This window comes from Myodes glareolus, chromosome 24 (genome assembly GCF_982192425.1).
Source record: "Myodes glareolus chromosome 24, mMyoGla1.1, whole genome shotgun sequence".
Taxonomy (NCBI): Eukaryota; Metazoa; Chordata; class Mammalia; order Rodentia; family Cricetidae; genus Myodes; species Myodes glareolus.
In genome coordinates, this window is record NC_142049.1 from 10,171,341 (window position 1) to 10,243,429 (window position 72,089).

Sequence of the window (72,089 nt, forward strand, 5' to 3'; positions counted from 1 at the left end):
TACATGCATACCCTTAGAGGCCACAAAAGATTGGTGTACCTCCTAGATCTGGTTTCATGGGTGGTATAGGTGCTATCATCTGAATTTAGTTCCTCTGCAGGACCAGCCTGTACCCTCAGCTAATGATACAGTTCTCTAGTCTGTCCAGTAGTTTTTGCCAAGATTTTTTCCTGGCTGGATTCTTAAGACATTAGACTTTAGTGTTTTTGTTATTTAGTCTTTAGTGTTTTTGCATCTTATTTTACTCTAAGTATACATTTAATATATGAAAATCATATGCAGTACATTTTAAAAGAAATGAATAATGCTTAATTTTTCAAATATACTGAACATCTCTTAAAATATTTAATTGATAGACTGTTCATTCTTATTAAACTAGTTTATCATCAATAGCTATTCCTCCCAGTATATGACCAATCCTGTCTAAATTTGATTTTTTTAAGTAAATGAACTTGGGGTTATTTGGTTTGTCTCTTGACTTGTTAAGGCTTATATTGTCTCCATATGTGGTGTGCTAGGCTTGTTCACTCAACATAATATTCTCCAGGACAGTCCTTTCTGCTGTAAATGGATGAAAGACATAATACAGATGTCTCCACAACTGCGGAAGAACTGATGAATTGTATTGTTGGAGATATTTAGTGCACAATTATCCTAATACTCTTGAGGTAAATGCCCCATATATTTATGTTAAGTTCTCTTGTTTGGTGGTGATCATACCTATAATTTAAAAATTGACTTTCAGTATGACTTATTATTGAAGGTTGAGTTTTCAAACCATTGCTGTCTCTATTGTGGTATTGATTTCAAATCTGTAGCTTGCTTTTATATTGAATTGCTCTCTGACCAAAAGCATGTAGCTATAATTGTAATTAGTTGCTTTGGTACTCTTTTATTTGGTAACGATCTTTGACTGTAGTGACGAATTTTTAACTTAAATTTTGTAATGTCTGAAAAACTATTGTACTAGTGTACCTAGGTTTCTTTCTGCGTGAAATATACTTTTGCATCTCAACCACATGTGTGGTTCAGTCTGGTTAGACTCTTAGAAATAGAACATGAAGGGTTCTTTTTCTGACACTCTATATCTCTTGGTTTAAACAATTAAAATATTTCACTTAATTTAATTATATCTAGTAAAAAAATTAAAAAAGAAAAATAAAGTAAAATGAAAAGAATCAAAGCTTGATAAATGGAAAAATGTCAAATTATTGCTTTTGTTTTGTTAGTTTTGATTTAGTTTTTCAAGACAGGTTTTCGCTGTGCATCACTGATTGTCCTGGAATTTTCTCTGTAATCCATGCTGGCCTTGAATTTAGAGATCTGACTGCCTCTGCCCCCTGAGGGCTGGGATTAAAGACATGAGTCATCACTATCTGACTCTCTTTATATTATGTTTATTTATTTTTGTTTTTATATGTGAGTATTTTGCCTTCTTGTGCTTACAATGCAGGATGTATATGTTTGCTGCCTATAGATATTAGAAGGCATAATATCTCCTGAAAGTGAAGTTACAGGGGGTTATAAACCTCCATGTAGGTGGTAGAAATCAAACCCAAGTCTTATGCTCGAGGAACAAATTATTGACCACTTAGCCATTACTGGAACTCAAATGGCAACAAAGTAAAAAAAAAACCTCAAGATGATATCTTTTGACTCAAAGGATGTGAAATTATTCTTAAAGACACTATGTTCACTTAAAATTATGCAGCAAATGACGTTAAAATTATGTAATTCTATTTGTTATTTTTAGTAAATAAATTCCAAACAAATAAAATTGAAATTTATGAAGATAAAACTAACTCATTACTACAGCTTTGTTGAGTATCATTATAACCCTTCACATATGTAAATCAATCTATAATCCACATCTTGTAGAGTTTTTTTCTTGGCTACTTGGGGTTTCAAATGTAAACTTCTTCATATAAAATTGATTTTTGATACTTTAGTTTTTGGATAAAAATAGTTCAATGTAATGTTTACATATAAAAAAAGCTGATCCCCAGTTTATCAGGCTAACAATGAAACAAATATCTAATGTCTCCCTTTTTCAAAATCACTTTTTTTAAATTTCACTTTGCAGTCCTTCTCCCCAGCATGCACTGTTTTTTCCAAATTGCACTTTTCATGTTTCTAATCTCAGTTTCTGTTTCAAGTACAGTATACATGATTAAAGTCTGTCTTTTAATCACTGTTTACCTCCTGAATATAGACTAAATAATTGCAGTATAATCACTTAGTCTTCAGAGAAGGAAATACTTCCCCAGTAATGCACACAACATTCACTAAAAGTGAGTCAGAAGTAACTGCTGAGTGAAATGACCAGTACAGAGAGAGGCTGACGCAATCATCCACGCTCTTTCAGTTTCTTGAACTACACACCAGTGCCAGTAATTATTACAGCTGCTTAAAGCAGTTGTAAGAGATCTCCCATGTTGGACAATCTCACAATCCTACTCAAACTTTGCAGTTAGGATTCCCAATCACATTGTCAAAACCTCATGCAACACTATTTTGAGTGTTCTTTTCTGTTTATTATGTTGTCATTGTCATATAACTTCCAACATTTGTTTCACATTCGAAATATATGCATGACAAGAGTTTTTAAAGTCTCACAGATGTCATTAAAAGCTTTTCTAAAAGAAAAAACAAAAAACAAAACAAAACCAAAAAATGGTTTATATCTGAAAGGATGCTTTTGGTAAGTGGCCAAATTTCCTTTTCTATTGAATGGTTCAGCCAAAAGTGGAAAAAGTCATTGATTTCATGTTTTTATCCCTAGTTTCTCACTCTAAATTGCCATCGTACACTGCTGCTGAGGGTGACTCTGAGCACAGCACAGGCACCAGATTTGCTGACAACTTGCTAGGCGGGTCATCCACTGATGACACCCACATGAAGAATCTCTTACACTTGAACCAGAGTTATGCTAAGTTTTATGTTCTTTAGTGCTAAGTTTTGAGCTGTACATTTTAATTTCACCACTCACATTACTTTGGTTCTAATACTATTTGTAGGCATTTTAGACTGTGTTCTGGAATCTGTCAAATATAGTACAAAGAAGCTGATCTATTCAGATAGTAACATCATTAAGTATACAATTCTTTTCTCTTTTTTCATCTTGACCAAACATTTTACTATTAGTATTTGAAATGAAATAAATTATTCAAACAGAAATATTAGCTCATGTTAATTTTCCTTGTCAAATAGTTATCTAATGTCACTAAAGTTTTCTTAACTTTCTAAACTTTTATTCATTTTATGCTGTTCGAATTTTGAAGGTGCCAAAATAAGGCATCTAATACTTCTGAATCTTTACAGAAGAAAGTAACTCTGGCTATCGCATTACGTACCTTTATTCTGTTGCCTACTTTCTATCTGTTTCATACATGTTTTCCCAATTCTTCTTGAGTTGTCTCTTCTTCTTTTTAATAAGCTAAAGTTCTATAGCTAAGAAGTTTCTTTTTGGATGTTATGACGAATTGATAAAACTTGTGACAATATTTAGAAAGCTAACTGCAGCTTAACTTCACTTTTATGTACTTTGATATCTGCATTTTAACACCCCTATATTTGATGATAAATTTTAGAAGTTACTTATTTCTGTTATGAATTATTCAGAAAACATAGTGTATGCCAATAAGTAAAGGGAGAATATGATGTTACATTCTATAATATGCATTAGTGTCAGAGAAGCTTCAAGTCTACCTTGTAAGAAGATAAAAGATGTAAAATAGAAAATTGTGTTTAGTTTTATACATAAAATTTTCTTGGCTCAAGCCTATATTCATTTGACAAACAACATTCCTAGCTTTTGCTATTGAAATGTATGTAGCTGCTGTTCACAAATACCAACTACTGGCTTTAAGAAATTGAAAGTATTATCTATAATGAGTAATATTTAAGATAATCTGAGTTTTCCCCAATAAGAAAATTCTGCTTCAAGCATGCAAGTTTAACTTTGTGTTTCCACATAAATGACCTATTCTGAAAGTCTCAATATTCTACAATCTGATATAGTTGCTTAAAATCCCCCTCCTTCCATGTTCATCTTAATCTCTTTATCTTTACCTGTTCTGTTATGTCCATATCTCCGACCTTCACTCTCATTTTCCCATCTTTCCATATATATATGCATACACACATATATATATGTGTGTGTATGTATATGAAAATACTCATAAAAGATAAACCATTATATATGTAAATATGTACATAAATCATATCAAGTGTATGAACACAATTTTTAAAGTATATCACAGATGTTAAATTTCTTTGGTCATCCATTGTTGTTGCAGGTAGTTTATCTGGAAGAGAAACTTATCATATATACATTCAATTAATTCTCAGTGTGACTTATTACTGAAAGTTGAGTATTCAAACCATTGCTGCCTCTATTATGGTACTGATTTCAAACCTGTCAGCTTGCTTTTATCTTGAATTTCTCTTTGGTCAAAGCATAGTATCTGTAATTGTAATTAGTTCCTTATTGTACCCCTTTTTTGTGTAATTATCTCTGACTCCAGTGACAATTTTTAACTTAAATTTTTTAATGTTTGATAAAGCTATAGTCCTTCTAGATTACTTAAATTTCTCTCTGCATGAACTATTTTTTCTGTCTCAACCACAAGTGTAGTTCAACCTAGTTGGACTCTTATAAATAGGACATGAATGATTCTTTTTTATATACTCTATATCTCTCCATTTAAACAGTTGAAATATTTTACTTAGTTTAGTTACATCTAGTAAAAAAGTAATAAAATATGTTGCATGAGATAGGTATTATAATGAAAACAAACACTAAACTTTTAACATCATACCATATAAGCAGAAACACTGACATATATGTTTATTAACAACTAAGCTGATGAGAAAAAATGTGAAGAAGTCAAGGAAACAAATATATTATTTTTTGATTTTTCACACATAAACACCAGACTTAGGAAACAGGAATAAAGAACATTAAGAAAGATGGTAGTGATTTATCAATTATTTTGTTATTCTTTGTTGTTGCTTATCTTTTGTAGAAAAACCTGTACTTTGAGATCATGACCAATTCCACTCTGGTGACCGAGTTCCTCCTGGAGGTTTTTGCAGAGACTTGGGAGCTAAGGCTCCTACTCAGTGTTCTGTTCCTGCTGGTGTACCTGGGCAGCCTATTAGGGAACCTGATCATCATCATTGTTACCACAGTTGACCAGGCCCTGAACACACCCATGTACTACTTTCTCAGGAATTTGTCCATCTTAGACATGTGCTATGTTTCACTGTCCCCAATGCGTGTGTCAACTCTCTCACTGGCCACAGAAATATTTCTGTGTTTGGCTGTGCAACACAGGTCTTTTTGGTCTTCTTTTGTGCATGTGTAGAGATTCTCTTTCTCACTGTCATGGCCCAGGACCGCTATGTGGCCATCTGTAAACCTCTCCTTCATCCTGTAATCATGAACCACCAATTCTGTGTTCAGATGACACTGGCCTCCCTATTTAGCTGTCTTGTCATTGTAAGTATACACACTATCGAAACATTCCAGCTCTCCTTCTGTCACTCCAATGTTGTCTCTCAGATCTTCTGTGATATCCCCCCATTACTGAAACTTTCTTGCTCAAACACCTTTAACAACAAACTCTTAATTCTCCTGACAGCCATTGGGCTCAGTGGTAGCTGCTTTATATTCATTGTCATATCATATGTTCACATATTGTCAACCGTGTTGAAGGTTCCTGTCAAAGGAGAGCGAGGGAAGGCCTTTTCCACCTGTGTCCCTCACATTATTGTGGTGTCTACGTTTCTTAGTTCTGGTGCCTATGTGTATCTAAGACTTCCAGTAACCTCACAAGTAGTTCAGGAGATTGCTCTTTCTGTATTTTATGCTGTTTTTCCACCATTCTTAAATCCTATCATCTACAGTCTTAGAAACAAACAGATAAAAGAGTCTGTGAAGAAAGTAATGTTAAGAGCTTTTTTCCTCAGGAGAAAATAAAGAAAACTTCTATTGTTCACGGTTTACATTATTAAGAAAACTGACTAAACACACACACACACAACTATATATATATATATTCACACACTAATAGACAAACGCACACACCACAAAGCATTTCCCTTTTATTGACAAAATAAGTTTTTTTAAAAAAATGTATACTGATTGCACTTAACTCTTTCTCTACTCCTCCTAGGCCTACCTCACCTGTTTTCCCATTTGGAGTTTTCTGTTTTCTGCTCTCATTAGAAAACAAGCAGACTTCTAAGGATAAATAATAAAATAAAATAAGATATGATAAAACAAAAACTAGTTCATCAGCATAGTATAAAATAAACTAATGGAAAAGAGCCCATGAAAAGGACAGTCATAAATATATATATATATATATATATATGTGTATGTATGTATATGTGTGTGTTTACATATATTAAATGAAAATTAGAAAACAGTAAGTTTTTAAAAACAGAAAACAAACAATTAAAATTCCTGGACAAAAAAATTGTGAGTCATTGAACCTCAAAGAATGCCCTTGAGTTTATTGTTATCTGTCTACTACTTGGTATGTACATTATCCCAGGAGTTGTTTGTTGATCCATTAATAAATGGGACCTCCTGAAACTAAAAAGCCTCTGTGTAGCGAAGGAAATGATCAACAAGATAAAATGACAGCCTACAGAATGGGAAAAGATCTTCACCCACTCCTCATCAGAAAGAGGTCTGATGTCTCAAATATAGAAAGAGCTCAAGAAATTGGTTACCAAAAGAACACATAATCCAATGATAAAATTGAGTACAGCCCTAATCAGAGAACTCTGAACAGAGCAATCTAAAATGGCTAAAAGACACTTAAGGAAAAACTCTACATCCTTAGTCATCAGAGAAATGCAAATCGAAACAACTCTGAGATTCCATCTTACACTTGTAAGAATGGCCAAGATCAAAAACGCTGATGAAAACTCTGTTGGAGAGGTTGTGGAGTAAAGGGAACACTCCTGCATTGCTGTTGGGAGTGTAAGCTGGAACAGCCCCTTTGGATGTCAGTGTGTTGATTTCTCAGAAAATTAGGATACAACATTCCTCAAGACCCAGAAATACCACATTTGGGTATATATACAAAGAATGCTCAATCTTCCTGCAAGAATATGTGCTCAACTGTGTATAGTTGTTTGTAAATTCAGAACCTGTAAATAACCTAAATGCCCCTCGACTGAACAATGGATAAGGAAAATTGGTACATTGACACAATGGAGTACTACACAGCAAAAAAAAATAATAATGACACCTTGAAATTTGCAGGCAAATGATGGAGCTAGAAAACATCATATTGAGTGAGGTAACCCAGACTCAGAAAGACGATTATCAGTAGCAGACATCCATTGTAGGAGGGGTGAGTGTGTTCCTGGCTCATGGCACAAGCCTGGCAAGGAGGAATTCAGACCTTCCCCGACCCCCTTGACTTCCTGGTAACACTGCAGTGGTGGCTCTACCCTGCTGAGTTCTCCCGACTCTCATCCTACTGTTCATCCTTCCTCTCTTCCCTCCCTTCCCCCCGGGACCATAAGATCTCCCCAGCGCAGCTGCCTTGAGTTCTGGGCCTGGGCTGTGAGCACAACCCAGTAGAGGCTGTTCCTGTGCTTTGATAGCCTGCCTGAGGACAGGTGGGCCCTGTGTCAGCTCAGCCACATTCCTGGCCAGCAAGGGGCAGTGATCTTCTAGCAGGCATCAATCAGAGGAGGGGATTTCTCCAGCTCAGTTGCCTTGAGCACTGGGCCTGGGCTGTGAGTGCAACCCAGCAGGAGGGAGTGCCTGTGTTTCAATAGCCTGGGTGAGGAAAGGTAGGCCTTCTGTCAGTGAAGTCCCTGCCCAACAAGGGAACCTGATGTGGTATCAGAAGATCAAATAGAGAGCATTTGAAGGAAGAGTTGGGCAGATGCCAAGGAAAAAACTCCTCCAACAATCTGAAAAACAACATGAAAACACCAGATCCCAACGAAGCTACAATAGAAGGACTTGAACCTCTTAATCCAGAAGTGGAAAAAAGTGCCATTATGAAAGCAATAGAGTCCCTTAAACAGGATATGAATAACTCCCTTAAAGAACTAGATGAGAAGTATAACAAAAACATTGAAGAAATGAGTAAAGAAATGGATGAGAAATATAAAAAAAGTTCGAAGAAATGAGTAAATCCATGAATGATACACTGGGAAACCAAGAAAAAACAATCAAACAGGTAATGGAAAAAGTTCAAGAATTGAAAACTGAAATGGAGGCAATGAAGAAAACACAAAACAAGGGCCAGCTGGATATGGAAAATCTAGGTAAACGAACAGAGACTACAGAATCAAGCATAACCAATAGGATACAAGAGATGGAAGAATGAATATCAGATTCTGAAGATACCATAGAGAAAATAAATGCTCTGATCAAAGAAAACAGCAAATCCAAGAAATTCTCATCACAAAACATTCAAGAAATCTGGGACACAATAAAAAAACCAAATCTAAGAATAATAGGGATTGAAGAAGGAGAAGAACTGCAGATCAAAGGCCCAGAAAATATATTCAACAAAATTGTAGAAGAAAACTTTCCCAACCTAAAGAATGATATTCCTATGAAGGTTCAAGAAGCATACAGAACACCGAATAGGCTAGATCATAAAAAAAAATCCCCCTGCCATATAATAATCAAAACACAAAACATACAGATTAAAGAAAGAATATTAAGAGCTGCAAAGGAAAAAGGGCAAGTAACTTATAAAGGTAAACCTATCAGACTCACACCGGACTTCTCTATGGAAACCATGAAAGCCAGAAGGTCCTGGATAGAGGTACTGCAGAAACTAAGAGACCATGGATGCAAACCCAGACTACTATACCCAGCCAAGCTATCGTTCACTATCAATGGAGAAAACAAAATATTCCAGGATAAGAACAAATTTAAACAATTCGTAGCCATAAACCCAGCCTTACAGAAAGTAATAAAAGGAAAATCGCAACTCAAGGAATCCAACATTGCCAGCACTGCTTACAATAACTCAGACAACTAGCGACCCTTCACGAGCTTAACTCAAAGAAGGGACACATACAAACTCTATTAAACAAACAAAAAATAATAATAACCGGAGTCAACAACCACTGGTAATTAATATCACTTAATATTCATGGACTCAATTCATCTATAAAAAGGCACAGACTAAGAGACTGGATACGAAAACAGGATCCAACATTCTGCCGTTTACAAGAAACACACCTCAACCACAAAGACAGACATCTACTCAGAGTAAATGGTTGGGAAAAGGGTTTTCAAGCAAACGGACCTAAGAAACAAGCAGGTGTGGCCATTCTAATTTCCAACAAAATTGACTTCAAACTAAAATCAATCAGAAGAGATGGAGATGGACATTTCATACTCATAACAGGAACAATTCGTCAGGAGGAAGTCTCAATCCTGAATATCTATGCCCCTAATATAAAGTCTCCTACTTATGTAAAAGAAACACTTCTAGAACTCAAGGCAGTCATCAAACCACACACACTAATAGTGGGAGACTTCAACACTCCTCTCTTACCAATGGACATGTCAATCAGACAGAAACCTAACAGAAAAATAAGAGAATTATTGGAGGTATTGAATCAAATGGACTTAACAGACATCTATAGTACATTCTACCCAAATAGGAAAGAATATACCTTCTTCTCTGCAGCTCATGGAACCTTCTCAAAAATTGACCACATACTGGGTAACAAAGCAAACTTCCACAGATACCAAAAAAATATTAGCAACCACCTGTGTCTTGTCAGACCACCATGGATTAAAGTTAGAATTCAAGAACAGTGCTACCCCCAGGAAGCCAACAAACTCATGGAAGTTGAACAGTCAACTACTAAATCACCCCTGGGTCAAGGAAGAAATAAAGAAAGAAATTAAAGTCTTCCTTGAATTGAATGAAAATAAAGACACAACATACTCAAACCTATGGGACACTTTGTAAGCAGTGCTAAGAGGAAAGTTCATTGCATTAAGTGCCCAATTAAAGAAAACGGAGAAAGCACACATTGGAGACTTAACAGCTCACTTGAAAGCTCTAGAAAAAAAAGAAACTGATCCACCTAGGAGGTCTAGAAGACTGGAAAAAATCAAACTGAGGGCTGAAATCAACAAAATAGAAATACAGAAAACAATCCAAAGAATCAATGAAACAAAAAGCTGGTTCTTGGAGAAAATCAACAAGATTGACAAACCCCTATACAAATTAATCAAACGGCAGAGAGAGAACATGCAAATTAATAATATCAGAAGTGAGAAGAGGGACATAACCACAGACACAGAGGAAATTCAGAGAATCATTAGATCTTACTACGAAAGTTTATATGCCACAAAGTTGGAAAATGTAAAAGAAATGGACTTTTTTTAGATAAGTACCATATACCAAAGTTGAACCAAGAACAGGTGAACAATCTAAATAGACCTGTTAGTCGTGAAGAATTAGGAGCTGTTATCAAAAACCTCCCGACCCAAAAAAGCCCAGGGCCAGATGGTTTCAATGCAGAATTCTACCAGAACTTCCAGGAAGAGCTAATACCTATACTCCTTAACGTATTCCACAATATAGAAACAGAAGAGTCATTGCCTAACTCCTTTTATGAAGCTACAGTTACCCTAATACCAAAACCACACAAAGACACAACCAAGAAAGAGAATTACAGGCCAATCTCACTCATGAACATCAACATGAAAATTCTCAATAAAATACTGGCAAACCGAATCCAAGAACACATTAGAAAAATTATCCATTATGATCAAGTAGGCTTCATCCCAGAGATGCAGGGCTGGTTTAACATATGCAAATCTATCAATGTAATCCATCATATAAATAAACTGAAAGAAAAAAACCATATGATCATTTCATTGGATGCTGAAAAAGCATTTGACAAAATTCAACACCCATTTATGATAAAGGTGTTGGAGAGACTGGGGATACAAGGATCATACCTAAATATAATAAAAGCAATATACAGCAAGCCGACAGCTAACATCAAATTGAAAGGAGAGAAACTCAAAGTCTTTCCACTAAAATCAGGAACACGACAAGGCTGTCCACTCTCTCCATACCTCTTCAAAATAGTGCTTGAAGTTCTAGCAATAGCAATAAGGCAACATAAGGAGATCAAGGGGATTCGAATTGGAAAGGATGAAGTTAAACTTTCGTTATTTGCTGATGATGTGATAGTATACATAAGTGACCCCAAAAACTCTACCAAAGAACTCCTACAGCTGAGGGACCTTAACTCTTATAAATAGCATTTAATGTGATATAAATGATACTTTTAATTTTAAGTCTATGGTCATAAGTAGTTTGGCAAAAAATTTCATGGTTTTAGTAAAGTCCTGAATCCATTTAAGTATTATAAATAAGTTATTCTGGAATCCCGTCCCAGTCTTTATCCAGGTACACCTTCCTCTCTTCCCCCCTCCCTTCTGGGGCCACAAGATCTCCTCAGAGCTGCTCCCTTGCATGCTGGGCCTGGGCTGTGTGTTCAGTCTGGCAGGGGAAGTTCCTGTGCTTTGAGAGCCTAGCTAACGACAAGCAGACAGGCAAGCTCTGTCTCAGCTCAGCCACATTCCTGGCCAGCAAGAGACAGTGAATCTAGCAGACATCCATTGGAGGAGGGGTGAGTTTGCTACTGGCCCGAGGGCTTCGACTAGGAGGATTTCGGACTTTCCCCGCCCCCCTCGACTTTCTGGTCACCAGGCAGAGGCAGCTCCTCCCTGCTGAGCTCTCCTGAATCCCGTCCCAGCCTTTATCCAGGTACACCTTCCTCTCTTCCGTCCTTCCCTCTGGGGCCACAAGATCTCCCCAGAGCAACTCCCTTGCTCGCTGGGCCTGGGCTGTGAGTGCAACACGGCAGGAGGGAGTGCTTGTGTTTCAATAGACTGCCTGAGGAAAGGTAGACATTCTGTCAGTGAAGTCCCTGCCCAACAAGGGAACCTGTCCTGGTACTAGAAGATCCAATAGAGAGCATTTGAAGGAAGAGATGGGCAGACGCCAAGGCAAGAACTCCTCCAACAATCTAAAAAACAGCATGAAAAAACCAGATCCCAATGACCCTACAATAGAAGGACTTGAACCTCTGAATTCAGAAGAAGAGGAAAAAAATGCCATTATGAAAGCAATAGAGTCCCTTAAACAGGATATGAATAACTCCCTTAAAGAACTAGATGAGAAGTATAACAAAAACATTGAAGAAATGAGTAAAGAAATGGATGAGAAATATAACAAAAAGTTCGAAGAAATGAGTAAATCCATGAATGATACACTGGGAAACCAAGAAAAAACAATCAAACAGGTAATGGAAAAAGTTCAAGAATTGAAAACTGAAATGGAGGCAATGAAGAAAACACAAAACGAGGGCCAGCTGGATATGGAAAATCTAGGTAAACGAACAGAGACTACAGAATCAAGCATAACCAATAGGATACAAGAGATGGAAGAATGAATATCAGATTCTGAAGATACCATAGAGAAAATAAATGCTCTGATCAAAGAAAACAGCAAATCCAAGAAATTCTCATCACAAAACATTCAAGAAATCTGGGACACAATAAAAAAACCAAATCTAAGAATAATAGGGATTGAAGAAGGAGAAGAACTGCAGATCAAAGGCCCAGAAAATATATTCAACAAAATTATAGAAGAAAACTTTCCCAACCTAAAGAATGATATTCCTATGAAGGTTCAAGAAGCATACAGAACACCGAATAGGCTAGATCATAAAAAAAAATCCCCCTGCCATATAATAATCAAAACACAAAACATACAGATTAAAGAAAGAATATTAAGAGCTGCAAAGGAAAAAGGGCAAGTAACTTATAAAGGTAAACCTATCAGACTCACACCGGACTTCTCTATGGAAACCATGAAAGCCAGAAGGTCCTGGATAGAGGTACTGCAGAAACTAAGAGACCATGGATGCAAACCCAGACTACTATACCCAGCTAAGCTATCGTTCACTATCAATGGAGAAAACAAAATATTCCAGGATAAGAAAAATTTAAACAATTTGTAGCCACAAACCCAGCCTTACAGAAAGTAATAGAAGGAAAATCGCAACCCAAGGAATCCAACATTGCCAGCACTGCTTACAATAACTCAGACAACTAGCGACCCTTCACGAGCTTAACTCAAAGAAGGGACACATACACACTCTATTAAACAAACAAAAAATAATAATAACCGGAGTCAACAACCACTGGTAATTAATATCACTTAATATTCATGGACTCAATTCATCTATAAAAAGGCACAGACTAAGAGACTGGATACGAAAACAGGATCCAACATTCTGCCGTTTACAAGAAACACACCTCAACCACGAAGACAGACATCTACACAGAGTAAAGGGTTGGGAAAAGGGTTTTCAATCAAACGGACCTAAGAAACAAGCAGGTGTGGCCATTCTAATTTCCAACAAAATTGACTTCAAACTAAAATCAATCAGAAGAGATGGAGATGGACATTTCATACTCATAACAGGAACAATTCGTCAGGAGGAAGTCTCAATCCTGAATATCTATGCCCCTAATATAAAGTCTCCTAATATGTAAAAGAAACACTTCTAGAACTCAAGGCAGTCATCAAACCACACACACTAATAGTGGGAGACTTCAACACTCCTCTCTTACCAATGGACAGGTCAATCAGACAGAAACCTAACAGAAAAATAAGAGAATTATTGGAGGTGTTGAATCAAATGGACTTAACAGACATCTATAGAACATTCCACCCAAATAGAAAAGAATATACCTTCTTCTCTGCAGCTCATGGAACCTTCTCAAAAATTGACCACATACTGGGTAACAAAGCAAACTTCCACAGATACAAAAAAATATTAGTAACCACCTGTGTCTTGTCAGACCACCATGGATTAAAGTTAGAATTCAAGAACAGTGCTATCCCCAGGAAGCCAACAAATTCATGGACGTTGAACAGTCAACTACTGAATCACCCCTGGGTCAAGGAAGAAATAAAGAAAGAAATTGAAGTCTTCCTTGATTTGAACGAAAATAAAGACACACCATACTCAAACCTATGGGACACTTTGTAAGCAGTGCTAAGAGGACAGTTCATTGCATTAAGTGCCCAATTAAAGAAAACGGAGAAAGCACACATTGGACACTTAACAGCTCTCTTGAAAGCTCTAGAAAAAAAAGAAGCTGATCCACTCAGGAGGTCTAGAAGACTGGAAATAATCAAACTGAGGGCTGAAATCAACAAAATAGAAACACAGAAAACAATCCAAAGAATCAATGAAACAAAAAGCTGGTTCTTAGAGAAAATCAACAAGATCGACAAACCCCTATACAAATTAATCAAACGGCAGAGAGAGAACATGCAAATTAATAAGATCAGAAATGAAAAGGGGGACATAACCACAGACACAGAGGAAATTCAGAGAATCATTAGATCTTACTACGAAAGTTTATATGCTACAAAGTTGGAAAATGTAAAAGAAATGGACATTTTTTTAGATAAGTACCATACACCAAAGTTGAACCAAGAACAGGGGAACAATCTAAATAGACCTGTCAGTCGTGAAGAATTAGAAGCAGTTATTAAAAATCTCCCTACCAAAAAAAGCCTAGGACCATATAGTTTCAATGCAGAATTCTACCGGAACTTCCAGGAAGAGCTAATACCTATACTCCTTAATGTATTTCACAATATAGAAACAGAAGAATCATTGCCAAACTCCTTTTATGAAGCTACAGTTACCCTGATACCAAAACCACACAAAGACACAACCAGGAAAGAGAATTACAGACCAATCTCACTCATGAACATTGACGCAAAAACTCAATAAAATACTGGCAAACCGAATCTAAGAATACATTAGAAAAATTATCCATTTTGATCAAGTGGGTTTCATCCCAGAGATGCAGGGCTGATTCAACATACGCAAATCTATCAATGTAATCCATCATATAAATAAACTGAAAGAAATAAACCATATGATCATTTCATTGGATGCTGAAAAAGCATTTGACAAAATTCAACACCCATTTATGATAAAGGTGTTGGAGAGACTGGGGATACAAGGATCATACCTAAATATAATAAAAGCAATATACAGCAAGCCGACAGCTAACATCAAATTGAATGGGGAGAAACTCAAAGCATTTCCACTAAAATCAGAAACACAACAAAGCTGTCCACTCTCACCATACCTCTTCAATATAGTGCTTGAAGTTCTAGCAATAGCAATTAGACAACATAAGGGGATCAAGGGGATCCGAATTGGGAAGGATGAAGTTAAACTTTCGTTATTTGCAGACGATATGATAGTGTACATAAGCGACCCCAAAAACTCTACCAAAGAACTCCTACACTTGATAAACACCTTTAGTAATGTGGCAGGATACAGGATCAACTCCAAAAAATGGGTTGCCCTCCTGTACACAAAGGATAAAGAAGCAGAGAGCGAAATCAGAGAAACATCACCTTTCATGATAGCCACAAATAGCATAAAATATCTTGGGGTAACTCTAACCAAGGAAGTGAAAGACCTATTTGACAAGAACTTTAAGTCCTTGAAGAAAGAAATTGAGGAGGATACCAGAAAATGGAAAGACCTCCCCTGCTCTTGGATTGGGAGAATCAACATAGTAAAAATGGCAATTCTTCCAAAAGCAATCTATAGATTCAATGCAATTCCCTTCAAAATCCCATCAAACTTCTTCACAGACCTTGAGAGAACAATAATCAAGTTTATATGGAAAAACAAAAAACCCAGGATAGCCGAAACAATCTTATACAATAAGGAACTTCTGGAGGCATTACCATCCCTGACTTCAAACTCTATTACAGAGCAACAGTGTTGAAAACAGCTTGGTATTGGCATAACAACAGAGAAGTCGACCTATGGAATCAATTAGAAGACCCGGGTATTAACCCACAAACTTATGAACACCTGATTTTTGACAAGGGAGCTAAAGGTATACAATGGAAGAAGGATAGCATCTTTAACAAATGGTGCTGGCATAACTGGATGTCAACCTGTAGAAGAATGAAAATAGATCCATATCTATCACCATGCACAAAACTCAGGTCCAAATGGATTAAAGACATCAACATTAATCCGACCACTATGAACCTGATAGAAGAGAAAGTGGGAAGTAGTCTACAAGATATAGGCACAGGAGACCACCTCCTAAGCAGAACCCCAGGAGCACAGACAATAAGAGAAACAATAAATAAATGGGACCTACTGAAACTGAGAAGCTTCTGAAAAGCAAAGGACACTGTCAGTAAGACAAAAAGGCTACCTTCCGACTGGGAGAAGATCTTCACAAACCCCTCATCAGACAAAGGTCTGATCTCCAGAATATACAAACAACTCAAGAAACTAGACTCTAAAACCCTAATTACCGCAATTAAAAAATGGGGTACTGAACTGAACAGAGAATTCACAACAGATGAACTTCGAATGGCTAAAAAGCACTTAAGGTCATGCTCAACCTCCTTAGCGATCAGGGAAATGCAAATCAAAACAACTTTGAGATATCATCTTACACCTGTCAGAATAGCCAAACTCAAAAACACCAATGATAGCCTATGCTGGAGAGGATGTGGAATGAGGGGAACACTCATCCATTGTTGGTGGGAATGCAAATTTGTGCAGCCACTGTGGAAATCAGTGTGGCGGTTTCTCAGGAAACTGGGAGTCAACCTCCCTCAGGACCCAGCAATTCCTCTCTTGGGAATATACCCTAGAGATTCCCTAACATACTACAAAAGCATTTGTTCAACTATGTTCATAGCAGCACTATTTGTAATAGCCAGAACATGGAAGCATCCTAGGTGCCCCTCAATAGAAGAATGGTTAAAAAAGGTGTGGAACATATACACATTAGAGTTTTACTCAGCAGTAAAAAACAATGACATCTTGAATTTTGCATGCAAATGGATGGAAATAGAAAACGCTTTACTGAGTGAGGTAAGCCAGACCCAAAAAGAGGAACACGGTATGTATTCACTCATAAGTGGATTCTAACCATAGTTAAAGGTTTTTGAGCCTATTATTTGAGATCCTAGAGAAGCTAAATAAGAAGATGAACCTGATGAAGATTATTTAGCTATCCGCCAGGAGGTAGGAAATAGACAAGAGTCCCAGGTAACCTCGGGTGCATGGCGGGGGGGGGGGGGGGGGGGGGAAGGGTTGCTGGAAGGGGAGAGGGTTAGATAGAAGGGAGTAGGGGAGGATTAGGGAAAGCTCCGTGGACCGGGATGGGGGGGGAGGGAGGAAGGATGAATATGGGATCAGGGAAGAATATATTTCAACTAAGGGAGTCATATTAGGGTTTACAGTAGACTTGATTATATATGGGATCCCAGGTCCAAGGAGAGATCCCCAGATTGTTCTCTGGACAGAGGAGAGGGTGCCTGAACCGGCCTTGGCCCATAACCATACTGATGAATATTTTGCTTATCACCATAGATCCTTCATCTGGCGATGGATGGCGATTCAGACGGAGACCCACATTGGAGCACCGGACTGAGCCCCCCAAGGACCTAATGAGGAGCAGAAGGACGAAGAAAATGAAAAAGGAAATAAGGACTGCGAGGGATGCTATCACCCACGGATACAAGGGGACGGATCTAATGAGAGCTTACCAAGGCCATTTGGACTGGGACTGAACGAGCACGTGATCCAAGCAGATTCTCTGAATGTGGCTGGCCTGGAGTCTTTCTGAAAAGCCATTGTTAATGACACTGGGACTTGTTTCCTCTGCATATACTGGATTTTGGGGATCCACTCTGTTTGGATACTCACCTTCCTGGACCTGGAGGGAGGGGGAAGGAACTTGAACTTCCCACAGGGCAGGACACCCTGACTGCCCTTAGGGACGAAGAGGGAGGAGGAGAGGGAGTGGGGGGAGTGGGAGGGTGTTGGGAGGAGGGGCGGAAATGGAAACTTTTAAAATTTAATAAAATTACTTTCAAAAACATAAAAGAATTTAAATGAAAAAAATAAATAAATAAATAAATAAGTTATTCTTTTATGAATATTGAGTCTATGTCAGCAAATATTAATAATGATTTTGAATATTTATACTATAGAGTCATGACTGATGGTTATAAAGATATATTCAAAATTACCTCAATTTGATAATTATACATGTATCAAAAGATATTATTACCCCATATAATACACAGTTATTATACATCAATATGCATAAGTCAAAGAAAAATGCTGAAAATAAAATACATAAAACTGATAATAACATGAAATGGCTTTTTTTTATTATTCTAGGCACAAACTTGCATTTGTATGAGATTGCTATGAGGTTGGACAACAAAAATTGATCAATTTACCAATCATCTTTTGTCAACTTTTTCTTAACATTTTTCCTCAAGAAATCAAAAAATAATAACACCGAATTATATAGTTCATTACTTAAACTACTGCAAATATCCCATTGAAATCTTAAAAGAGATATAAAAACTTAATCTTCCTCCCATAATTTAATTTGCATTTTATTGTCTTAAACTTTGAGAGAAATTGCTACTCAACTCTGAGGTTTAGCATTTTATTTACCTCTATCCAGGGACACTCTCTATTAAAAGCTGAAGAAAAGATGGTTTAATCAAGATGTTTCCAATTTATTATCATCAGTCTTTTACATCTTCCACAAAGACTACCGACTCATCTTTATTACTTTCTGTAAACCATTCTTGAACAGTGGAGGGATGTAGGCAGATGAATCACTTATGTGGCAGGTCCCATAAGAAAGAGTAATAATCAAACTGGGAAGAAATATAAAATCTTGCAAATAAAACATTTGACAAATATTTGCCTGAAAAGCAAATTAAGATTGTTCATCCTGACTTTTTTTCTTTCAATTAAACAGGAATTTCTTCTCTAAACAGAATAAACTATTATTATCTGGACACTACTGAGACACTGTGTGATCAGATTGACATAAGTATCAACTAGACCAGAGTCTGATACACTATTTATCATTCACTTTCACTGTTTAATCTTTGAATTCTTGTCAATACTTTGCAAGACAAGGCTATCCAATACAGATATATTTTCTGACTCTCTTTCCTAGCTTTCAGTATTATATTCAATGTTTGATTTCTGTTGAGATCATATATTCCTAATGTGCTGTGATATTCAAAAGTCAGTACCCTATGACACAGGGTTAATCTAAGGAAATTTCAACCAAACATTCCCTCATTTTCCTCAGTGATTTTTATAAAGTCATATTGTTTGAAATTCACTTCTCAATATTATCTGTATGTCTTGATACAAGTCAAATGCTACATGTTCTAACTGTATTACTTCATTACAACATCAAAATTATTTAGATAACGTTATTATTTATTGTAATATAAGTAGGGAAATTTCTCTGTGTGTATGTGTCTATGCTCTGTGCTTGTGTGTGTATGTGTGTTCCATGACTAAATGATTGAGACTCAAGGCATTCTTTCATTTTTTGTTTTGATTACTAGAATGAACTAAAGATGCTTTGTCTTCCTTGTCATGGTAACAACTTTAAATTGTATTGAAGTTATTCCTCACCATTTGTAAATTTTTCTTATTTTTCAGAAAATTCTTACCAGAAATTTGACTAAATTCTTAAATAGTAACCTCACCACTGCCTGAATGCCATGCTCTCTTAAGGTTCCTATGCCTAACAACCTAACCTAACTCTGTTGAACTCAGACTGACTTAACATTTCAGAATATGGGCAGACTTCATGAAGATTTATTGTCAGAGGACAACAAAAATCCCAGGCAGAGGTGACACAAACCTTTAATCCCAGCACTTGTAGGCCAGAGGCAGGCAGGTCTATGTGGACTTGAGGCCAATCTGGTCTACAGAATGAGTGCCATGAGAGTCTCAGTAAACCAAACACAAAGAACCAAAAAAAAAGAAAAGAAAAAAAATGCTTTGAGTCCAGTTTAAAATGACAATGGAGCCCATGTTTTACTTGTGAGCTTCATGAGCCAAGTCTCCACTGTTTTCAGTTTGCTAGGAAAAATCCCCCAAACTGTTCCACTGATCTCTGCATTCTGAGACTGAAGGAGAAAGATAAAAGGCAGTTCAGGAGAAGGGAGGAGAGAGAGAGAGAGAGAAAGAGAGAGAGAGAGAGAGAGAGAGAGAGAGAGAGAGAGAGAGAGAGAGAGAGAGAGGAAGAGAGGAGCCACAGGAGCGGCTACCTCTCTGGGAGAGAGGCAGAAAAGAAGAGAGAGCTCAGGCTGGAAGCAGAAGGAGCTGCTTGCCTAGGAGGTGAACAAGAGAGGGAGTGGGCTGGGCTTGTCAGGCGAACACCACTAGGCTTTTAGAAGGATATCTCCTCTCTACAGATGGATTGTTAAAACCGGACGGGCTCTAGTCTAGGTGACTCAGAAGCCAGAGAGGATAGAGTCTGCTCTGAGAAGTCTCTCACATGGGGTACACTAACGAATGGTTCTAAAGAAAAGAAAGGGAAAAAAAGAGAAAAAAATTCCTAGGGACCCTGGAACCCCAGTCGAATGCATCACACAGCTTGCGAAGACTGACCCCAGGTTGTCTGGTCACGTTTTTTATCTATGGGAAACAGCGGAGGACTCAACCATAGTCATGAAGGCTGTGGTTAGGGACTGGAAGAAGGAAAACTCACCACCAAAGCTGCTGGTGTGTATAGAGATCGGCATTTATGCAGATGGAACATTTGGTTGTTAGGAAAAAATACCCAGTTCCAGATTCTGACACTGGGAGAGAGGCTGGAGAGCCTCCTCAGTCTCAGGCACCATCCAATGTTATGGTTTAAGTAAAATGCTGCAGATTCCCCGAGGGGCACAGCCTCAGAAACGCTGCAGGTCCCTGAGTGGCAGCAATGGGCAGCAGACCATGAGAGACCTGAGAGACCTATGGTGGGGGGTGGCAGCCATTCCCATGAGGAGCCGCAGTCGTGGGTGAGAGAGATTTCAGATTTCAGGCAGGGAGCCATGTGGCAGGTGGGTGAGAGACTGAGACAGAAAGGCATGCCATTCAGAGTGAGGTTGGATATTTATTTAGTGGGTTATGGAGGGGAATCGAAAGAGGGAAAGGGAAAAGGGGGAAGAGGAGAGAGAGAGAGAGAGAGAGAGAGAGAGAGAGAGAGAGAGAGAGAGAGAGAGAGAGAGAGAGAGAGAGAAACAGAGAGAAACAGAGAGAAACAGAGAGAAACAGAGAGAAACAAAGGGGGCCAAGGAGAGTAGCTACAGCAGCAGCTACCTCCTTGGAAAGAGAACACTCAGGCTGGAAGCAAAAAGAAGATCTGCCTGCTTTGGTAGTGGACAGGGAATGGAGTGGGCAGGGCTTGTCTCTTAAAGGGGGAGACCTTTAAAAATCTCCCCTTAATTTCCCCTTGTACCACATTTGAAAAATAGTTAAGTGGGGTTATGTTATTGATATTGTTATATGTGTATAAAGAATAATAATATTTAAACAGAAGAAAAGATTTTGAGATAATTTGGGGGAGGATGTGGAATTATTTGGAGGGAAGATAGAGTGTAGTGGAAATTAATTAAATAAGAGTATACATGCAGGTAATTATAGAGAATAAAATACATATAAAAATAAATCTAAACAAATAAATCTTTGTCTTGAAATATTTTCTTTAATCATTTTAAAGTGTTGGGTTTTAACATTGAGGACTTTGAGGTTTAATAATTTTTTGAAAGCCATTGGTGAAGAAGGAAAAGTTTATGAAGTGAAAATATATCAGGAATGAACAAATAATAGAGTCAATCATATAGCAAGTGAGAATTATGTTTTAAAAGTGATTTTATTTCTTTTGTATGTTAGCAAATGTGATTTGATGGATATCTTCAACTTAATCATATTTAGTTGTCTCTTATTTTGTTCTAAATTGAGTTCTTAGTTTCCACAGAAGTTGAGGTAGCCAATGTAATATACAAATAGAGATTGAAATCATATTTTGTGCTTACTACTCAAGTTCTGTCAGTAGAAGGTTATATCCTTGTCAATTGTAGAGGTTTCAGTGAGTTACATTTTGTTCAGTATTGTGTGTATAGGGGTAGTATGAAATCATCAGAGGAGATAGAACAATGTCAGATGCCTTTATTTACTGACTGATTGAGAAGAACACATTGGATTTTTTTTTTTTATTTACTGACTGATTGAGAAGAACACAATGGATTTTTTTGTCTTCTTATGTACCTAACAAAGATGAGACAAGATAATGAGAGAGCTAAACACTGACATGATCCATACAGGATTTCAGCTAGCAATGCTGTGTCCAATTGAATGTAGAATATCATTAACATAATTGAAAGTGAGAAGAACATTGTGGAAAATTTATAGAAAACTGAACTTCTTTCCTGATGCAAAGCTTATTTTGATTAAATAGCATCCCCCACATATAATATACACTAGAAGTCATCATTCCCATCAGAGACACAAGTGAAAAAAATTCAGTCATAGCCATGTGATTGCTGCTACACCACCTATTTCCAGCCTCCGATAGAAAGCATTTGTCTTGACAGAGGAAGAGCTGAATACTTCCTCAATTACAAACATGAGTATAAAGGTCATAACTGAGAGTTAGTGGCACAAACCTTTAATCCCAGCTCTTGGGAGGCAGAGGCAGGCAGATCTCTGTGAGTTTGAGGCCAGCCTGGTCTACAAGAGCTAGTTTCAGGACAGGCTCCAAGTCTACAGAATAACATCGAGTTGAAAAACCAAAAATAAATAGATTAATAAATAAAAAATAAAAGTCACATATAGAATTTACTGGTACAGAGTACCCAAGTATCTTTCTATAAATACTTTCTGCAGCTCTTCAGATTGTGCTTTATTGGCTGGGGGTAAATATCAGATAAACCACTATAATTTGTTGCTTTCTCTGCTATACTGAGTCAAAACTACATAGAAGCACATAGGAACCAAATGAGAGTCTTACTTGAGAGGTAATTTTCATTCTATATATGGACACTCTTAACCATTTAAATTGTTTTGTTCATCTTCTTTATATGAAATATAATATAATAAAAATATCAAATTATTTCAGATATTTATTATTTTCTTTCCAAAGATAAAAACCTTAAAATGGACGGGAGCGGTGGCACAATCAAAAAAGCCTAGGCTCGCAACCAAAAAATATCTGAAAACTTCCTAGTAAAATGTGATGAATTTTGACACTTTTAAACACTTTGATGTGTTAAATGAAAGGAGTCTCTTGAGTAAAAATTTTGAAGTAACCTTTTCAGAGCACTGTGAACCTCAGCGCTTCTCAGAGTGTAGATCACAGGATTAAGTGCTGGAGACAGCACAGGGTACAGTACAGAAAACAACCTGTCTGTAACTGATGTTGTATTTGAGGGTGGCTTCAGATAGACAAAACAAGCAGTAGCCATGAAAACAATGAAAACAACGAGGTGGGGAACACAGGTGGAAAATGCTTTGGACTGCCCTTCAGTAGTAGAAATCTTCAGGACAGTGGAGATAATATAAGAGTAAGAGATCACAACACAGAAGATACAAGTGATACCTAGACACAGACCAATCCCAAGGCTTGTATAAATGACTACAAATGAGTCAGAGCAAGAGATCCTTACCAATGAGGGAACGTCACAGAATATCTGTGGAATTACATTAGAACCACAGAAAGGCATGGAAAATGTGCCAACTGTGTACATTGATCCAAAGAGTAATGCAATGATCCAAGATACACCCATCAGAAGCAAACAGGTGACATTATTCATAATGATCTTATAGTGCAGGGGACTACAAACTGCAACATAGCGGTCATAGGACATGGCAGTCAGGACAAATACTTCTGCTGATCCAAAAGAGGCCATGAAAAATAATTGACATGCACATCCAAGAGTAGAAATGGAATTGTTGTGAGTTAGGCTACTGACAAAGAAATTTGGGATTGGGACAGATATTAGAAAGGCATCCAATAGGGACAAGTTCTTCAGGAAGAAGTACATGGGAAAATGCAGTTTCTGATTAAGGGTAATGAGAGTGATGATGAGGAAGTTACTCACTAATGTCACCAGGTATATTAACAGAAATGTCACTCCATATAGAGTCTGTAGTTCCTCAATATCAGAGAGCCCCAGAAGGATGAATCCAGTTTCTGCAGTGACATTGGGCATAGTATATGCTTTCAAAAGCCTGTCAGATAATGAAAAATGAATAGAAATTGACAAAATCATAAACATTTACACTGAAATATATAGACAAACTCAGTGGTAAAGAGTGAAGAAACTACCTAAATTACTACTATATTTTCACATAATTCTCATTTCTTTCTCCATTATTCTCACATACTTGTCCTTCCCTATGTTTCTCTATGGATATCTCTCTATCCTATCATTCTCCCCCTCTCATTCCCTCATTTTTTGTTCCCTTTTTATCTCTTTCTCTATGACCTTACCTCATAGACTTTTAAAATGAATACTAATTAGTATGAACACAATGTGACAAAATTATGGTTTTTTCCAACTGTAATTTTAAGATTAGAGAGAAATTTTTATAGTATACCATGGCTTAGGTTTCACTTTAATAAATATTTAAAATATAGAACATAAAGTTAAGAAAAGATAAAAAATAAAATGGCAGAATTACATTAAATCTTGTTGCCTCAACCTTGTTTTTTTTTTATTAGAAGCCTATGGGATTTTATAACCAAGTAGTTGGACAAATTATTGACCTTTGTGTCAAATATTTAATTAACACTTTTATTAATAGACTTTAATAGAGTTGGTCAGTGGTGGTTCAGGTCTTTAGTAACAGAAAGTGGGAGGTAGAGGCAGGTGGATCTCTATGAGTTCAAGGCCAGCCTGGTCTGTAAGAGCTAGTTCCAGGACAGCTAGGGTTTTTACACAGAGCAACCCTGTCTCAAAAAAAGAAAAGAAAAGAAAGAAAGGAAAGAAAATCTAAAAAGAGATTAAATACTGTATCTCCAATAATTACCGCAAATGCACAATGGCTATCTAAGGATAAGATGAAATATTGATGTATCTACTATTATTTCACTTGTTTTTGATTGTTTTAGACATTGAGAAAAATTGTTGCACAAACGTAAGGACAATCATGCTATCTACATCAAGCCACTAATAATCATCCTTTAAGGTTGAAGAAAAGATAAAGATTTCCTATTTTATTTCCTGCTATCTTTAAATTATCTATTCCACAATATAGAGAATCCTGATAAAGTCTTTATTCATTGTCACGAACATTGTTCAAACAGAGGAAATTAGTAGACAGATAACTACTCATGATACTGACTCCATGAGAGGAAGTCATTGACAAATAGGAAAAAAAACTTCCCCCCTTCTGAATGATAAATCTAATGTGTAAATAGCATGTAAATCAAATAAAAATTTCTCACCATCCTGACCAAACTTCCTTTTTGATTAGGCAAAGATTCTCTCTCTAAACAGATTCAACCCTAATAACCTTCCAACTCTACAGACACTCTTATCAGAGAAGAAAAACAACCAGAAAACAGACTGAACCAGATTATTCAGGTTTCTATTCTCTTAACTTGTTTAAATTGCATTTCTTCTTAATACTTCTGAAAGCAGGGCTAACCAATACAATTATACTCACTAATTTTCTTTCCTGCCTTTCATAATTATGTTTATCATTTAATTTTTGTGTAGATAGGATATTCCTAATCTGTTATGGTTTTCTAAATTCAGGATCCCAATGTCACAGAATTTACTTCATACCATTCGAACAAAATATCCACCCATTTTTTGAATATTATTGTTTATCATAAAATAATTAACAGTCTTATATTCTTCAAAGTTACTCTGTGGTTAAGAAGCAGAAAAATTTAAATTCTCTCACACTACTTAACTCCACCTTTTGACTCAATATGGAGCCCTAGACTACATACTGAACTACCTCACAAAAATGCATGGATCTTTCCACCTTTGTCAAACATCTATAAAAATATACTTAGAAATTTGTTTGATGATTCTCAATTTTGTAAACTCTATAACCATCAATACAGTAAAAGTTATTTTTAATTGCTTTTCACCTTAATGATTTTATCTCAGAATCACTAGGTAAAAACCATCATACTATTGTATATAAGTATTTTGTAGTATTGAATAGGTGGATGCCATGAGATAATATATTCAATGATTAAAATCTTTGGCTTTCCAAGCAAATTAATCATGAAAATCAGTCATTGTTCAGTAAACTGGTCCCTAACAGGTTTCAAAAAGTAATGTATATAAAAAAAATGTTAGCTATATTTTTCAAAGACAATTTTTAGCTTCAGCAAATAGTAAGATTTTCTAGCAAGACTGGTTATATATTCTATAGGATAGTCTTTCATTAGAATGGTTTTAAATGAACTTAATATTAAAATGACTAGTATTGACTTATGACCATGCCCATTGATTGATGCAATAACCAAAGATGCTTCTATTTACATTAGAATGTGTTTAATACAAAGAACCAAAATATGTCAAGGTGAAGAGACTAAAAATCTCCAGAATGTTCAACCCTAATGGGAACAACTACACTGCATACCCAACCACCAGTGGTCAAGATTATTGCTAAAGGAGGGCAAAAATGGTAAAATTGTCACTTCTTTCTCCATTCCTTTCAGGTCTTTGTCCAGTCTTGCTTCTTCTGAAAACTTCTTTATGTCTCTCCTGCTTTATCCTCCTCCCTCATTCAGTTTCTCAATTTTCTTTCCTTCACTCTCCTCTCCCTCTCCCTCTATATCAGTCTCTCTCTTTCTCTCTCAATCTCTCTCTCTCTCTCTCTCTCTCTGTGTATGTGTGTGTGTGCATGTGTATCTGTAGGCATGTGTGATATTACCTAAATGATAGACTAATATAGAGATTATGTGAGCAAGTTATTCTCTACTTGAGGAGGCAAAAATAAGCATGAAGCAAATATTTTCACATAAACAATGAAAATTTTCAAATAAGGTATCTCTGGGCATTTAAACTTTGGTAAACAGATTTTCTGTTGCTTGTTTGAGTTTTAGGGCCTTCTACTAATATTCCCAATGTAAGTGTCTGTGCAAAATTCTGTGAAGATGATAATATGAAAATCAGATCTCTAATTCACATAAGTATGGCTCATATATGGAAGATTTACAAAAAAGCTATCAATAGGCACAGAATAAATGTTTTGTAGAAGAATAAAATTTAAGAGATTTGTCTGGCTACTAGAATTCTCAGGCTGGTGAAATACAAAAAGGAGGCAAAAAAGAAATAAAAATGAATGTATCACTGCTAAAGAATATTGCTTTTAATTAGCTTCCCCAAATTCTTCCATATTTATAATATTTTCAATAACATATTATACCATTTTATCAATGGAAAATCAAAATTTTTACCTTAGAACAATTTGGATTCTTCATGTGCCTAAAAAAATGCCACTTTTCAGATATATGTGGGATGATTTTCCAATAGATCACCTTGAGAAGGAAAATATTTCAGATCCTTTAGAGGTCAGTTTTCAGTGGATCAACTAAAAGAAAAAAGAACACGGAGCCAACTTTAGAAACTCTTATATCATAACATCATTTTTGCACATTTAGTATTGTAGGAAAACTCAAAGTTCTAAGCTAAACTATAGTCATATCTTAGTATGAAAATGCAGACACATGCAACAGGAATTTGAAATTTATGAAGCAAATCATCTCTAACAGACATATTTAAGTCCTTTGGCGACTTGTTTGTAGCTCCCCAAAGGTGTATCTTTCTGGAGAGCCTTATTAAGAATGCATGTCTGAAGACAATTAGTATTGCAATTATTGGTACTTACTACAGAACACATTATTCAGACTTCAAGAATCACACTGACCTAGATCATAAGGAACATGCTCATATTTTCCCAAGAATTGAATTAATTATGTATTAACTTAATTTCACATTGCATAGAGTTGGATAGAACACTATAGTTATAAACAAATATTACATAATAAAAATAATGAACACTGATTAGAAACTCCCATTATATCATCTGGATTAATTACTTTTATAAAGGTTTTGAGAGCAAAAGCAAAATGAGAAAGGAAGGAATGCCTTTAATTCATCTATGGAAGTTACAGTCCATCATGGTATAGAAGGCATACTTTCAGGATAATGAAAGATCTGATTACAGTATACCTACAGTTTCAAAAGAGATTGACAAACTATGACCTTCTAAATATGCTCTGCCCAGCTTTTCCTTTTCCTCCCGGGTGTAAATTCAGAAAATCGTACCAAGAGTACATCTTTCTACCAAGGTCAAACCTTTCTTAAAATACCCTAAAACTCCAAAATTGTTTTGCTTTGGTGATTTAAAATGTTATATTGACAATAAATATTAGCCATCTTAACCCTAACCCTTGCTGTCTTGATGCCCAAATCAAGTTGATACAAAGTGTTAAGGAATGGCCTTACACAGTGATAGATAATGTGTCCTGTACATTTAATAATGCAAATGTGTTTAGTTCACCTCTAAATAACCCTAAGTTTAGAACAATTCAAAAGTTGTTCAAATGCCTATGGTCCACAGTCTTAGAGGAATGACTCAGTGGTTAAGAGCTTACATATTTCTTGCTAGCTTTGGTCCTCTAAAACCACATTATATTTCCCTAAACTACAAGTGACACTAGCTCCAATCATATCTTCTTCTTTATGGAGACATTCTCACTCACAAGTAAACACATAAAAACACTTTAAAGTATAATTAATATTTATAAATTCATTGTCCATTTATCCTGAAACAGAAATCTCTTATCTGGTTTGAAATTTCAAAAAGCACACTGTATACAATAGCAGAGAGAGCAAATGTTCCAATTAAAAAAGAGAAAATTGAATTAGCATCAAGGAATAATGATGTCAATTGAAGACAGAAATCCAACAAAAACATAATTTTTGTATGTAGAACCTAGGGTTTATGATAAAATCATATGCATTACCATATGTCACGACCATATGGACGACACAACACAGACTCTTCTCTCTGCAGTTTATTCAGGAATCTTGAACAATCTTCTGACCCCGGGGAAAGCCCGTCCACAGCTTAAATAGCCTCTGGGTAGTCAACCCCAGCATGCTACATGGGAAATGCAGATAGGTCCAGAAACGCGGAAGCAAGCCAGATCCTTAGACTTAGCCATACATGGAGTTGTTTATGACTGAGAGTACTCACCATGGGGGGGGGGAGGTGGAAGGCGTAAACCAGTGCCATCTTTAAGGCGTGGCACTATGCAGCTCTACAACCACAGCCTTGAGCAATACCACTCCTCCAATCATTGATTGTATTGCTAATGTGGCTTCCCATTGAACTGTCTCTGTAACATGCCAGCAGTTTTCCTCACAAGACATCCTGTGATCTCAAAATTGTCAACCTCCTGGGGTTCTATTTCATCCTTTCTCAGTTCTCTCCCAAAGCCTCATAGCAGGGAATCTATATGAACCTGTCACAGATTCTCTGGATGCTGTGCCAATGTCAGGCATCTCAGCTGCCATCTGAGGTTATGTTGGTGTCCATGGGCCAGGCTGCCTTAGGGACCAGACTGATATAAGAACTCTGTACTGCCACTTGAGGCCATACTAACATCCATGTTCCAGACTGATGTCTAGATTGTCTGGTTCCATGGTCCTGCTACAGACAAGTTCAGTGTGGATTACTTTGGCCCATGTCACTAAAGACCACATAGATGCCCGGGTCTGGGCCAGAATCTGTGACTATGAGGCTATCCAAAATACATGTGTCCATTAAGGACATGCTGCTTTGAGTGACCTTCACTGTCATGCAGGGTCATAGTGTCAAACATGCCAGGACGGCTGCCAAATGGACCTGCAGCACCCAGGGTCTGAGTTATTATCAATGACTCTAGTTACCACAAAGTGTGGTCCATCAGCTACCTGAGACCATGTAAGTATCCAAGGATCATGGTGTTGCATGGACCATACTGATCAGTGTGCCTGGTGCTTCTACCTAGGGTCATGGAGACATTGATCAGGTGCCACTGCATAGGGCCTTGTCATGCTTGAGGCCCTGCTGTGACAGTGGTCTGAAGTATGTCCATAGTTCCTGCTACCATTGAAGGCTCTACAGATGCACAGGGTCTAGAGACCATGTTGGTGACTGAAGGCCCTACTGTCACCTGGTCTATATTGTCTTGAATGATCTGTGCTGTCACAAGGTCCATGAGACACTGTACTGCTGCCAAGGGTCATGTTAGCATTAATGTTCCTGGATCTGATGATTGTGAGGATGTCTGTGGCCCATTTTATCAGAGGGGCTTGTGGAAATCAGGCTATGCGGAGCCAGCCTAGCCCTTCGCAAGCCTAGAACACCTGGCCATGGCCCTGTCTGAACAATTCAACAGGAGAACTTACCCTTTGACTCAGGGAGAGCTTGATGCTCCAACTAAGGAAACATGGCCCTATCCTAACCACAGACATTCACCTCACCTGGACAGCACCCTGGAGTTGATCCTGTGGTCAGGGATGCAGGTGAGCCAAATCTGAGGGTGTGAGAGCAGTTGAGCTGACCCTACCTCCCTAAGAGGAACTAGGGAAAAGGTTACCCTACTTTGCTGGGACAAAACAACAGAGCTGACCTCTGACGGTGCATGTGGCACCATGGATCTGAGAACCCGAGAGCAGGAGAGCAGGCGCCTATCCTTGCTATAGGTTGAATTGGGTGAGCTAGAATGACTGAACTGGAGAGTGTTCCTGGGTAGTGAAAGGAGGGAAAGCTGGCAGACTCACCAACGTAACATCCATTCAGGAACAGAACCAAGGGTATCAGTTGGCACACCCCAACATCATGCAAACCTATGAACTCCTGAAACATCTGAAGGGTCAAAACAGCAGGATCTCCATAATTTAGGAAAACAGGATATCCAAGAGGAGCCTTAGTGAGAATCCACTCTCAGTGGTGTAGCAAAAACTGTTGGTAGACCAATGACTCAAGTTAAAGAACACTTGCAAGTCAAAATGGATTAAAGGGTAAAATGGGTGCCTTAAGGGGCCACACTACAGTCTTTATGACAAGAGTTCATTTGTTCTTTTTTGTCTTGTTCCTCTGTTTTTCATGTGGGATTTCACAAAATGCATGATGTATAATCCACAAAGAATTAAACTTACTCAAATGAAAAGTAATTTATAAATTTTCACTATTGCCTCAGTCTATGCAAGAGAACTTTTATAGTTCTAATGTCTATCTGTTTTATTTTGGAATATGGAAATACACATAAGGTTTCTTCTTATGTAGCTTATTACTCTCTCAAGTGCCTAACTCTTTATTCATTTACTTAATTCTTGAAGAACACCACAAGATATCAATCAGCTGGGAAACTCCCCTCAATTTTCTCTTACACCACGTCTGAAAAATCGTCATGGAGTATTGTTGTTTTAGGTTTGTGTACTTAAACAACAATATTTTTAAACAGAACAAGTGGATTTGAGATAAATTCAGGAAGGACAAGGAATGAGTTGGAAGGAAGAGTGAGTGTAGATGAAGTGAAATCGATACAGTACACATGTCAGAAATTTTAGAAAATAAAACAAATGTGAACAAAGAATTCTTTGTATTGAAGTATTTTCTCTGATAGTTTCAAAACTTTGACTTTTAACACTGACGGCTTTGAGACTGAATAATTTATGGAAAGACACAGGTGAGTAAGCAAGTTTATTGAAGAAATGAAAGTATGTCAGGAATGAACAAATAACAGAGTCAATGACCTTGCAAGTGAGAGGCATGCTTTCAAAGGGAAGTTTGTTTAGTTAGTGTGGTAGCAGATTTGATTATAGGTTATCTTCAACTTAATCAGGATTAGTTGACTCTCATTTTATTCTAATCAGGTTCTTATGTTTCTCTGAAGTTGAACAAGAAAAACTAATGTACAAATAGAAATTGAAATCATGAGTTTCAAAAAGGGTCCAACTGCCCCATAATTTTTGCTTACTACTCAAGTTCCATGAATATAAGATGATATCCTAATCATTTCCAGAGGATTCAATGAGTTATATATTGCTCAGAATTGAGTATATAGGGATAGTATGAGATCATCAGAGCAGATTACAGAATGTTGTATTCCTTTATTTTCTGAATGACTGAGAAGAATAGTTAGGTTTTCTGTCATAAATGAGGTAGGATCATGAGAGAGCTAAACACTGACCTGATCCATGCATGATTTTCAGCTTGTAATGTTTTGTAAGACTGACTATAGATTATAATTAACATAATTGAACGTGAGAACATTGTGGAAAATTCAAGGAAACCTTGATTATTTCTATACACAAAGCTCATTTTGAAAAAAAGAAATAAAACAGAATCTGCAGAAGAAATGAGGAATAAACAGCAATCTTTCCCATCAGCCACACTAGTGAAAAAATTCAGTCAGAGACAAGTGATTACTGCTATTATTATAATAGTTTCCAATACCTCTTAACAGCCACTAATAAAAAATATTTGCCTTCACAGAAGAGGAGAATATTTCTTCAATTGCAGACATTAGACTAAAGAACATATATAGAACACAATGATTTAAAATACCTAGAATACCTATAAATACTCTGTACGGTTCTTCTGATAGTGCATTATAAACTACCATAAATCTCAAGCAAGCCACTGTACTCAATTTGTTACTTTCTCTGCTATTATAATGATTCACAACAAGGGAGAATCTCATAGAAACCAAGGAGGAAACTTTCTTGAGAGTTCATTTGCTTTCTATGATATGAATACATTTAACCATTGTCGTGTTCATCTTCTGTATATGAAATCTAATAAAAGAGCTATTAAGTGATTTTTAGATATTTATTAATTCCTTTCAAAAGATAAAAATCTTAAAACTTCACCTGGAGTGGTGGCTCTACCACTAAATGCTAGGCTCAGAAACAAAAGATGTTTTAAAACTTTCCTGAAAACTGTAATGACTTTTGTCACTCTCGAATCACTTGACATTTTAAGTGTAATAAGTCCCTTGAGTAGAAATTTTGAAGTAGTCTTTTCAGAGCACTATGAACCTCAGTGTTTCTCAGGGTGTAGATCACTGGATTAAGTGCTGGAGATAGCACAGGATACAGCACAGAAAACAACCTGCCTGTAACTGATGTGGTATTTGAGGGTGGCTTCAGATAGACAAAGCAAGCAGTAGCAATGAAAACAGTGAATACAATGAGATGGGGAACACAGGTAGAAAACGCTTTGGACTGCCCTTGAGTAGCAGGAATCTTTAGTACAGTGGAGATAATATAAGAGTAAGAGATCACTACACAGAAAATACAAGCGATTCCTAGACACAGAGCAATCCCAACACTTGTGTAAATGGCAAGAAATAAATCAGAGCAGGAAATCCTTATCAATGTGGGAATATCGCAGAAAATCTGTGGAATTACATTAGAACCACAGAAAGGCATGGAAAATATAACAGTTGTGTAGCTGACTGCAAAGAGAATTGCAATGACCCAAGATACACCCATCATCAGGACACATGTGATACTACTCATGATGGTCTCATAATGCAGGGGACGACAAACAGCAACATAGCGGTCATAGGACATGGCAGTCAGGAGAAATACTTCCTCTGCTCCAAAAGAGGCCATAAAAAATAACTGACATGCACATCCAACAGTAGAAATGGAATTGTTGTGAGTTAAGCTACTGACAAAGAAATTTGGGATTGGGACAGACACTAGACAGACATCCAACAGGGACAAGTTTTTCAAGAAGAAGTACATGGGTGATTGGAGTTTCTGATCCAGGGTGATGAGAGTGATGATGAGGAAGTTACTCATTAGGATCACCGTGTATATTAACAGAAAGGAGACTCCACATAGAGTCTGTACTTCATGGATATCAGAGAGACCCATAAGGATGAATCCAGTTACTGTAGTGATATTGGGCATAATATATTCTTTCATAACCTGACAGATGAGAAAAAATGAATAGAAATTTTAAAAATCCTGAACACTTACATAAATGGACACAGTCAGTGGAAAAGAGTCAGGAACCTACCTAAATTGCTTCAATGTTTTCATAAAATTCTCATTTTCTTCTTCTCTCACCATCTTAACCTTGCCCACTCCCGCCTATGTTTGTCTATGTATGTCTCTCTCCTCTCTTCTCCTCATTCTCATTCCCTTACTTTCCCTCTCCTTTTTATCTCCCTTCCATCCAGTAATGATTTTAGGATGTTTTATGTATTACTCTACTAAGCAAGTTTCTAAAAATGATCTTTGTAACCTTACTCATAAACTCTTAAAATGAAGACTAATGAGCTAGATCACCATGTGAGGAATTAATCTTCTACTTTTCAAGAATTGTATTTTTAAAATTAGCAGGAAATTTTCATTGCTAACCACAGAAAATAAAGTTTAGAAAAGCTGAAAAAGGAAATGAAATAGTGTCATTTAGTGTCTTGATCTCAAACTTACTTTTTTATTAGATTCCTTAGATATTGTGCTTTAAAGAACCTGTGCCAATTATTGACCATTTGAGTCAACTCTTTGCTTAAATTATTTTATTAAAAAATTTAATAGAGATTAAATGATGCATACACTAAAACTGCTGCAAATACCCAATGCATATCTAAGCGTAGGATAAAATTTTGGTTTTCTGCAATTATTTCCCTTGTTTTGATTATTTTAGTCACTGACCAAATTGTTGTTCTGATATTAAGGCTATCATGGTGTCTACCTCCAGCCAGTAAGAGTCGCACTCCTAGGTTGAAGAAAAGGTATTTAACTAAGGTGTTTCAATTTTATTAGCTGCTGTCTTTTAGTTCATCTATTCCCATACTACAGAAGACCCCCAAGATATTCATTCATTGTCAAACACTTAGTTTGAATAGGGGAGTTTTAATAGATAAGTAACTGCAGGTGACCCTGACTCATTGAGAAGACAGGATCATCAATAGGAAACAAATTTCCCATCTTCCAAATGATAGATCTTAGATGTAAATACCTGTAGATCTAATAAAATTGGCTCATCAACTTGAAAAATCTTCCATTTCAATTACTAGTTATAGTCTCTTGTTGCAGATTCAACTCTAATGAACCTTGCAACACTTAAGACTCTCTTTGATGGAAAGTGAAACAACAGTCACTATCACAACATACTAAACCAGACTACTTATTCTTTCCTTGTTTAAATTGGCATTCTTTTCAGTACTTCCATTATGTTGTCTATGGTTCCATATTGAATCAAAAGGTGGTGATAAGTGATGTGAGAGAATTTAACTCTTTCTGCTTCTAAACAACATAGGCAGTAATTTTGTGAAATGTAAAACTGTTAAATATTTAAGGATAATAAAAATATTCGTGAAAATTAAGGGATATTTTGTTGAAATGACATTAAGGAAATTCTATGGCATTAGGATCCTGACTTTAGAAAGTCACAGCAAATTAGGAATATCCTATCTGCATGACTATTGAACAGTACAGTAGACATAATGATGAAAGGCAAAAAAGGAAATTAGAAGATACAATTTTATAGGTCAGCCCTGTCTTCAGAAGTTCCATACTCTTTCTATCTCTCTGTCTCTATTTTCTTCTGTCTCTCCTTCTCTCTGTGTCTGTGTATGCTTTTGTGTGTGTATATATGTTTGTATATGGATGTGTTTTAACTAAATTATACATTAATATAGATATTGTGGGAGCTTGTTTTTCTCTCCTGGAGGAAGCAAAATATTAAGCATGAAGCAAATTTTAACAAAAAAAATGAAGAATTTCAGATGACGTGTTCTTGGACATTCAACACTTGGTTTACCAATTTTTCATTGATTGCTTGAGTACTTTCCACCAATTTTCACAGGACTTCACAAAAGTCTCCAGAGATGTTAGTATAGAAATGAAGGCTCTGATTCCGATTAGTATGGTTCATATATGGAAAACTGACAAAAAATATGTCAATAGGCAGAGAAAGTAATTTTTGGAAGGATAAAATTCTAGAGACTTGTCTGACAATTAGAACTCTCAGGTTGATGAAATACAAAAGGAAGTAACAGAGGAAATAAAAATGAACGTATCAATGCTAAATGACATTGTTTTAAATAAATTTCCCAATTTCATCCATATCTATAATATTTTTTAAAATTTTAATCAGCATATTATAACACATTATCAATGGAAATTGAGAATTTGTACCTTAGAACAATTTGGACTCATCATGTGCCAAAATAACTGTCAATATTCAGATATATGTAGAATGATTTTCCAGCAGGTCATCTTGAAGAAGGATATTATTTCAGATCCTTTAGAGGTCAATATTCTGTGGATCAACTTAAAGGAAAAAAGAACATGAATCCATCCTTAGAAACTCTAATATCATAATATCATTTTACACATTTAGTATTGTAAGGAAACTCAACCTTTTTAAGCCAAACTGTAGTCATTTAATAGTATGAAAATGGAAATATATGGAACAGAAATTTGAAACCTTATATAGCGAAACATCGCTAACAGATCTATTTAAGTCCCTTGTCTACTTCCTTGTAGTTCAAATTGGTGTATCTTTCTGGATAGCTTTATTAATAATACATATCTGAAGAAAATTAGCATTACAATAATTGGTACTTACTACAAAACACATTAGTCAGTACTCAGAAATCACACTGAGGTAGTCATAAAGAACATTATCATGTTTCCCCCAGAATTGAATTAATTATGTATTTTAATATTTTCACATTGCTTAGAGTTGGAGGAAACCCTATGGTTATAGGTAAATCTTACAAAATACAAAAATAAGGAACTCTGATTAAAAACTCTGATAGTATCAACTGTATTCATTACTTTTATAAAGGTTGTGAGAACAAAGAACAGAATGAGAAAGAAAGGATTGACTTTAATTCATGTATCGAAGGTTCAGTCCATCATGATAGAGGAAGCATACTTGCAGGATCATAAAAGAGCTGATTACAGTATACCTACAGTTTCTAAAGAGAAATTGGCAAAATATACCCTACAAATTATTGTTGGCCAATTCTTTCCATTGCCTCTATGGATGGAAATCCAGAAAATAGAGCCTACAGTAAAAGAGTACACTTTAGTACCAAGTCAAAAATTCAAAATTTGTTTCTTTGGTGATTTTAAATATTGTCTTATTAACAATAAATATTTACCATTTCAACCCTATCTCTTGTATCGATGCCCAAATCAAGTTGATACAAAACTGTTAAAGAATAGCAGTACACAGTGACAAATAATGTTTGCTGTAAATTTCATAAGTCAAATTGTTTAATTCACCTCTCCTCAACCCTAAATTTAGAAAAATTCAAAAGTTGATCAAACATCTATGGCCATGTTATTGGAGGAATTATTCAGTGGTTAGGATCTGGTATTTGTCTTGCTAGGCTTTGCTCCCATGAATCCACATTATATTTCTCAAAACAACTAGTAACTCCAGCTCCAAGCATGTCTCCTTGTTTCTGGAAGAATTTTCACTCACATGTATACACATAAAAATATTTTAACATGGAACAAATATTTGTACATTTATGGTATATTCATCCTGAAATAGAGCAATATTTATCTGGCTTTGGACTTTCAAAAAGTAAGGTATATACTTCTTTGAAAATAATAGCAAAGATCAAATGTTCCATTAATTAAAGAGAAAATTTTCTTAATATCAAAGAAAGATCGAGGAAATGAAACACAGAAATCCAACAGGAAAAATAACAAAAGCATTAGTTTTGTATGTAAAACCTAGAGCTTATGATAAAATCATTTGCAGTACCATAGCCTTGAGGAACACCTCTCCTACAATTTTTAAACTATTATCTATGAGACTTCTCAATGAACTGGCTGTACAACATGTCTGCAGTTTTCCTCACTAGACTCCCCTCTGGTTTTAGATTACATCTTTCTCAGTTCTCTCTCATAGCCTCATACTAGAGAATCTATAGGAACCTGTTACAGATTGTCTGGACCCTGCCATTTTCTAGGTCATTCGTTCAAGATTCAACACACCCTTCATTCTTGTATAATTCATTTCAACAAAGTCAGTGTTGCATTTATGGCACTAGTGAATTCTACTGTCAACTCATAGTTGAGAGTGAACCCAATACCAATTTCAGTGTTCTTTTAATGCCTCTGAATCTAACCATAGGACAATATTGTCCTAAGTGAGAACCATTTTCATTCTTAGTTTAGGAATTCTTCTTTCAATATATTTTCATTTTCACATGTTGATAGGTGGGGTTTTGCTTTCAAAGCCCATCCTCATTTTCCATGTACTAATTTGTTTTTGTTAAATGACACTGTTGAAAAGATATGTTGTCACCAGGTGGCGCTGGTGCGTGCCTTTAACCTTAGCACTCGGCAGAGGCAGAGGCAGAGGCAGAGGCGGAGGCGGAGGCGGAGGCGGAGGCGGAGGCGGAGGCGGAGGCGGAGGCGGAGGCGGAGGCGGAGGCGGAGGCGGAGGCGGAGGCGGAGGCGGAGGCGGAGGCGGAGGCGGAGGCGGAGGCGGAGGCGGAGGCGGAGGCGGAGGCGGAGGCGGAGGCGGAGGCGGAGGCGGAGGCGGAGGCGGAGGCGGAGGCGGAGGCGGAGGCGGAGGCGGAGGCGGAGGCGGAGGCGGAGGCGGAGGCGGAGGCGGAGGCGGAGGCGGAGGCGGAGGCGGAGGCGGAGGCGGAGGCGGAGGCGGAGGCGGAGGCGGAGGCGGAGGCGGAGGCGGAGGCGGAGGCGGAGGCGGAGGCGGAGGCGGAGGCGGAGGCGGAGGCGGAGGCGGAGGCGGAGGCGGAGGCGGAGGCGGAGGCGGAGGCGGAGGCGGAGGCGGAGGCGGAGGCGGAGGCGGAGGCGGAGGCGGAGGCGGAGGCGGAGGCGGAGGCGGAGGCGGAGGCGGAGGCGGAGGCGGAGGCGGAGGCGGAGGCGGAGGCGGAGGCGGAGGCGGAGGCGGAGGCGGAGGCGGAGGCGGAGGCGGAGGCGGAGGCGGAGGCGGAGGCGGAGGCGGAGGCGGAGGCGGAGGCGGAGGCGGAGGCGGAGGCGGAGGCGGAGGCGGAGGCGGAGGCGGAGGCGGAGGCGGAGGCGGAGGCGGAGGCGGAGGCGGAGGCGGAGGCGGAGGCGGAGGCGGAGGCGGAGGCGGAGGCGGAGGCGGAGGCGGAGGCGGAGGCGGAGGCGGAGGCGGAGGCGGAGGCGGAGGCGGAGGCGGAGGCGGAGGCGGAGGCGGAGGCGGAGGCGGAGGCGGAGGCGGAGGCGGAGGCGGAGGCGGAGGCGGAGGCGGAGGCGGAGGCGGAGGCGGAGGCGGAGGCGGAGGCGGAGGCGGAGGCGGAGGCGGAGGCGGAGGCGGAGGCGGAGGCGGAGGCGGAGGCGGAGGCGGAGGCGGAGGCGGAGGCGGAGGCGGAGGCGGAGGCGGAGGCGGAGGCGGAGGCGGAGGCGGAGGCGGAGGCGGAGGCGGAGGCGGAGGCGGAGGCGGAGGCGGAGGCGGAGGCGGAGGCGGAGGCGGAGGCGGAGGCGGAGGCGGAGGCGGAGGCGGAGGCGGAGGCGGAGGCGGAGGCGGAGGCGGAGGCGGAGGCGGAGGCGGAGGCGGAGGCGGAGGCGGAGGCGGAGGCGGAGGCGGAGGCGGAGGCGGAGGCAGAGGCAGAGGCAGAGGCAGAGGCAGAGGCAGAGGCAGAGGCAGAGGCAGAGGCAGAGGCAGAGGCAGAGGCAGAGGCAGAGGCAGAGGCAGAGGCAGAGGCAGAGGCAGAGGCAGAGGCAGAGGCAGAGGCAGAGGCAGAGGCAGAGGCAGAGGCAGAGGCAGAGGCAGAGGCAGAGGCAGAGGCAGAGGCAGAGGCAGAGGCAAGCAGATTTCATTGATATCAAGAGCAGCCTAATCTACAGCGTGAGTTTCATTACAGCCAGAACTGTTCTATCTAGAAATCTTGTCTCAAAAAACCAAAACCAAACAAATAAACAAACAAAAAAACCCACAGGTTTTGTTGACCTTGTCATGGTCTACAACTACAACTTCAATTTATCTTAAACTCATCCCTCACCATTTTGTAGCATTCCCTCACCTTTCAGAAAGTTCTTATCATAACCATGATTAAAATCATCGAGTAGGAACCATGGCACCCCCTGAATATCTTGCTTTCTTAAAGGTCCTATACCAAAAATCTTAATCTAATATGTTTAAATTCAGTCTGACATACCATTTCAGGATATGGCAAGGCTGCATATAGGTTCATTGTCAGAATACAACAAAATGTTTAGAGTCCAATTTGAAGGATGAATATAGCCCATGTTTCTTCATTCATGAAGAGATATAAGCCAACTCTTCAATATATTTATTACTGTAGTAATTCTGACCCATCCTGCTTCCACCACAATTTCCCATGAATCTCTGAATTCTTATTGTTCCACATCTCTATATCCTCCAAAATTTGTTCTGTAACGAAATTCCCAGATTCTTAGAAAGATAGAATAAGGTTGATCATAACAAGGCCACAACTTCATGATATCAATGATCTATATTAGCTAACATTATTCACTTTCCCTGTTTAATCTTGGCTGTTTTGTCACTACATTAGGAGACAAAGATTTTCAACTCTCTCTCTCTCTCTCTCTCTCTCTCTCTCTCTCTCTCTCTCTCTCCTCTCTCTCTCTTTCTCTTTCTCCTCTCTCTCTCTCTCTCTCTCTCTCTCTCTCTCACACACACACACACACACACACAATAACATTAAATATTACATATGTATGTTAAATCCCTTTAGTAACTTTTACTCTTTTGTTTAATGTTGGATTTCTCTTGAGATAAGATATTTCTAATGGGCCGTAATATTCAAAAGTCAGGATCCCTATAGCATTGGATTCCCTTTAAGAACCTCCAACCAAATATTCCCTTATTTCCTGAGAGATTTTTATAAAATAATATTGTTTGAAATGTTCTTCTCAATATGTTCTCTTATGTCATGATACAAGTCAAGGGCTGTATATTCAAACTATAAGATTCAGTTATGAGGTCTTAATTATTTAGAAACCTTTATTCTTATTGAAATACATGTTTAGAAATATCTCATTCTCTCTCTTCGTGTGTGTGTGTGTGTGTGTGTGTGTGTGTGTGTGTGTGTGTGTGTGAGTGTCCCATGACTAAATGACTGAGACTAATATAAAGTATATGGGGCTTCTTATTCTCCATCTGATGAGGCAAAATCTAGCAGGTACAAATATTTTACTAAACAACACTAGTCTTCAGATGACAGGACTTAGGATAATAAGTTACTGGTTATTCAGTTGCCTGATTAAGCTTAAGAAATTTGCTCCACTGTTCACAGGAAAATATATGAGACCAAGTTCCCTAGAAATGACATTTAGTAAAACATATCTCTAAGGTAACATAAGATGAATTCCATTTAAAAGATTTACAGAAAAGGTGTCTGCGAGAACAGGAAAAGTGAGTGTTAGAAGGATAACATTCTTGGCACTTATCACAATCCCTAGGTTGGAGAAATGTACAAGGAAGGAAATATGAAAGTTAAAAAGAAAGGTGAAAAATCACTATGTAATTACAATGTATATAACCTTCTCAATTTCTCCATTATCCATAATATTTTTAAAATTTCCTAAAATAATATTTTAATTTTTATGAATATAAATTTAAAAGTTTTACCTTACAAAATTTCAGATTCTTCAAATTCCCAGAATAGAGTTCCTCATTACATTTCAAGCTGGTAGTTTTGAGAAGGCAATTTTTTTTTATATCGGTAAGAGTTCAGTTTGTTATTGGATCACCTGAAAAGAAAATAGAACAGGTAACTTTCTTTTAGTAATTCTGAATTTACATCATATTCATATTATATTTACTTAGTTATAAAATTCAAAGATCTAAGGCTAAACTGTATTCATTAATATCCCATGAAAGAAAAAGTCAGCAAGAAGCAAAATATTTTACCTTTTGTAAACTTTGATGTTGTTTTGCTTGAATTCATATATAATGAACATATTCCTAACAGACCTTTTAAAATCAACTGGCTATTACCTAGAAGTCCCAAAAGGCAAAATTTCCTGGACAGCCTTACTAAGAACCACTGAAGTCAATTACAGTTGTAATAATTCCTTTATTCTAAAAACTAGATTTATTAGTTCCCAGAAAATACACTGGATTTGGTCAAATAGATCATGGTCATATTTTCCTCAAATATAATTAATAATTTACTTGCTTACCTGTACAATGCATAGCGTTGGAGACAATGTGAGAATTGTAAAAAGTGTTGCAAAATATACCAATTTTTTAAGCTATGTTCAAAGACATATGTCATACCATATGTATCATGTACTTTTTTCAAGATGGTGGGAAAATATGTGGGAGAAAGACAGCATGAGAAATAGACAAGAGTTTATCTTCTGGTTTGCAGGTAAAGTGCATCATTGTAAGAACACATAGTTTCCGGATCATAAAACAACTGGAAACAGTGCACTAACACTGAAGAGGTTGTAAATGATAAACTATAGTGCTATCATGATAAATTTATAAGCTTCTGTTTTTATGCCTTGGATTTATGTGTAGAAAATAGAGCCAGTCACACCCAGGATTCTTCCTTCTACCAATGTTAAGACTCACTCGAAATGTGCTTAGATACACTTCATCTCTAAAGATCTAGATCAAAATTATAAACTCATCACATTGGTAGGAAATATTAGCCAACTCAACTCTATCTTTTGTCAATTTGATGGCCAAATGCATTACTTTTAAATCATAACACTACACAGCAGTTCTTAAAATCTCATGTTTATTTCACAATGGGAATTATGTTTCCCACCACTATACACATGACTAAAGTCTTAAAATTTCTAATGATGTTAGACATATGTTTTCAGCAATCTTATAGAGATGAGTCAGTGGTTAAAGCTCATAATACTCATGCTGCGGACTCAAGCTTGTTTCCCAGCACCCATATTAGCAAACACACAACTTTCCTCAACACCAGCTTCAATGACCTGTTGTAGCTTCTGGTGGTATCTTCCACCACATGTATTTACCACCTCATAAACATCCACAGACACAATTCCAATAGAATTAATATTTTTATGTGTAAGATCTAATTTAATATGGAAACACAGAACAATCTCTTCCCTGGCACTAAAAAAAAAAAGCAAAATTTACAAAATATACTCGATGCAGTAATTGATACATGCAGTGAACCCCTTGACCAGCAAGGAAGAACGACCATGAGTCGAGGATTTTTTTTTATATCACATTTTATTGGAGCCTCTTGGTTGAAGGGAGAACAGGAAGCGGGAGAGAGAGAAAGCCAAGTGGCATCTGTTTATATGGGATGAAGGGACTTGGGTACTGTTCTGATTGGTGAATACCAGTCTGTTGATACCCGGAGCCTTGGGATTGGCCAGGGACAAGGCTCAATTGTGCATGTGCAGGAAAAGGGCACTCAGCCCAACGTGGCAATACCAAATAAGGACTTGTTTACCTTCAAGCTGCAGGACCGCCGGCGCCATCTTGTAATGGCGATTTCCTCCGGGCGGCTCCCTGCAGTTCCCCCTTTTTGTTTTTAAGAGCAATAAGGCAAAGGGCTATTTCCCAATCAGGTCCCCATCTCATGATGTGTGGACCGATTGAGCGAAAGGAATAAAGAAGAGGTAAGATACATCCTTTCCGTGCAATGGGACAAATATTTTTCTGGGAGTGTAAGGGCTGTATCTACATATATTCCTCTGTGCATATCTTTCTCTGTGCAATGGGACTATTGGGTCCCTTGAGGGTGTAAAGGCTATGCATAGCATATTGTCTATGAGCTCTTTAGGGCTGAAAGCCAAATATGGGGTGAGGATCCATATTTCAAGGCAGCCAAGGCTTGTGTCATAATGACTTGTCCCTTCTCGTTTGGGCTCACAGATGGCATACCAACCATAGACATACCATATATCCGCCTACGCAGCATACCAAAAATATCCCTATCCCCATCAATTTCTTAAAAAAGGAAAAGTCAGAATAAAGCCAGTCAGAAAATTGCTCAAAGGTAAGAGGCTGCAAATGGGTGCTGTTTAAAGTGATAATTTGAAACAGCTGCTCTTGAAGTAACATTTTTATCTCCATCGACCAATTTTTTGCCAAGTATTGTCTGATCTGTTGGGATACATTTTTGGAGTTATTAAAAACAATAGAGGTAATGTAAAGATGTTTTTGATATGACATGCAACCAATTTAAATTAAGCTGGACAATTTATCTATTTGGGTTTGTAAAAAATCAATCTTTTGATTGGCAGCCATTATGCCTGACAGCATATGCTTGTTAATCTGTGTCTGTATATCCAGAACATCTGTGGTTTTAGTAACAACTTTATTAAGGACATCAGCCGTTTGTATCTGCTGAGCCATTGCTATTCCCGCTGCAACGGCGGATGCCATTGATATTATAATGGCAGTGATTATGGCAGCAGTGATCCCAAAATCACGTTGCCTGCGTAGGAGTGTAATAATGGGGAACTGTTTAGGGTCAGCCTCTACAGGAAGGGGCACAAACGTAGGAACCTTAGCATCACAGCTAGATTCCATGTCTCATTTTAACATTTAGACAAAAAGCATTCCCTTGAGGAGCTTTTACAATCAAGCTTTTTCTCTTTACCGGTAGCATTGGTAAGTAAAAAATTGAATGGGGAGGGTAGGCAGATTGCGGCCCCCGGAAGAGTATGATTATGCAACTCTTCTTTTTGACTAATACGAAGATGCCTTTTTCGTCCATGTTGCTCATTAACAACATCTGAGACCTTGAGCAATTATATTGTAATGGGCAGGAGTTGCACTAAGGCAGAGACATCTGCCATAGCTCCCACCTCATTGGAAAGCAACCATTGGTACCAGGACCACCCTGTCCCGGTTGTAGAATTCTCATTGGTATGATTATAGATATATCTTTTCATGGAAGGGGATAAAGAAAACCCCCATGCAATTTGTTTCTCTTTCTGGGTTTTTGTTTGAAAGGCAGTAAAGGTGGGTAGGAATGAAAAATTCGGAATGCAATGTGGTGATGCTTTAAAGTGAGTTGTATTTTTAGCGTTTGTTTTTGCTCCAACAGGCATCATGGAATCAGCCCGCATGGCCACGGTGGTAACTTTTATGGCCGACGTAATGTCGCCTGTTTTAGACCCTTTTGTCGGCCCATTGGCTATGTTGCTTAATACACTATATAATATGCCTATCTCCGTCTTATTATGCTCTAAAGAATCCATCCAGTTGGTGAGATTTTTATGTAGGAGCTTAATGTAAGGATGACGGCTTCCCTTACTCTTAACTAGGAAAAAGCACATGGTTCCATTTAAATCAACATTGGTTGTATTAAACCTTTTTAACCTTGGTTTTGAATTAGGCATACAGGGCGCATCCATATCACAGGAGATGGAAAATAATGTGGGCAAATGGGATGAGTTAACATGAGTTGGTATCGGTATGGGCCATGTCCTTGTCACCGCCCAGATGGTCATCTTTGCTGCTTCCGCATGAATCGTCCTTAGTAGGGCATTTAACATCCATTGGATCATCATTATCCTTTGTAACATCCTTTATTTTTCTGGTTAGTATTGTTGGTACCCAGATTGGGTCCTCTTGATTCTGTGGGAAAACATAAATAGCTCCCCTGGATCTGGACATCCTCGGATCCAGTTCGTACCATTTGTTATCCAGTACATCTTTTTACATGAACAAATCTTGCTCCAAAGAGCTTTTATGTAGGGCATGCCTGTCTGTTGTTGTTTTTCCAGCATTGTTTTGAATTAAAAAATTAAGTGTTAAGAGTGTAAGGGAGATCCTTTCCCTGTGGGATGCTGCCTCAGCTATTCCCCCTTTTAGGTCTTCCGTTCCCCTTTTTGAACATGCCATCATTGCCCTGCCTTCGGCCATATTGTTTTTCCTCATCTTTAGTGGCTGTTTCCTCAAGATCCTCCTCCTCTTGAGGATCCAACTCCTCCTCTGATAAATCTGGATTTGCAAATTCCTCCAGTATTGAACATAAGGGTTTTTTTTTCCCTGTTATTTGGTTACTATTTTTTGATCCTTCTTTTTGGTTTTTCCTTTTTTCTTTTAGGCCTATCCTCATCCTCCTCTTTATAGTCCGATTTTGAAAGGCTGTCCTGATGTTTCTGTAATGCCTTGCGACCTTCCTTTAATATATCTGTATTGTGTCCTTCCTTCAAGCAGCTCCGCACCAACCTCCAAAGAGGAAATGTGCCCCTTCCAATCCTCTCTTCTTGTTTATCTTGTTCTAAATTCCTGCTTAACTTATCCCATGATGGCAAGGTTAAGTCACCTGAAACTACAAACCAGGGTGAGATCTTATCGATATCCTTAACGATCGTAGTGACCGTCCCGGAAGAGATCTTTAGACCGCGCTGCTGTAAAAGCACCTGGATCAGGCCATAGATTTCGCTGGGGCCCAAGCCGGTTCCATAAGAATTGCCCATGGTACACACTTACCTACGTGTGACTTATCCACTGGGCTAAAGAATGCCCCTTTTTACCTGCAAGGGAATTACGATCTTTATAGAAAACGCTGCTCCATCTACAGCGGACCCACTTTCACTTTTGACTAGACGCGATCGCAGCAGCAAAGGCATTCACGGCCCGGTTGATGGCAGCGCAGCCAAAAGCCGCAGAGAAGGACGATTACAACCATTAACACTAATGCAAGGCCAAACCACTCTGGACCACCCCCAGCAATCAGCATACCTGGAGGACTTACTGACGTTGCCGCTCTGTATGTCGAGTTCTGGATCCTCTTCAGTCCTCTCGCTCAGTGTCCTATATGTTGTCTGGTGTCCCAGGTTTCGGCACCAGTTGCAGTGAACCCCTTGACCAGCAAGGAAGAACAACCACGAGTTGAGGATTTTTTTTATATCACATTTTATTGGAGCCTCTTGGTTGAAGGGAGAACAGGAAGTGTGAGAGAGAGAAAGCCAAGCGGCATCTGTTTATATAGGGTAAAGGGACTTGGATACTGTCCTGATTGGTGAATACCAGTCTGTTGATACCCGGAGCCTCGTAATTGGCCAGGGACAAGGCTCAATTGTACATGTGCAGGCAAAGGGCACTCAGCCCAATGTGGCAATACCAAATAAGGACTTGTTTTCCTTCAAGCTGCAGGACCACTGGCGCCATCTTGTAATGGCGATTTCCTCCAGGCGGCTCCCTGCATATACAGACAAACCATTCCTGTTATAAAACAGAATAATGAAAGAAAAGTAAAGTGAGAAAAAAAATCATTTCAAAGCAAGAATAAAATCAAACATGGAAAAACCACAAAAGTATTAGGTCTGTATTTGAAATCCTGTGTTTATGATGGAAGCATCTGAATTCCCATAAACTTGAGCCATCCCAGTCATCCAATTCTCCAACTTAGATCTCAGGTGCTCTGTCATCAAATTGTCTCTACAGCACACCTGCAGCATTTATTTTAGGCACACCATGCTCTTAGTATTGCCAACACCTCAGGATTTCATTATATCCTAAGCTTTACTTTCTCAGGTCCCTCTCAGACCTATATTAACTGTCAAATGTTATCTGTACTGAACAGCTTCCTGGAAGCTTGATTTGAGTATCCCTATCTTGTCCTCCTATACTACATCCCAAAACACTACTGAGTATCTCACTTGTGGTACTGGTGAGTTCTCCTGTCAACGAACATCACCTGGTTCCTGTATCACAATTTCTGTGGTCTATTTGTGCCTTTGATATTGACTCTGGGAAAATATTTTTATAAGTACGAATTTTGCAGTAGAGAACCAGTAAAACATACTTAGCTAAGGATCTTTTCTTTCAATATATTTAAATGTTAATATGTTTATAGAAATGGTTTTATTCTCAAAGGAACTTCTTATTTTTGTAATGTGTGGAGTGGTGTTGTTAATTGCTGGAAAGAAATAAAGATTTTTTTTTATACCTTGTCATTGTCTACAAGTATAAATTTAATTGAAGTCATTCCTCACCATTTGTAAATTTTTCTTAACTTTCAGAAAGTTCTCACCATATGTTTGAATAAAAGCCTTGAGTAGTAACTTCCCCACTGCCTGAATGCCATTTATTCTCAAAGTTCCTATAGTGAAGAACTTAGTCTAATACTGGTAAATATATACTGACTCAGTATTTCAGGATATGGGCAGGTTGCATAAAGGCTCACTCTCAGAATACATCAAAAATATTTTAGCCAGGCAGTGGTGGCACAGGCCTTTAATCACAGTATTTGGGAATCAGAGGCAAGTGGATCTGTGTGAGTTTGAGGTCAATCTCAAAGCCTACAGAAAGAATGCCAGGACAGGCTCCTGTAACATGATGGGCTAGTTTGTTTGGGTTTTTGTCCTGCCCGGCCCCCAGCTGTTTAGTCCCAGAGAAAAATCATACACAGATCTCTGTAAGTTATAAAGTTGATTGGCCCAATAGGTCTAGCCTCTTACTGGCTAACTCTCGCATCTTGATTAACCCTTTTTTCTGATCTATGTGAACCATGTGGCTCAGTACCTTTTTCAGTGAGGCATCTCACATCCTGCTGCTTTGGTGATCTGGGCAGGAGTCGAAGGAATCAACTTCCTCCTCCCCAGAATTCTCCTGCTCTCCTTGCATCATTTCCACTTCCTGTCTGGTTTTCCCACCTACACCTCCTGCCTGGCCAATCAGCATTTATTTAAAACATGATTGACAGAATACAGACAATTCTCCCTCACCACTTCTCCCTCTTTTTTAAAAAAGAAAAACAAAGGAAAATATCCATAGTCCAGTTTTTGGGAATGTGGGCATAGTATTCCAGGCTACTTCCAGCTGGTTGGGGGTGCTGATAATCTTATGGGGAAATTTAGAAAATTTCCTAAAGAAAATTTAGAGTTATGATCAAGTCCTGACTGAAGTATCCTGTGAGTCTTGATCATCTCAGGCAGCAGTCTTGAACCTGTTCTGAATGAAGAACTCAGACATCTGGGCCATTTGTTCCTGTCGGAGATTTTTCTGGTGGCTTCCCTTGGTCAAAGGTGATTTTTCTTAACTATGAATAAATTCAGAGCCTCTCGTTTTCTGTGAGAACAAAAGCAAAATCTCTTCTCCAAAGTAACATACCTTTTGCCTTCAATTTTGAAGCCAAGGAATTTTCAAAATACCTATCTTGGATTAATTCTGCAGTATTTATAAGCAAATATCTTTTTAGCAGCAGTTGCTCCTTCCTCAGCATTTAAACAATTCAAAGAGAGCATAATAGCATACAGTATCAAGATTCTCTGTGTATTTTCCATCTTTACGTGGCTTTATTTTAACCTCTATTTCTTTTATTTTTACTTTTGGCGTTTTGAGACAGGTTGTCTGTATATTTTTGTCCTGGAATTCCCTCTGTAGACCAGGCTATCCTTGAACTCCCGGAGATCCTTCTGTCTCTGCCTCCCCAGTGCTGGGATTAAAGGTGTGTACTACCACACCCAACTATTCTCTTTCTTTTTTTTTTATTTTAAGGCTTTAAACATTTTTTTCAAACCTGCATATATTTTTAACACACTGTAAACCATTTAGAGTTTTTTTTTTTACTCTTTGAATCTCTCTTTACTGTATATCTCTCTTTTTCTGACCACATGGGTCTTTAATTTGCTAAGAAATATGGAGAAGACAACATTCAAAAGCTCCTATGGCATTTCAAGGTCCTTGCCAGGAAGCAAGCTGCAACAATATATCCATAGTCCAGACTGCCTGCTTGAAAGAGTCAGAGTTTTCCCTGGCAGGACGGCCCAGAAAGCCGACATTTTAAAACAGTGCAGCTTTTTTCCTGCTACGGCTGAAAACTGAAATGCTTTACTCTAGTCTTTCCCAAGCTTTCTCAGGCTTTCTGTGGATGCAGTTATCCACGTGGGTGCCATTCTGTAACATGATGGGTTAGCTTGTTTGGGTTTTTGTCCTGCCCGGCCCCCCAGCTGTTTAGTCCCAGAGAAAAATCATACACAGATCTCTGTAAGTTTTAAAGCTGATTGGCCTGTTAGGTCAGGCTTCTTACTGGCTGACTCTCACATCTTGATTAACCCATTTTTCTGATCTATGTTAGCCATGCGGCTCAGTACCTTTTTCAGTGGGGCAGCTCACATCCTGCTGCTTCGGTGATCTGGGCAGGAGTCGGAGGAATCAACTTCCTCCTCCCAGAATTCTCCTGCTCTCCTTGCATCATTTCTACTTCCTGTCTGGTTTTCCCACCTACACCTCCTGCCTGGCCAATCAGCATTTATTTAAAACATGATTGACAGAATACAGACAATTCTCCCTCACCAGGCTCCAAAGCTACACAGAGAATCAATATATTGAGAAACAAACAAACAAAAAAGAAATGTTTTGAGTCCCATTTACTACAGCAATAGAGCCCACGTTTTCCTTATGTAGCCTCATGAGTCAAGTCTCCATCATTTCATTTTTCTAGAAATTATGACCTATGAAGATTCCCCCCAAACTGTCCCAATTGATTTCTGCATTCTTGGAATCTATATTCTCCCACAATCCTCCTGTAAATATATTCTCAAATATTAAGAAACACATTATCAGATTAATCATAGCAAGAAAGCCAAACTTTAACCAATATTTTATTCCAGTGTTCTGCTAGTTACATTTCATGCCATTACAACAAAATATTTAAAAACAACAATTAAATTAAAGTATTTCTAAACTATTTTGTATTGTTATTTACTCATACAGTCATATTGGAGAAATGAGGTTTGGCAGATTCATGAGACAGACAGTCGAAAATCTTCTGTGGTTAAGAAGCAGGGAGAGATGAGTTCTCTCACCCTACTTACTCACACATTTGGATTATTACTGAACCCTACATCAAAGAATGGAGTCTCACAATAAATGGATGAGTCTTCACATCTCAGTGAAAAATCTATGAAAATGTTTGTGTCTGAGGTGGTTCTATAGCTTCTAAGTCACAAGTCCAGAAGACCATTCACACAATTCTTACTACATTTCTATCTTACTAATTTTGATTCTGATGGACTAGGAAAAAACTATGATATTAATGTTGCTGCACAAAGGAAAGAGTGGATCTCAACCCATTTATAGTATAAAATGTATGTCTTTACTTATGTGTTTATTTATTTATCTTTATTTATATTTTGTTGCAGTTGTCACAACTTAATCTGGTTTACAAATGCTTCCACTGAACATCACAATATGTACCTTGTACATATTTAGTAGATAAGTAAAAATAAAAAAATCAATTAATGAATAAATAAATAAATAAAATTAGCTATGTTCTTCAAATGCAATTTTATCTGCAATATATAGTAAACACTTCTAGAAAGGCTGGCCATTTGATAGCATACTCTTTAATAAAAATAATGTTAAAAGGACTTGTGATGACTTATGATATATATATATAGGCATGTGTGTGTGCATTTCTCAACCTAAGGACCCCAACCCTAGTCTCCATCTTCAGATGTTTTGATCAACTAGACCAGGGCAAAACAGGATATCTGTGGGTGGCAGAAACAGTCTTGAGAAAAACAATCAGTACTTTGTATATTGAAACCCAAGGGAGTAGAAACTGGCTGAAACTAGCTTAATTTAGACTTGTTTTGTAGACTTGTTTTTGTAGACTTGTTTTGTCCTGATGTTGATCCAACCCATATGTTAATTTAATTTGAGTTGACCAATAATGTTGTTGTTGCTATGCTTCCCCATTTTGTAACCCTGAGACCCTATAAATACTGGCTGGAAAAATACAAAGGGGGCTCAGTCTCACTGGAAATTAGGGTCTTTCACAACTATCGTTCAAAAAGCTTTAATGTACACTAGAAAGTCATTAAAACAGATAATTAAAAATTTGTGAGATTAGTACAATGAGAGTCTACAGAATGTTGAGTCCTAAAAAGCAAAATCTTCAGCATTGCAGTAGAAATCCCCAAGTTTCAGGAATCATTTCTAAAGGAGTTTAAAGAAGTAAGGGCTGGATGTGGAGGATGACTACCATATTTTCTAGACAAAGAAAGATAGCTGGCCATATGAACTCATAGTGGTTGTGACAGCATTCTCACACCCTTTTTAATCTCAACCCAGACCAATTTTCAGCAAGGAAAGAGGAGCTGAAAGCAAAATACTATATCTAAAAGAGGAGGGTTTCCAATTCTTAGCTCTTGTGAAAGAGGGCATCAGTGTTTTCAGAGTGTTTAGTACCCTGTCATATAAGCCCTTTCTAATGGCAGATCATAAACAAGAAGATTAGTGCAGTACATATGAGCCTGGAAGAGTTATATAAAAACAAAAAACCTTTGATTGGATATCAAAATCAATAGTTATTGGATGAATTGGAACATGAAAATGGTAAAAAAATTATTGTATGAAAATCTAAACTCTTAGGGATGTAATGAAAATGTAATAAATAAAAGTATATCATAAAAGCATAGGATGGTAAAACATCCTTTATAAACTGCACATTCCTGGAAAGGAAATAAAATTAATAAATCTTGGTTTATTTTATCTGTACTCTTTATGGGATTACTAAAACCCTAGATAAGAAAAATGTTTTGAATATCTAATTCCACATCTGAACAACTATTACTATTGTTCCTTAATATTATTTGGTTTTCATATAATTTTATTTATATAATAAACTTTTCACAAGTTTATTATATAAATAAATATACAGGCCTGGGAGAAAAGTCAAGTAAAGAAAGAAAGTTAGTGGCTGTTTCGTATTATGTAAGACATTTTACTGAGGAAGAGTAACTCTCAAAGATTTAAGCTGAGATACTGAATTTTCTAACTCATCAATATTAGCAAAGACTTAAGTATGAGTACAAAAATATTTAAGGCGCTCATAAATTTTGCTGTTGATATTCAAAATCATCTTTTGCTCTAAAATATTTTAATTCTAAATTTAGAGTGTTTTCAAACTTAAAATTATAAGAATATTAATGATTTCTATCAATTAATTCTTATCTAGATCCCCCATCTTCACATACTTTTCCAAATTTCAGACACCATAAATAACAAAATTTATTATTAATCTAAAAATCTGCCTAGTTTCTTTCCATGTTTATACCCTTTCATGAATAACATTAAGTTTAATTCTTCCCATTCTGTCTTCTAGAATTGAATGATATATGAAGGGGTCAGATTTGGTGTAAAGTAGCCATGTTCCATTTGTCTTTTGTAATGTGAAATTATTCAGTGGTTCTTCAGTGCAGATATCCCATTCAGGGCATTGGTAATATTGAAGAACATAAGTTAGTTTAATTATTTAAGGATATATTCCTTCACTTGTGATTATTTGCACATTATTCATGATTGTGTCTATGTTTCTATTCCTGGTCCATATGTTATAGAAGAGTCATCATCACAAGAACTTCACATTAGCTTCTTTTAACTATTTTAGTAGGTCCTGAAACACTATGGAGTGAAAGTGTACTTGTAAAAGCTTATCACCACCTGTAGATGAAAAAAAAGGAAGAGATAAATAAGTGAATAAGTACAAGGGAGGTAGGGGGTCACAAAGCAAATAAAATCACATTTGCATATGAACAAGTTATCATGAAAAGCTAACAAAAGAAAATTATATCTCAAGGTTTAACTTAACCTTGACTGTTGCTATTCACCCATCAATTTGATAAGGGTTACAGCTAATTCATGTAATGAGTTCACTCAGACTTTATAATATAAATATTGCTTAAGGTTTGCTTATAAATTATCACAGGCTCATATGTTTTCAGTCTTTTTCTTTAGATGATCAAGTTGTTTTTATGAGGAGTTAGAATTATAAAAAAGGGAGGTATAGCCTTTGGATAGATAAAAGAACGGAAATTTCCAGAGGCTTAAGGCCTAGCTATTTTTCAAGTTTAGTCAGTTTCATGGTCATCCAGCATGTAAAGAGAGGTATTGTCCAATTCTCCCCAAATTGAACAAGTCTCTTTAGATTTCAGACCTTTCCTGACATGTTGGAATAGTACCTTCTGCAACCAGAAGCCAAACTGAATCCTACCTGCCGTAAGTAATTGCTGGCAAATATTGTACCAGAGTCACAAAATGACTAATGATATGAAATTATCACAGGCTTCATTTTACCATCTCTTTGTTTGTCATCCTTCATTTATGGAATCCCTAGATAAAGGAAAGATCAAACATGTTCTCACTTGAACAAGCAAGAATTCATACCAAAATTTTCAAATTTCTATGATCACATCATATGTTTAAGAATCCTCCATATTCTCTTTCAGCATTATTGGACATATAGCCAAGGATTCCGACACTTACAACAAAGTTCATAGGCAGCATCATTTGTAATTGAAACAACCTAGATTCCCCTCCCCCCAACTGAAGAGTAGGTAAAGAAAATGTGTTACACTTACACAGGGGAGTACTACTCAGTGTTGAAATACAATGCCGTCTTGAAATATGTTTGGAATTGGATGGAAATAGAAAAAAAATCCTTAATGAGAATATCCAGACAGAAAGACAAACACAGTATGTGCTTCCTTGCAAGTGGATATGAGACATAGAGCAGAGGGTAAACAGCCTACAGTCCATAATTCCAGAGAAGACAGAAAATGAGGAGAACCCCATGAGAGACATACAAGGAATCCTCTGTGAAGTGTAAGTAAAGAAGATCTCTTTAGTAATGTGGCAGCATGGAGGGTCTAGATAGGGTGGTAGTGGAGTGGCGAGGAAAGGGTTGTGGGGAAGAGAACATGAGGTAATGGGAATATCAAGTTGGGAGAAGGAGAGAGAGAGAGAGAGAGAGAGAGAGAGAGAGAGAGAGAGAGAGAGAGAGAGAGAGAGAACAAAAAAGAGATACCTTGAAAGAGGGAGCCATTGTGGGCTTAGCAATACACCAGGCACTAGAAAAATTCCCATGAATGCACAAGTGGAGCTAATAATCTATGCACTAGCGGAGAAGGTATCTAAAATCATCTTCACCTGTAGTCCAGTTTGCTGACTCCCTTAATTGCCATCATAGAACATCTATCTAATATCTGAGGGAAGCAGATACGGACATCCACAGCTAAGAACCAAGTCAAACGTCGGGAGTCCAGCCACAAAGTGTGAGCAGTGATATTATGAGAAAAGTGACCAAGACCATGTTGGGGAATCCATAGTATCATCTGACCCAAGCTAGTAGGATGAGTATCTGGGAAAACTGAAGAAGTCTTTCTGAATATGGTGACAGTTGTTTGATTTGGGTAGATTGTTGCACAACAAACAGTGGAATGAGAATTAATCCTGAGAGCCAGAACTGGTTCTTAAGTTCCAATTTCCTATGCAGGAAAACCTAGGTCAACCTAGATATTGTGTGGGGCATTTTGTCCTGCTTTAAGTGATGTGACAGACTTTGTTTACTCCTCATGGGAAGTCTCACTCTCTCTGAGGAGTGGATGGGAGGTAGAGTGGTGAGATAAAGGGTTTACCAGTAGGATGTTAGGGGGTGTGAACTGGGATTAGCACATAAAATAAGATGCTTTAAAAAATCAAATAAAAGGAAGTACATTCTTAAAGAAATTTCTTAATAAAAAATCCTCTACATAACAAAGAAGACTTCTTTATATTTCTTGTTCCTCTTATATAGTGTCTGCACCAAAGGAACTTGCCTAAATGTTATATGTATTGTTTATATTTTATCTTTCATGTGGTTATGTGTTTCATGGAGGCATTTCAATTAAGTTAATTCACATCAATTTTAGCTTACATTTTGTTGTAAACCTATGAGGAAACGTTTTTTTTACAAAGTAGAAAACCATGTTTCTTCAAAGTAAAAGATATGTAAAAGTATCATGAACAAGACATGCATGAATTCAATGTAGTACTCACAGCTAGAGCAGTTTAAGGGGGCCATGTTGATATCCGAAGTATCCCACGATGCCATGCCTTATTGGCGGCCTGAGCAGGATCTTGGACAAAGATGGCATGCTCTTCCAGGCTGTGTCAAGGATCATGTTGGAGTCCAGAGGCCTAAAGAGGCTAAGAACTGCATTGATGTCCTTGGCCCATGTTCCCAAAAACGGCCTCGTTTATGCCCAGGGTTTGTGCCATAGTCAGTGACACATTGGTGTCTCAGGACTATGTCACTCTCAGGGTTAGTTCAATTGGATTTCCCAGTGCTGCCAAGAGGTGTCATAGTATTTTCCAGACCAGGGTTGCCAACAAGGACGTCCCGGTCCATGACCCTTCCCCAGTCAGATTGGGTGTTCATACCTGTAGCTCCTGAGTCTTTTGAAGAAAATGCCAATGTCAGGCATCACAGCTGCCATTTGAGGTTATGTTGGTGTCCGTGGGCCAGGCTGGCTTAGAGACCAGGCTGATCTAAGAACTCTGTACTGCCACTTGAGGCCATACTGACATCCATGTTCCAGACTGATGCCTTAACCATATCTGGTTCCATGGTCCTACTACAGTCAAGCTCAGTATGGATTTCTTTGGCCTGTCTTGTCACTAAATACCACATAGATGCCTGGGGTCTGGGCAAGAATCTGTGAACATTGGGCATCTAAAGTCCATGTGTCCATTAAGGACATGCTGATATGAATGGCCTTCACTGTCATGCAGGGCCATGGTGTCATCCATGCCTGAACTGCTGTCAAATAGACCTGTAGCACCCAGGGTCTGAGTTGATGTCAATGACTCTAGTTATTACAAAGGATCATGCAGATGATTGTGGTCCACCAGCTACCTGAGACCATGTATGTATCCAAGGACCAGGCTGCTGCATGGGCAATACTGATCTGTGTGTCTGGTGGTTCCATCTGTGGTCACAGAGACATTAATCAGGTGACATCACATAGGGCCTTGTCATGCCTGAGGCACTTGCTGTGGCAGTGGTCTGAGGTATCTCTATAGTTCCTGCTACCAGTGATGGCTCTGAAGATGCTCAGGGTCTGAAGATCATGTTGGTGCCTGAAGGTCTCACTGTTACAGGTTTGTATTGTTCCGAGTGGTCGGTGATGATGTCAGGTCATTGAGGCATTTGGCTGCTGCCAAGAGTCATGTCAGCTTTCAAGTTCCTGCATCTAGGATTAGTGATGATGTCTGTGGCCCATTTTAGCACAGGGGATCATCAAGACCATGCTGTACCGAGCCAGTCCAGCCATTTATTAGCCCTGGAATTCCTGACCCTGGCCCTCTTTGAATAATCCAACAGGAGAACTTACCTTCCCACTCAGGGGAGAGCTTGCTGCTCACACTAAGATGGTTCTATTCCTAACCACAGACATTCACCTCACCTGGACAGCACACTAGATTTGACCCTTTGGTCAAGGATGCAGGTGACCAGAACCTAAGGTTGTTAGAGCAGAAGAGCTGACTCGACCTCCCCAAGAGCAACTGGGAAAAAGGTTACTCTACCTTGCTGGGACAAAACAAAAAAACTGGCCCTTGGAATGTGCATGTGGGTGCCCTGGATCTGAGAGCCTGAGAGCAGGAAAGCAGGTACCAATCCTTGCTAAAGGTTGAGTTGAGTGAGCTAGAATGACTGAAATGGAAAACTTTCCTGGGTTGTGACAGGAGGAAAAGCTGGCAGACTGACCACCCTAGCACCCACTCAGGCACAGAACCAAGGCTTTGAGTTGACCCACCCCAACATCAAGCAAATGTATGAACTGTTAGAACATCGGAAGGGTCAAAACAGCAGAATCTCCATAATTTAGGAAAACAGGATATACAAGTCAGAATCCACTCTCAGTGGTGTAGCAGAAAGCATTGGCAGACCAATGACTCATGGTACTGAACACTGGCAAGTCAAGATAGATTTAAGGGAAAACTACATGACTTAAGGGGACACACTACAGTGTTCATGACAAGAGTCCTTTCCCCCCCTTTTTTTGTCTTGTCTTGCTTTATTTCTTTATGTTTCATGTGGGTTCAAAGTACATGATGTGAAATCCACAAAGAATCAGTAAAATTGCAAAAAGAAATGTAGTTTATAAATGGTCACTATTGTCTCAGTTTACGCAGTAGAACTTTTATAGATTTAATATTTTACAGATTTTTTTATCTGTATTATTTCTGCATGTGTAAATATACATGTGGTTTCCTCTTATGTAGTTTATTACTCTCTCATGTGTCTAACCCTGTGTTCATTTACTTAATGCTTGAAGAACACCACTAGATATCAATCATCAGGGAAACTCCCTGCAATTTTCCCTTATACCACATCTGAAAAATAGTCCTTAATGTATTATTGTTATTGCTGTGTGTATTTAAACAACAATAATTTTTAAATAGAACAAATGAATTTGAGATAAATTCAGGGATGACAAGAAATGAGTCGTAGAGAAGAGAGAATGTAGAGGGTGTGAAAACAATACAGTATACAAGTAGGAAATTTTAGAAAATTAAATAAATGTGAAGAAAATAAATCTGAAAAAAATTCTTTGTCTTGATGTATTTTCTTTGATGGTTTAAAACCTCTGAGTTTAACACTGAGGACTTTGAGATTTAATAATTTTTGGAAATAGAGATGAGTAAGCAAGTTTATTTAAGAAATGAAAGTATGTCAGGAATGAACAAATAACAGAATCAGGGATATTGCAAGTGAGAGGCATGCTTTCAAAGGGGAGTTTGTTTATTTTGTGTGTTGGCAGATGTGAATTAAGGGTATATAAAGTGAATCAGGTATAGCTGACTCTCATTTTACTCTAAACCAGGTTCTGAATTTGCTCTGAATTTGAGAGAGGAAAAGTAATGTACAAATAGAGATTGAAATCATGATTTGGTGGAAATGGTCTAACTTTCCCATAATTTGTGCTTACTACTTGAGTTCTAAAAGTATAAGGTGATATTCCAATCGTTTCATAGGCTTCAATGACCTACATATTGCTTGGAATTTAGTATTTGGGGATATAATCATCAGAGTAGATTGCAGAACTTTGGATTCCGTTATTCTGGATTCTGAATGATTGAGAAGAATAGTTGGATTTTTCTATCAAAAATGAGATAGGATAATGAGAGAGCTTAACACTGACCTGATCCACACATGGTTTCCAGCTAGTAATGTTTTGTCAATCTGACTACAGAATATCATTAATGTAATTGGAAGTGAGAACATTGTTGAAAATGAGTAGACATCTTAATTTCTTTTTATACACTAAGTTCATTTTTTAAAAAAAAACAGACTCTCCAGAAGATAAAGAACAATGAAAAGCAATCTTTCCCAACAGAAACACTAGTGAAAAAAATCAGTCATAATCAAATGAATTCTGCTATAGTTATAATAGTTTCCACTACAGCTTCACAGTCTCCAATAGAAAGCATTTACCTTCACAGAAGAAGAAATAAATACTTCCTCAATTGCAGACATTAGACTAAAGGACACATATAGATTACAATGGTTAAGAATACCTAGTATCTTTCTATAAATATTCTGTACAGTTATTCTGATGGTACATTATAAACTAGGATAAATATCAAGAAAGACACTGTGCTCAATTTTCTGCTTTCTCTGCTATTATAATGATTCACAACAAGTTAGAATCTCACAGAAACCAAGTATGAATCTTTCTTGAGAGTTAATTTGCCTTCCATGATATGGACACATTTAACCATTGTTGTGTTCATCTTCTGCATATAAAATATGATAAAAGAGCTACAAAGTGATTGTAGATATTTATTAGTTTCTTTCAAAAGATGGGGCTGGAGAGATGGCTCAGAGGTTAAGAGCATTGCCTGTTCTTCCAAAGGTCCTGAGTTCAATTCCCAGCAACCACATGGTGGCTCAAACCATCTGTAAAGGGATCTGGTGCCCTCTTCTGGCCTGCAGGCATACACACAGGTAGAATATTGTACACATAATAAATAAATAAATATTTATAAAAAGATAAAAATCTTAAAACTTTGGTTGGAGAGAATGCTTCAACCACTAAAGGCTAGGCTCACAACCAAAAGAGATCTTAACTGTTCCTGAAAACTGTAATGAATTTTGTCACTCTCAAATCACTTGACATGTTAAGTGTAATAAGTCCCTTGAGTAGAAATTTTGAAGTAGCCTTTTCAGAGCACTATGAACCTCAGTGTTTCTCAGGGTGTAGATCACTGGATTAAGTGCTGGAGACAGCACAGGGTACAGCACAGAAAATAACCTGTCTGTAACTGATGTGGTATTTGAGGGTGGCTTCAGATAGACAAAGCAAGCAGTAGCAATGAAAACAGTAAAAACAATGAGGTGAGGTACACATGTGACAAATGCTTTGGTCTGGCCTTTAGCAGTAGGCATCTTCAGTACAGTGGAGAAAATGTAAAAGTAAGAGATCACAACACAGAAGATACAAGAGACACCTAGACACAGAGCAATCCCAATACTTGTGTAAATGGCTACAAGTGAGTCAGAGCAGGATATCCTTAATAAAGAAGGAACATCACAGAAAATCTCTGGAATTACATTAGAACCACAGAAAGGCATGGAAAATATGAGAGTTGTATATATGGCTGCAAAGAATATCGCAATGACCCAAGGTACACCCATCAGCAGCATACAGTTGATACTACTCATAACAATGTCATAATGCAAGGGAATACAGACAGAAACATAGCGGTCAAAGGACATGGCAGTTAGGAGAAATAATTCTTCTGCTCCAAAAGAGGCCATGAAAAATAATTGACATGCACATCCAACAGTAGAAATGGAATTGTTGTGAGTTAGGCTACTGATAAAGAAATTTGGGATTGGGACGGACACTAGAAAGACATCCACCAGAGACAAGTTCTTCAGGAAGAAGTACATGGGTGATTGGAGTTTCTGATCCAGGGTGATGAGAGTGATGATGAGCAAGTTACTCATTAGGATCACTACATATATTAACAGAAAGGACACTCCAGAGAGAGTCTGTAGTTCAGGGATGTCAGAGAGCCCCATAAGGATGAATTCAGTTACTGCTGTGATATTGGGCATAATATATGCTTGCAAAGCCTGTCAGATGAAGAAAAATAAATAGATATTGTCAAAGCCCTGCACAAACATGCACATATACACACATACATATATGTATGTGCATGTATGTACATACACACACACACACACACATGAACACAGTGGGAAAGAGTAAAGACACTATCTAAATAGCTTCAACATTTTAATAAAACTTTCATTTCATCTTCCCTTAATCTCTTAACCTTATTCCATCCCTCCTATATTGTTATGTATGTTCTTCTCCCCTCTCTTTCTCCTCACTCACTTTCCCTCATTTTCCCCTTCCCTTTTTATCTCCCTCCCACCCAGTGATGTTTTTACCACATTATATATATTATTCTGCTAAGTAAGTTTTCTACAGTCAATCTCTATAACCTTAACACATAGACTCTTAAAATGAAGACTAATTAACCAGAACACTATGTAATATAAACTATTCTTCTTTTGTTTTTCAACAACTGCCATTTTAAGATTAGAAAATAGTTTTCATAGTTTACCATTTCTTGGCTTTCATTTAAAGAACAATGAATATTTAAAATACAGAAAATAATGTTAAGAAAAACTAAAATAGAAATGGAATAGTTTCATTTAATTTTGTAGCCTCAACCTTACTTTGTATCAAATGCCTATATTTTGAGCAATGCAAAAGTTGGCACAATTATTGACCTTTTGTGTCAACTATTTGCTTAAAGGTTCCTTTAAGAAACTATAAAAGAGATTAAATGATGCATTTCCTAAAAGTGCTGCAAAACCCAATGGATATCCAAGAGTGGGTCAAAATATTGCTGTTTCTCCAATTATTTCCCTTGTTTTTGATTCTTGTAGACATTGAGAACAATTGATGCTCTAATGTAAAGACAATCATAGTGTCTACCTCAAGCCTGTAACAATCGTCCTTCAAGGTTGAAGAAAAGGTAAATTAACTTAGGTATTCCCAATTTTATTAGCTGCTTTTCTTTAAATCATCTGTTCCAGACTACATAAGACTTCCATGAATTCTTATTTGATGTCAGGAACATTGTTAGAACAGAGTAGTTTTAATAGACAGACAACTGCTGGTAACACTGACTCCCTGAGAAGATGTGATCATCAAAAAGGAAACAAATTTCCCCCTCTTCCAAATGATAGATCTGACATATAAATACCCGTAAATCAAATAAAAATGGCTCATCAACTTGAAAAATCTTCCCTTCCAATTAGGTAGTGATTGTCTCTCTTTGCAGATTCAACTCTAATAACCTTGCAACACTTTACACTCTATATGATTGAAACTGAAACAATAATCAATCAAATAATACACTGAGCTAGACTATTCAGGTTCCTATTCTCTTTCCCTGTTTAAATAGGCATTCTTGTCAATACTTCTAAAGACAAGGCTGACCTATAAAATTATATCTTCTAATTATTTTTTCTGCCTTTCATCATTATGTCTACTGTTTAATATGCAAGCAGGTAGGATATTCCTAATTTGCTGTTGCTTTATAAAGTCAGGATCCTAATGTCACAGAATTTCCTTAATGTTATTCCAACAAAATATCCCTTCATTTTCATGAATATTTTTTATTATCCTTAAATATTTAACAGTTTTACATTCTGTAAAATTACATTCCCTCTTTTGTTTAGAAGAAGAAACTTACCACACTTACCACTTATCACTTACCACAACCATTTGATTCAATATGGAACTCTAGGCCACATAATGGAGTACCTCCAAAAGTGCATGGATCTTCCCATCTTTGTCAAATCTTTATGAAAATGTACTCAGAAGTTTGTTAGATGTTTCTCAATATTGCAAACTCTATAAAAAACAAAATAGTCACAACTGTTCTTAATTGCTTTTCTCCGTAATTATTTTAGCTCAGAAGTACTAGATAGAGACCATGATACTATTGTATATATGTATTAGCTAGTATAGAATAATATATTGCCATGAGAAGTTTTTTCTGTCATGAAAGTCTCTGCCATGGGAAGCAAATTAATCACAAAAGTCACTCATTGTTTAATCATTTTGACCTTAGTAGATTTGAACATGTAATGCATATAAAAATGTTATATATGTTCTTCAAAGGCAATTTTAGCTTTAGCAAATAGAAGGATTTTTCTAGAAAGACTTTTTAGATGCTCTATAGGAGAGTCTTTCATTAGGATGCTCTTAAATGAACTTAGTATTAAAATGATCAATATTGACTTACAGATATACCTATAGATTGATGCATCTCTTAGCAATAACCAAAATGTTTCTATTTACAATAGTATATGATTAAAATAGAGAACCAAAGTATGTCAAGGTGAAGAGACTTGGATTCTACAGAATACTCAGCCCTATTGGTACAAATACACTGCACACCAAAAGGCCAATGATCAGGATTATTGCTAAAGAAGGGTAGAAAAAGGATAAAATTCTCTCTTCTTTCTCCTTCCCTCTGAGATGCTTGCCCTGTTTTGCTTCCTCCCACAACTTCTCTATGTATCTCTCTTTCTTTGTCCTTCTCCCTCACTCAGTTTATCATCTCTCTCCCCCCCACTCCTCTCTCTCTCTCACACACACTCTCTCTGTCTCCATCTCCCTGTGTCTGTGTATGCATGTATGTGTGTATGTTATTGACTAAATAATAAACTAATATAGAGATTATGGTGGCATATTACTCTGCATTGGAAAAGGCAAAGATAAAAATGTGTAAATATTTTAAGAAAACAACAAAATTTCAAAAGAAATATTGCTGGGCATTCAAACTTTGGTTTTGAGAATTTTGGTTGATTTAAGGGCTTTCCACCAAAATTCACTGGACAAGTCCCTTGTCAAAGATCTCTGGAGATGGTATTATGGAAATCATAGCTCTAATTCACATTAGAATAGATCATATATGGAATATTTTCATAAAAGCTTTCAGTGGACACAGAAACAAGATTTGGTCTCAGGATAAAACTCAGGATACTTATCTGGCTATTACAACTCTTAGGCTGGGGAAATACAAACATAAGACAAAAATTAAAAAAAAACACTGCTAAATTTCATTGCTTTAAATAACTTTCACAATTTCTTCCATAATGATATTTTTAAAAATTTAGACAGTATAGTTTAATATCTTACCAGTGGAAATATAAAATTTCTACCTTAGAACAATGCAGATTCTTTATTCATATGCATGTGGGATGATTTTCCAACAGGTCAACTTGAAGAAGGAAACTTTTTCAGATGCTTTAGAGGTCAATTTACAGTGGATCACCTGAAAGGAAAATAGAAGACGTAGCCATCTTTAGAAACTCTTGCACCAAAACATCATTTTTATGTCTTTAGTATTTTAAGTAAACTCAAAATCCTAAGCTAAACTGTAGTTTCTTGGTATGAAAATGCAACTATATGGAACAGAAATTTGAAACCTAGTGTAGCGAAACATCTCTAACGGACCTATTTAAGTCCTTTGGCTACTTGCTTGTAGTTCCCAATGGTGTATCTTTCTTGATAGCCTTATTAAGAATACATGTCTGAAGAGAAATAGTATTGTAATAATTGATACTACAGAACACATTAGTCATTCCCTAGAAATCACATTGTGATAAATCATGAAGAACATGTTCACATTTCCCCCGAATCAATTAATTACATATTTCCTTAATTTTACAGTGCACAGAGTTGGATAAAACACTATAGTTATAAACAAATCTTACAAAATACAAATATAAGGAATTTTGAAATCCATGTATGTTTATGTTGGTTTAACTTTACAGCCCATACAATGAAATATCACTCTGTACTTAGCTTCTTCATGAGTGAAAAATTCAAAGAATACACAATAATATACATAATCCAGACTCTGTATATTCAACTTTTATGTGGCCTATTTTTCTTACTCTATTACTTTTACTACAAGTTTAATATTTATTTTATTATCTTTACTCTTTTAATCTATGACTGTCTGTACTATTTTATAGTATATTTACTGTCTCTTTACTCTTTTTATCTCTCTCCCAATCCCATATAGATTTTTTAAACATATTGTGACTCATTTAGAGATTTTCTATATCTGAATCTGCTCTTATTCCATATCTGTAATCCTTTTCTGACCAAACTCTATCAGGTTTTAAGTGTATTTAGCTAGCACATATTGGGTGCCAATTTGTTGTAGGAGGCTGCTTGTTTGTTTCCAGCTGCTTGGCCCCTAAATAATCACATAGAAACCATATTATTTGCAATACTTTTAGTCAATAGCTTGAATGTATTACTGGATAACTCATGTCTTAAATTAACCCATCACCATTAATCTGTGTATTGCCACAAGACTGTGGCTTACTGGGTAAAGTTCCAGCATCTGTCTCTGGAGGGGCTACATGGCTTCTTTTGACTCTGCCTTCTCTCTCTTGTTGGCTTACCAGTATAGTTTTGACTTGTCTGACTCTGGTGGTGGCTTCATGGCAGCTCCCTGGCTCTGCTTTCTTCCTCGCAGCACTTGAAAGACCCCAACCCAAATTGCTCAAATTGCTGCCGCAGCTAAAAATAACGCCATTTTATGCAAGGCTTGTACTTTTGGGGAATTCAGACAGAGGACAGTCATACATTGCAAAACAGGATTACAGACTGTCGGTAGCAAAACAGGATATCTGTGTTCAGCCGTGGAGGCAAGGCAAGAACGGGAAGTGCCAGTTATAAAAGGGCCAACTCAGCCCTAACTGGGGTCCATGTATCAAGGGGGAATTTCTCCCCAATTTAACCTGGCTAAATTAAGCTGTCCAATGAAATCCCTGTAACCATGACATCTGCTTCTGTAACCGCGCTTTTTGCTCTCTGCCCTTATAAAAACCCCTTACCACAGCCTGAGAGCGCGCAAGTCTTCCGAGAGACTCTGCCGCCCCAGGTGCCTGTGTATCTGAAAATAAACCTCTTGCTGTTTGCATCCGCAAAGGTGTTTTCGCTGATCCTTGGGAAGGGTCTCTCCAGAGAGAAGACTCTCTTCGGGGGTCTTTCATTTGGTGGCCCATACGGGGATCTGGAGACCCCCACCCAGGGACCACCGACCCACCTTTGGGAGGTAAGCTGGCCAGCCTTTTATTTTTGTCACGTCTGATTGTCTGTTTGTCGACTGTGCTGCGTTCTGTATACCTCAGCTGGGTGTCTTGTATTTGGCGGGATAGAGAAGGAGTTGACGAACTCGGACTTCTCCCCCGCAACCCTGGAAGACGTTCCAAGGGTGTCTGGGGCCTGATATTCCAGGGCCCATCTGTCGGAATCCGTACCCCGGATCGGACTCTTCGGAGCCCCACCTTTGTCTGAGGGGTACGTGATCCTTCTGGGAGGCAAGGGATCCGGACCCTCATCTACGTCTCCATCTGAGTTTTTGCTTTCGGTTTTGCGCAGGAGCCGCGCTGCGAAAATTGTCTGTGTTTGTCTCTTCGTCCTTTTTGTCTGTTTCACGTCTACGGCAATTTCATTGGAAATTATGGGGCAATCCATAACTACCCCCCTTGAGTCTCACCTTACAGCACTGGAGAGATGTTCAGGACACGGCTAATAACCAGTCCGTGGAGGTCCACAAAAAGAAATGGGTCATTTTCTGTTCCTCTGAATGGCCAACTTTCAATGTCGGCTGGCCACGAGATGGAACCTTTAACCTTGATGTTGTTTTACAGGTAAAAGCCAAGGTGATGAACCCAGGCCCACATGGGCACCCCGATCAGGTGGCCTACATTGTGACCTGGGAAGCCTTGGCCTACGACCCACCTCCTTGGGTCAAACCTTTTGTTCTCCCTAAGCCATTCTTGAAAGAACCTTCTGCCCCTACCCTTCCTCCTCCCCTCCTCCTGACCCCAGCTAAACCACATACTCAATCTTCTCTTTACCCGGTTCACACCAAGCCTTTGCAGCCTGGAGGGAAAAACGAAAGGACCCCAATGGCAAGGACGGTCCTGCCTCCTGGAGATGAATTATTAATGGACCTATTGGACGAACAACCCCCGCCATACCAAGGACCCGCTCCACCAGAGGAAGCCGCCCCGACTGCGGCGGCCCCGGACCCCGCACCCCCAGCCACGTCCCCAATGGCTGGACGACTGCGCGGACGCCGGGAACCTCCCCCAGATTCCACCTCACAGGCTTTCCCCCTCCGGATAGGGCCAAATGGCCAACCTCAATACTGGCCATTCTCAGCCTCCGATCTTTATAACTGGAAACATAATAATCCTCCCTTTTCCAAGGACCCCACCATGCTAACCTCTCTTATTGAATCTATTTTGGTCACTCACCAGCCCACCTGGGATGATTGCCAGCAATTATTATAGGCTTTATTAACCAGCGAGGAAAAGCAGCGAGTCTTTCTGGAGGCTCGTAAGAGGGTGCCGGTGACAATGGCCGTCCCACGCAGCTGCCGAATGAAATCGATGCTGCTTTCCCCTTGGAACGCCCAAATTGGGATTTCACCACAATTGAAGCCCACTTACAGGCACTCCAGCTTGTCCAGAAGGAGATTTGGAAACCACTGGCCGCTGCCTACCAAGAACAGCTGGACAGACCTGCGATTCCCCACCCGTTCCAGATCGGGGACTCTGTCTGGGTTCGCAGACACCAAACCAAGAACCTCGAGCCCCGCTGGAAGGGACCCTATACTGTACTATTGACCACCCCTACGGCGCTTAAAGTCGACGGGATAGCAGCCTGGATACATGCTTCACATGTAAAAGCCGCCAGCCCGGGACAGCAGACACCAGATCAGGAAAAGAAATGGAAGGTCCAGCGTACCCAAAATCCCCTAAAGATAAGACTGGTTTGCAATTAATGTTTAAGATGATCGGGTTTTTCCTATTAATCCTAGGACCTACGGGGACACAGGGAGAGGGCCCCCACACTGTCTACTTATTAACCTGGCGGGTCATCTCCCAGACCGGCGAGACGGTCTGGAAGAAAACTGGCCAATATGCCCCCAATACCTGGTGGCCGCCCCTGACCCCAGATTTTTGTCAATTAGCAGCTGGTTTAGACACCTGGGATGTCCCCATCGAGGATCCTACCAACTCTGAGGACAACCTGCCACGCGCTAAGCGTGTGGCCACAGAGGTCAGCTCATCGGGAGGGCCTATACAAACTTCCCCCGGATGCAGGGACAATTGGGCTAAAGACAGGCTAGCTTCATTAGATTTCTATGTATGTCCAAAGGATGATAGAAGCAGAGACAAAGCATATGCTTGTGGCGGGTATGAACAATATTTTTGTGCTCAGTGGACATGCGAAACCACTGGGGATGCCTACTGGAATCCCTCCTCCTCCTGGGACAAAATTATTGTCAAGAGAGGCTGGGTTAAAAATAGGGCAGGGACCACTTCGCTGCCCCTTAACATTACATTTACTGACAAGGGTAAACAAGCCCTGGAATGGCAAAAAGGCTATACCTGGGGGCTCCGCTGGCATATGTCAGGGACAGATAAAGGGGTGATATTCAAAATACAACTTAAGGTAAAGACAGCGGCCATACCTATCGGCCCTAATCAAGTTTTGACAAATCAGCGGCTCCCATCTGTACAGGAAAATAAGGAACTGTCAATTGATCACAATGCACCACCTGTTATGCCCAGTCCACCTAGGACTCATGGCTCAACTCCCATCCCCACAGCTGCCTTAATTCAGGAAGGGACGGGAGACCGCCTATTAAATCTAATGGAGGGAACCTACTTAGCCCTCAATTACACTAATCCTGACAAGACGCAAGATTGCTGGCTTTGTTTGGTCTCAGGGCCCCCATATTATGAAGGGATAGCTATCATGGGCAACTATACCAACCACACCAAGGTCCCCTCCCAATGTACCTCTATACCCCGGCATAGACTGACCTTATCAGAAGTTTCAGGGGAAGGATATTGTATAGGGGCTGTTCCCCCCAGCCATCAAAGGTTATGCAGAAAAATAGATAAATTAACCTCCACAGGATTTTATTATTTGGTAGCCCCTACTGGGACATATTGGGCATGTAGCACTGGGCTAACACCATGTATTTCAGCCACAGTACTTGATAAACTTAATGATTACTGTGTCTTGATAGAATTATGGCCTAAGGTAATTTATCATAAATCTGAAGACTTTTACAGCCACTACGAAAGGAGGCCCAGATATCGTAGGGAACCGGTGTCCATAACTGTGGCCCTTTTACTAGGAGGAATTACTGTAGGGGGAATGGCTGCTGGAATAAGGATGGGGGCAATAGCTTTAACTGAGACCAGACAATTCAGACAACTACAACTAGCCATGAATACGGACATCCAGGCCTTGGAAGAGTCCATAAGTGCCCTTGAAAAATCCTTAACGTCCCTCTCGGGGGTTGTCTTACAAAACAGAAGGGGGCTGGATATCCTATTCTTAAAAGGGGGGGGGTTATGTGCGGCCCTTAAAGAGGAATGTTGCTTTTATGCAGACCATACTGGATTAGTAAGAGACAGTATGGCCAAGCTAAAAGAAAGACTCAAAAATAGACAGCAAATAGTTGAATCTCAACAGGGATGGTTTGAGGGATGGTACAACAGGTCTCCCTGGTTCACCACCCTGATCTCCACAATTATGGGCCCCATGATTACCATTCTTTTAATTCTCTTGTTTGGCCCTTGCATTTTAAACCGGCTGGTACAGTTTGTAAAAGACAGACTGGCAGTGATGCAGGCATTCATATTGACCCTGCAATATCAGCCAACTGAACCAATATATTCAGACTTCTGACTGCAACCCCTCCAAAGGAATGAAAGATTCCATTCCAATTAACAAGAGAAATGGGGGAATGAAAGACCCCAACCCAAATTGCTCAAATTGCTGCCGCAGCTAAAAATAACGCCATTTTATGCAAGGCTTGTACTTTTGGGGAATTCAGACAGAGGACAGTCATACATTGCAAAACAGGATTACAGACTGTCGGTAGCAAAACAGGATATCTGTGTTCAGCCGTGGAGGCAAGGCAAGAACGGGAAGTGCCAGTTATGAAAGGGCCAACTCAGCCCTAACCGGGGTCCATGTACCAAGGGGGAATTTCTCCCCAATTTAACCTGGCTAAATTAAGCTGTCCAATGAAATCCCTGTAACCATGGCATCTGCTTCTGTAACCGCGCTTTTTGCTCTCTGCCCTTATAAAAACCCTTTACCACAGCCTGAGAGCGCGCAAGTCTTCCGAGAGACTCTGCCGCCCCAGGTGCCTGTGTATCTGAAAATAAAACTCTTGCTGTTTGCATCCGCAACGGTGTTCTCGCTGATCCTTGGGAAGGGTCTCTCCAGAGGGAAGACTCTCTTCGGGGGTCTTTCCCACTCAGTTCCTTCTTCCCTGCCTAACTAAGTTCTTCCTTGTTCTAGGTCCAAAGCAGTTTCTTTACTTACTGATGGTAATCACAGCATACAGAAGGAAATCCCGCATCACTCTGCTAGCATTCAGTTTAGTTTTCCCTGCCTAGCTAAGTTCTGCCTGATATAGGCCAAAGCAGTTTCTTTATTCATTAACCAAAAAAGCAACACAGAAAAAAGGACCTCCCACACCAACAACTCCTAATCTCTTTCAAATAGTGCCACTCCCTGATGGCCCAGATGTCTTGAGTTCTACATCCAAAACAGCCTCAAGACTGCTGGCTGAGATGATCAAGCCTCACAGGATACTCCAGTCATTACTTTATCATAATTCTAAATTTTCTTTAGGTCCCTATAAGATTATCAGTGCCCCCAATTCAGTAGGAATTAGCCTAAAAATCTACACCCACATTTCCCCAAAAATGAATTATAAATATTTTCTTTTGTTTAAAATAGTGGTTGCAAGTTGTTATAAGTAATGGCCAAAAAAGCTAAACAAAGAATATTAGATTCAGAGTTATTGTTCTTTAAAATAAAGGGGAGCGGGGAATTGCTGTGGGACAATTATTTTACCTTGTAAATATTTGTTTCTTGTACTTGTTTAAAAAATGTTTATTGACCATTCAGCCAGGCAGGAAGTATAGGCAGGGTAATCAGGCAGGAAGTACAGATGGAGTAATGAGACCAAGAGAATTCTGGGAAGAGGATTCTGCAGTTTACAGTTATGACCCAGCCATAGAAGAAGCAAGATGTAAATGCCTCGCTAAATAAGGTACAAGCCATGTGGCTAACATAGACAAGAATAATGGACTAATTTAATGTCATTGTTTTTTACCACTGAGTAGTACTCTAATGTGTATATTCCACACTTTCTTTATCCATTCTTCCATTGAGGGGCATCTAGGTTGTTTCCAGGTTCTGGCTATTACAAATAACGCTGCTATGAACATAGTTGAACAAATGCTTCTGTAGTATGAATGGGCGTCTCTTGGGTATATTCCCAAGAGTGGAATTGCTGGATCATGAGGTAGGTTGATTCCGAATTTCCTGAGAAACTGCCACACTGATTTCCAAAGTGAGGACAGGGGTGGAGGTGAGGTTGGGGCAAAGGGGGAGGGGTGAGGGAAGGGAAAAGGGAAGGACTTGCAAGAGCTTGAGGGAGTGGAAGGGTAGAGATGGAGGAAGGGCGGATATAGGAGCAGGGAAGAAGATACCTAAATTAAGGGATGCATTTTAGGGTTGGCAAGAAACTTGGCTCTAGAGGAAATCCCAGGTGTCCACGGGGATGTCCCCAGCTAGGTCCTTGGACAGCAGAAGAGAGGGTGCCTGAACTGTCCTTGCCCCACTATCATGCTGATGATTATCTCGAATATCACCATAGAATCTTTGTCCTGTGACTAATGGAGATAGAGACAGAGACCCTCATCAGAGCAACGATCTGAGCTCCCAAGGTCCAGTTGAAAGGGAGAAGGAGGAAGAAGATGAGCAAGGAAGTCAGGATCATGAGGGGGTGGTCCACCAACTGAGGCAGTGTGCCTGTTATAATGGGAGCTCACCAAATCCAGCTGGACTGGGTCTGAATGAGCATGTGATCAAACAAGACTCTCTGATTGTGGCTGACAATTGGTGTCTGACTGAGAAGCCATTGATAAAGGCACTGGGACTTATTTTTATGGCATGTTCTGGCTTTTTTGGACCCCAGTCTATATGGATTCACAGTTCCCTAGGCCTGGATGTACTGGGGAGAGCCTTGTACTTACCACAGGGCAGGGTTCCCTGCCCTCTCTAAGCAGGATGGGAGAGGAAAGAAGGGGTGTGGGGGAGCGGGAGGAGACTGGGAGGAGGGAAGGAAGTGTAAATAATTGAATGAAAAAATAAAAATTAAAAAAAAGAAATTAAAAAAGTAATTAAAAATTTTTTTGTTTCTATTTTTTTCAAAAGTAATTTTATTAAATTATAAAGTTTCCATTTCCGCCCCTATTCCCAACACACTCCCAC

The 72,089-nt window shown here is 38.6% G+C and overlaps 3 protein-coding genes and 1 pseudogene across 3 annotated transcripts; 1 reads left to right on the plus strand and 3 right to left on the minus strand.

Annotated features, from left to right (window-relative positions):
• Positions 1-5,048: 5,048 nt before the first annotated feature.
• Positions 5,049-6,074, plus strand: LOC148117954 (olfactory receptor 14C36-like; annotated as a pseudogene).
• Positions 6,075-23,183: 17,109 nt separating this feature from the next.
• On the minus strand, positions 23,184-24,143 carry LOC125401114 (olfactory receptor 14A2-like). The gene has a single exon (XM_048435340.3). The coding sequence runs from the start codon at positions 24,141-24,143 to the stop codon at positions 23,184-23,186; it is 960 nt and encodes a 319-aa protein (XP_048291297.3).
• An 8,769-nt stretch (positions 24,144-32,912) lies between these two features.
• LOC125401078 (olfactory receptor 14A2-like) lies at positions 32,913-33,878 on the minus strand. Its single transcript, XM_048435309.3, has one exon. It carries the CDS (start codon positions 33,876-33,878, stop codon positions 32,913-32,915), a length of 966 nt encoding a protein of 321 aa, XP_048291266.2.
• Positions 33,879-59,812: 25,934 nt separating this feature from the next.
• LOC125401115 (olfactory receptor 14A2-like) lies at positions 59,813-60,772 on the minus strand. The gene has a single exon (XM_048435341.1). The coding sequence runs from the start codon at positions 60,770-60,772 to the stop codon at positions 59,813-59,815; it is 960 nt and encodes a 319-aa protein (XP_048291298.1).
• Between the last annotated feature and the right edge of the window lie 11,317 nt (positions 60,773-72,089).

Bases quoted from the DNA above. Each gene is read 5' to 3' on its own strand.
- LOC125401114 (XM_048435340.3), bottom strand. From the start codon at position 24,143: ATGCCCAATGTCACTGCAGAAACTGGATTCATCCTTCTGGGGCTCTCT.
- LOC125401078 (XM_048435309.3), bottom strand. From the start codon at position 33,878: ATGCCCAATATCACTACAGTAACTGGATTCATCCTTATGGGTCTCTCT.
- LOC125401115 (XM_048435341.1), bottom strand. From the start codon at position 60,772: ATGCCCAATATCACAGCAGTAACTGAATTCATCCTTATGGGGCTCTCT.